Here is a 61,955-nt window from a genome sequence, read left to right on the forward strand (position 1 = left end):
AAGCAGTCTTTGATGTGGATTTTGTAGCAGAATCTAATCCAAAATCCACGTATGGGTATGTGCACACCATGTCTTATTTTTCAGGCAGATTCTACATAAAAAAAGCGCCACCCTCCAAAAAAAATTAACAGCACACAGCAATGTAAAAACGACATTGTTGGGCAGAGTTCGTCTTTTCGAAGAAGTAATCAGGTGACTCTTCGTTTGGAATCCGCCCGCTTTTTACACTTTAAGGCTATGTGCGCACGGAGCGTTTTTGCACGTTTTTCGGGTGCGTTTTGGGCTCAAAACGGCATGACTTTGCTTCCCCAGCAAAGTCTGACTTTTCATTTTTGCTATCCGCACTTTTTTTTTTTTTGTTTTTTAGCTGTGTTTTTGAGCTAAAAAAAAAATGGACATGTCAATTCTTTCCTGCGTTTTACAGTGTTTTTCACCCATGCAATGCATTGGAAAAACGCAACCAAAAACGTTCCGAAACACTGTAAAAACGCATGCGTTTTTGCCGTGGGTGCGTTTTTTGCATTTTTGTGTGTTTTTTGCGGCAAAAAACGCAGCGTCTAAAAACCGCACACATAGCCTTAAGAGGTTGTCCACTACTTTTGCATTGATGGCCTATCCTTAGGAAAGGTCATCAATGTCTGACTCCCGCCGATCAGCTGTTCTCTGTCCTGGCAGCAGGCAGCCGGAAATGTTCAGTTCCGGAGCTGCTCCGTCTTCTGATAGCGGACGGGTATTGCACATCCATCTCCTACTGATCTGAATGGGAGGCGGATGTGTAACACCCGGCCGCGGCCACTATCAGAAGATGGAGCAGCTCCAGAACTGAATATTTCCGGCTGCCGGACCGGGACCAGCTGATCCGGCGGGGGTGCAGGGTGTCGGACCCTGAGGGATCAGACATTTTTGGCCTATCCTTAGGATAGGTCACCAATATAAAAGTAGTGGACAACCCATTTAAAGTATATAGGAAGACGCCAGCGGTACAAAAGACCGAAGACTCTTCAGGAAAATACCAGAGAGGTTTCCTGAAGTGTTTTTTTTGCCTTGGAAAACTAAACAGTTTCTCTGGCATCTTAAAGACACCTTGTGAACATACAGAAGGAGTCCTCTGTCATATGTTCCCTGACCAAACAAGTCTCGGAGAGATCCCATTCACACTGTGTAGGGGTGTCACGTGGCTGTATAAGGCTGGGGACAATCAGAAGGGCTTGATATGGCATAAAAAAAATCAAGTGTCCACGTCTGACCTGACGCCCCTGGTGCCCATCCCCCATATGAGTATGGTTTCTGTCAGAAGCCCCCCCCCCCCCCCCCTTCCCCTCGGGATTTCCTGTTCCTTTGCTTTCTTCTATGGCATTATACTATGCATCTTCCTATCCTCTAATACAGATTACATTTTAGTAATGTCTCTTCCTCAGCACCCCCTTATTTAGCTGGTCTTCCTCTAAGGGTGCGTTCACACTGATAACTCCAATCAAAACTTGTAAAATAAGTCTGGGATTGCTCCAAATCACTACAAATACATTCCTTTCTATGGTGGCCGCCAACAGACCCTTTGCATTCACCGTGTACCTTACGTCGGCAGCTCGGACCATTTTGGGCCGGAGCAGAAGAGGTTCCCTTGTACTTTTTTTTTTTTTATATTTTTTTGCCTCCTGTGTGTATGTGACTTGTTAGGAAATTGCTGTACAGAGAGAGCTCTCGGCTTGTCCGCCCGCTTTGTGCCTCCATTAGTAATGTCTCCTCTGACCTTTGCTTACACTGAACCCATTGTCTGCTCCCACTACATTTTGTTCCACGCGTTGTTTTGGGTGGCACCGATTACACACAGCTTACATGGGTCTTACTGTCCGGCATTAAAAAGTCCTTATATAACAGGCAGTCGGTCAGTTCTGACTCTCGTCACACACTGGGATGCTATAGATTGGAGAAAATGTATTTGGAAAAAGGGGATTGAATTGGGTGCATCTGTACTTAGAATTTCCACCTTATAATTGGGTTAAGTATTTTTCTGCGCGCACTGACTGGGAGGTCTCTAGAGAAGAAGCCATATAAATAATGCCATTTTGCAGTATAGAGATAAGGAGATGTACTGTTTGGACATACTAGGTTGCAGCTCCGAATTTGGCCAGTATATGTCACTGAGGATGTTATAGTGTAGTAATCGGTTTCAGATTCCAAGGTCTTCTCTTTTCAATAGAGCAGTGATTGAGCAAAGCAGGGCACGGTAGTCGTCTATCTCCAACAGTCCAATAGAGTGTGAATGGAGCGGTGGCCAGGCAAAGTCCACGGTCCTATAGAGAATAAATGGAGCGGTGGCTGTGCAACGCGGGGCACAGTACTCGGCTATCTCCAACAGCCCTAAAGAGAAAGAATGGGAACGGTGGCCGGGCAAAGCGGAGCACGGTACTCTGCTATCTCCAACAGCCCTCTAGAGAATAAATGGAGCCGTGGCCGGGCAAAGCAGGACACAATACTCGGCTATCTCCGACAGTCCTATAGAGTATTAATGGAGAGGTGGTGGAGCAAGGTACTCGGCTATCTCCATCAGCCCTCTAGAGAATAAATGGAGCCGTGGCCGGGCAAAGCAGGACACAGTACTCGGCTATCTCCGACAGTCCTATAGAGTATTAATGGAAAGGTGGTGGGGCACGGTACTCGGCTATCTCCGACAGCCCTTTAGAGAAGGAATGGAGCGGTGGCCGAGCAAAGCAGGACACAGTACTCGGCTATCTCCGACAGTCCTATAGAGTATTAATGGAAAGGTGGTGGGGCAAGGTACTCGGCTATCTCAACAGCCCTTTTGAGAAGGAATGGAGCGGTGGCCGGGCAAAGCAGGACACAGTACTCGGCTATCTCCGACAGTCCTTTAGAGAATAAATGGAGCAGTGGCCGGGCAAAGCGGGGCACAATACTCAACAATTTCCGACGGTCTTATAGAAAATGAATGTATAAAGCGGGGGTGGTCACTTCTGGCCACAGCTCCATTAAGAATGGTCTCCACAGAGCTCCATTCCCGGAATCTGTTCCTTCCCACCGATCAGCAAGTTACTACCTATCATATATGGGCAATAACTTCTAAAGATTGGACTAACCCTTTAACTAAAAGAACAGAGTTGATTGGGATATTACCTTTCTCAAAAGGATCGGAGGTAGGTGCCTGAGATCTGGGACCCCTACTGATCCTTGAAATGGTGGGTCTACAGGTCTGGCACAATGTCCTGGCCACCCAGCTCCTTTTTTTTAATTTGAGCATTTTAGTGGGGGAAGTACCATAATTCCACATTGCAGCCATTTTCCCTTCTTTTTCAGGATCCATTGGGGTCTCGTAGGTTGATTCTCATGTGAGATTGGCGCACCCCTTTAATGTTTTATTTCATTTTTTTTTTTTGATCTGCTCTTTCTCCTTTCTCGCTATTCATGTTCCCTGTTTTTCTCTTTTCAGCCCAGCTGTATGGACTCTAAGCCTCCATCATGGGACATATGCTATCCAGGGTGTTTGGGAACAAAGAGATGCGGATATTGATGTTGGGCCTAGACGCCGCCGGGAAGACAACCATCTTGTACAAGCTGAAGTTGGGCCAGTCGGTTACGACCATTCCCACGGTGGGCTTCAACGTGGAGACGGTAACCTACAAGAATGTTAAGTTCAACGTATGGGACGTTGGCGGCCAGGACAAGATCCGCCCTCTCTGGCGGCACTATTACACAGGCACGCAGGGCCTCATATTTGTGGTAGACTGTGCTGACCGAGATCGCATCGACGAGGCCAGGCAAGAACTCCACCGCATCATTAACGACCGTGAAATGAGGGATGCCATCATTCTGATTTTCGCCAATAAACAGGACCTGGTGGATGCAATGAAGCCTCACGAAATCCAGGAAAAGCTGGGACTAACCCGCATCAGGGACAGGAACTGGTACGTCCAGCCGTCTTGTGCCAACACTGGAGAGGGACTGTACGAGGGTCTCATGTGGCTAACGTCAAACTACAAATCTTAAATTCCTCTTTTTACGGTGATTATTTTTTTAATATATGATTTTTTTTTTTTTTTTTCCTCTTGATTTTTATGGGTTCAGTAGAGGAGCTTTTGAAGGAGTAAATCCTCAACAACCAAATCTGGGGGATCCATTTTGTTATGTAATGGAAGTTAAAGGACATTTTTTTTTTTTTCTTCTTTATTTTTTTTGGAGTTGCAGGGCTGCGAGGGACTTTGACGGCCCCCTGCGATATCTGCCTTAATAAATAGTGTGAAGTGATTAACACGAGCGGAGCGTTTCGCTCTTCTTCAGACCTCAGCAACCAACGCTCTTGTCTGTCTCTCCCTAATATTAACACACAGAGTAAAAAAAAATAAAGGGCTGGTTACCTCTTGCTTGGCAGCAAAAATCACCGCAGCCCCGGTATTAAAAAAAAAATAATAAAAAAATAAAATAATAAAAAAATATATGATTTCCGATAAAGGCAGCAAAGTCTGTGCAGGGTGAATGTCTCGCGGGTGCAGTGGCCTCCTAACATGTCTCTCATTCCAGACTGGTGCCTGTACATTGAATCACTTGATTGTGTTGATCATCTCTTAAAGGGGCTGTCCACCCTCAGCCCGTACGCCTTTATCTGGGCACACGGACGCCATAGAAGGCGTTACCCATCCCGTCTATGCATTACATGGGTGACCATTCCTTCATTAGCGGCATTCCTTATTTCCATACGTTCTCCATCGTACAATTGGTCATTCCGTTTTTTTTTTTCTTTAGGCCAACGCTAAAGTTTTGCTCTTATATTTTTATGAGCTCTTCAGAACGTTTTTTTTCATTTTACGTTTTACACGTCACGTATCATGGTTACTAAATAATGGTTTCCATTTATAACTTACCCCCCCCCCCACCCTCCTCAGAGTAGGACGAAACTTTACACTGACACACAACCCCTCCCCCCCCCCCCAACTTTGTACACTAAGCCTCCGAGCTTCTCGTCACTTTCGGCACTCGCCCTCCCCGCCTATATCATGGAGTCTGACATGGTTGCACTTAACTGTACGGACAAGGTCCATTGTCCTGTAATGGTGTTAATAGAGTTTTGGCCATGTCCTCCGTGTATTGTTATAATGCAGTGTTCATCGTTGAGGCCAACACACACATGTTATCTATATTTTGTCTGGCTCAGTCTTCCAGCCCCTCCATGGGCAATAGCGTCCGACATTAGCCCTCCTGCCTGCTGACACATTTTGGGGGGGGTGACTCCCTCCAGACTGACGTACAATGCTGAGCTATGCAGCCTCCCTCTTTTTTTCTGCTCTCCTGTCCGGTGCACTAATGCTATTTCTGTTCCAAAATGTTTTATTTCAGTAGGACTTGTTCCATGTTGTACTGCTTAATTCTTCTTTAACTGATCAATAAAAGCTCAATAATGCATCCAAACGCTGGCTGTGTGTGTGTCGGGACTGTGCGTTCGTTATATGGGAGAAAGGGAAGGTATCTGTCCTCCGCTATAGAGCTGTGTGCACACTCGCCTGTTGCCACCGGTGCAGTTTTTCTGTTGCTGATTTGTATAGGATGACCAGGTACCAAAAGTCTCGTACAGGTAGGTTCAGCAGTCGCCCATTCCCAATTTTCACAAATTTTCATTATTATTATTTTATTTTTCTACCTGTTAAAATAGGTATATGATGGTTAGATTTAATAATCCTGCCTAGCCGGTCAGAAGAGTCATATTTATTGCAGTGGCTCTAGCTCGATGATAAATTAGTCGCTCCTGTAGTCACTTTTTACACCATGTATTGGTTGACTTTGTCAACACTAAAATTATGCGGTTTAGCCACACTTTAAAGGGAACCTGTCATGTCCCACATGCCCCCACAACCCAGCCGCACTGCACATAACCGGAAGTGCAGAAGACGGCTCACGTGCACAAAGGGGCCAAAGAGCAGCTGTTTTTTACACTTCCAGATGTGCCCAGTGCGCTGTTCTGAAGCTGGGACACATGCACAAAGGAGCCAAAGAGCAGCCATCTTTTTCACTTCCGGTCATGCTGAGTGCGCCTCTCTGAAGCCGGGACGCGTACACAAAGAAGCCGAAGAGCAGCCATCGTCTTCACTTCCGTTAAGGGCTCTTCTCCACTTGCGATTTCTGTGTGCGAGTGCGATCAGATAGAAAATCGGATCGCACTCGCACCAGTGTTAATCAATGAGGCCGTGTCCTCTTGCTAAATGTTTTACGGCACGTCTCGTGCTCTCAGTGAAATCGCAGCATGCTGCGATTTCACCGAGTCTCAGCTCTCGCACCCCCATGCAATTCTATGGGAGCAATAAAAAAAATCAGAATCCGGGAGGCATGCGCATGTCATACAGATGGCATACACATGTCACACGGATCCTTGACACTTGCATACCGCGTCAGACTGGCTACCGGAGGAATCTCCAGTAATACCAGTCCTGGCCGCGGTTACATGCACTGATCTCCGGAGCTGTCACTTGAGCTCCAGAGTGCAGCCTGAACAGCGAGCGCCAAGTGATTGATTCCCCAGTGATTGCTATTCAGTTCAGCACAGCTGCAGACAGACCGGGCTGATTTCTGGAGCTCAGGTGACAAATCAGGGGTTCAGTGCAGGTAAACGCGGCCAGGCCTGGTATTACTGGAGATTCCTCCGGTAGCCAGTCTGACGCGGTATGCATAAACACTCACATAGCACTCGCATGTCATACGGATGCTATGTGAGGAAAAAAACACACACCGTACACAGACCACACGCAGGACACTCGATTTGTAGCCGAGTGTTCCTGTGAATTTGTAAATGCAAGTGGAGAAGAGCCCTATTGCTCAGTGCGCCTCTCTGAAGCTGGGTCGCATACACATTGGAGCCGTAGAGCAGCCATCTTCTGCACTCATGTGTCATGCTCAGTGCGCCTCTCTGAAGCCGGGACGGGTATACAAAGGAGCCGTAGAGCAGCCATCTTCTACATTTCTGGTCATGCCCAGTGCTCCTCTATGAAGACTGCTTACGTACACAAAGGAGCCGTAGAGCAGCCATCTTCTACGCTCATGTGTCATGTGCAGTGCGCCTCTCTGAAGCCCGGACAGGTACACAAAGGAGCCGTAGAGCAGCCATCTTCTACGCTCATGTGTCATGTGCAGTGCGCCTCTCTGAAGCCGGGACGGGTATACAAAGGAGCCGTAGAGCAGCCATCTTCTACGCTCATGTGTCATGTGCAGTGCGCCTCTCTGAAGCCCGGACAGGTACACAAAGGAGCCGTAGAGCAGCCATCTTCTACGCTCATGTGTCATGTGCAGTGCGCCTCTCTGAAGCCGGGACGGGTATACAAAGGAGCCGTAGAGCAGCCATCTTCTACGCTCATGTGTCATGTGCAGTGCGCCTCTCTGAAGCCGGGACGGGTATACAAAGGAGCCGTAGAGCAGCCATCTTCTACGCTCATGTGTCATGTGCAGTGCGCCTCTCTGAAGCCCGGACACACCCCCCCGGCTTCAGAGATGCAATAAAGTGCGCGGCTCTATTCGGAAGCATGCGCACGATTTGCAGGGAGTTGGCCGACACCGGCTTTATACAAATAATGTCACCTCCACAGGGGTGTTATTACTATTTATTACATGCAGAGGGGGCCGACTAGTCTGCGAAAACAATGCACCATCGACTAAACAACTCTGTCTGGCATAAGAAAAGCTGAGCTTCTGAATATATTTTTATTTTTTTAAAGATTGATTTAATTTGCTAACCTTATACAGGGCTGGTTAGGTAGGAAATATAGCAATACACATATGAATGCTGATGGGTTGGAGGGCATGGGGGCCTGACAAGTTCACTGTAATACCATTTCCACTTGGTTACTTAAAAGGAACCTGTCGTTTTTTTTTTTTTATTATTAAACCGCCCCCAGTGTGTTTTAAATGATTATATGTGCATCACTAAGGCTATGTGCGCACTTTGCGTTTTTACCTGCGTTTCAGCTGCGTTTTGAACTGCAGCGTTTTCATGCCAAAATGCTTGCGTTTTGTCAATGGGAATTGATTTCTTGTCCGCACAATGCTTTTCTAAACGCATTTCATTTGCATAAATTTGGGCAAAAACTCAGCGCTCAAAAAAGCAGCATGTCAATTGTTTTTGCCATTTGGGCTGCGTTTTGATAACATTGAAGTCAATGAAAAAAGTCAAAACGCAAAATCAACATCAAAAGTCTAGCGGTTTACATGCTTTTTTGATGCAGAAAACACGCTTTTTGGACCAAATAATTACATGTGTTTTTGGCTAAATATTAAAGGCATATGTCCCTTTACACACACACACACAGTCTGACAATTAAATGTATGAAAATCAATAAATAAATGTAATTTTATGCATAATTATTATCACAACGCTATTTTAATAATTTGCCATGTTTTGATTGATATTAATCTTGATATTTTGTTTTCTTTATTTCTTTGTCGCTCTATTGGGAGACCCAGACAATCGGGTGTATAGGCTATGCCTCCGGAGGCTGCACAAAGTATTACACTCAAAAGTGTTAAGCCCCTCCCCTTCTGCCTATACACCCCCCGTGCTCCCACGGGCTCCCCAGTTTTTTGCTTTGTGCGAAGGAGGTCAGACACGCACGCACAGCTCCACAGATTGGTCAGCAGCAGCTGCTGACTATGTCGGATGGAAGAAAAGTGGGCCCATATAGGGCCCCCAGCATGCTCCCTTCTCACCCCACTCTTGTCGGCGGTGTTGTAAGGTTGAGGTATCCATTGCGGGTACGGAGGCTGGAGCCCACATGCTGTTTTCCTTCCCCATCCCCCTCAGGGCTCTGGTGGAAGTGGGATCCTATCGGTCTCCAGGCACTGAGACCGTGCTTCATCCACAACTCCTGTGGAGCCTGCTGGATAGGAGCCGGGTATCGTTCAGGGACATGGCCCTGCTACTTGGAGGTACTCTGTGTCCCCGTGGGGACCGCGCACAGCAACACTCCAGCTTTGCTGGGTGTGCTAGTGCACCGGGGACCGCGGCGCTGACCGGGTTAATATGTGCCATTACACACTCAGCGTTGCTGAGTGTGTTTATGTATAGGGACTGCCGCACTGTCCGCCGCTGCCATGGAAACACTGTGGCGCGGCTGGGACTTGTAGTGCGCCGGGGACTTCCACGCCGGCCGCGCTTTTACGGCGGCCGCGTTTATTACTAGAGTCCCCGGCTTTTTGCGGCCTAGTTTCCTTTCCTCCCGCCCACAGCCCTGACAGGCAGGGGAAGGGCGGGACGCTGCACAGAACGAGCAGCACTGAGGGCTGGAGCATGCTTTGCATACTCCACTCCCCTCACTGTGCACAGTGCAGGCACCAGTTCCCGCTCTTTCTGGGTCACGCCCACGGCTCCCTCCTCTCCTCAGGACGCATTCCTGTCAGCTCCTCGGACGCTGCAGAGGGGGACAAAATCTGGGAGACCCAGGCAGGGACTCTGGTGGCCTCACAACCGCTTTAAGCGGGTGGTAAGCAGCACCTGTGGTGCTAGCCCCATTGTGCAGTAGTGTAACATTTTATGTTTATTTTACACTGTATAGTGCACAGTTGATTTCTGGCTATATACCCTATTGTGTTGCTCAGGGAAGATAATAGCATGGCGCCCACGAAAGGCAGGGGTGCCAAAACACAGGCTTATTATGTTGCCTGCGCCGCATGTACGACCCCGCTACCGACAGGATCCACTGACCCTCATTGTGTGCACTGTTCGGCCCCTGTGGCACTTACTCAGCCAGAGCCTCTGCTAGGGGGGGCCCAGGGGGAGCCACCTGCTAACACTGTTCAGGTGACAGGGACGGAGTTTGCAAAACTCTCTGAGACTATGGCTAAGATACTAGAAGCCTTGCAGTCCAGGCCGGTATCTCAGCACAGGGACTCTTTTGAATCCTTGTTCCCTGGCCCACCTCAGCTGGACCAACAATGTCCTCCCGGGGTATCTCATGGATCCCAAGCTGAGGGTTCTGACACAGACCCCAGCCCCAGACCGACTAAGCGAGCTCGCTTAGATTTTCCCTCGACATCATCATATTGTTCAGGGTCTCAGCGAGGGGAATCTCTGGTTGATGACGCGGAGGTAGCTGATCAGGATTCTGATCCTGAGGCCGCTCTCAATCTTGATACTCCGGACGGGGACGCCATAGTGAACGACCTTATTGCGTCCATCAATCGTATGTTGGATATTTCTCCCTCAGTCCCTCTAGCAGAGGAGTCGGCTTCCCAGCAGGAGAAATTCCGTTTCAGGTTTCCCAAGCGTACACAGAGTATGTTTCTGGACCACTCTGATTTCAGAGAGGCAGTCCAGAATCACCATGCTTGTCCAGATAAGCGTTTTCTAAGCGCCTTAAGGATACACGTTATCCCTTTCCCCCTGACGTGGTCAAGGGTTGGACTCAGTGTCCCAAAGTGGATCCTCCAATCTCCAGACTGGCAGCTAGATCCATACTTGCAGTGGAAGATGGGGCTTCACTCAAAGATGCCACTGACAGGCAGATGGAGCTCTGGTTGAAATCCATCTATGAAGCTATCGGCGCTTCTTTTGCCCCAGCATTCGCAGCCGTATGGGCGCTACAAGCTATCTCAGCAGGTCAAGCGCAAATTGACGCAGTCACACGTCCGCGCCACAGGTGGCGTCCATAACCACTCAGACGTCGGCATTTGCGTCTTACGCTATTAATGCTGTCCTGGACTCTGCGAGCCGTACGGCGGTTGCAGCCGCCAATTCGGTGGTACTCCGCAGGGCCTTGTGGCTACGGGAATGGAAGGCAGATTCTGTTTCCAAAAAGCGCTTAACCGGTTTGCCAATTTCTGGCGAACGATTGTTTGGCGAGCGTTTGGATGAAATCATCAAACAATCCAAGGGAAAGGATACATCCTTACCCCAGCCCAAACCGAACATACCCCAACAGAGGAAGGGGCAGTCGAGGTTTCGGTCCTTTCGGGGCGCGGGCAGGTCCCAATTCTCCTCGTCCAAAAGGCCTCAGAAAGATCAAAGGAACTCTGATGCATGGCGGTCTAAGTCACGTCCTAAACAGACCACCGGAGGTGCCGCTACCAAAGCGGCTTCCTCATGACTTTCGGCATCCTCACTCCGCATCCTCGGTCGGTGGCAGGCTCTCCCGCTTTTGCGACACCTGGCTGCCACGGGTAAAAGACCGTTGGGTGAGAGACATTCTGTCTCACGGTTACAAGATAGAGTTCACCTCTCGTCCCCCGACTCGATTCTTCAGGTCATCCCCGCCTCCCGAGCGAGCCGAGGCTCTTCTGCAGGCGCTGGGCATTCTGAAGGCAGAAGGAGTGGTGGTCCCTGTTCCTCTTCAGCAACAGGGCCACGGTTTTTACTCCAACTTGTTTGTGGTCCCAAAGAAGGACGGGTCTTTCCGACCTGTCCTGGACCTGAAACTTCTCAACAAACACGTAAAGACCAGGCGGTTCCGGATGGAATCCCTCCGCTCCGTCATCGCCTCAATGTCCCAGGGAGATTTCCTTGCTTCGATCGATATCAAAGATGCTTATCTCCACGTACCGATTGCTCCAGAGCACCAGCGCTTCTTGCGCTTCGCCATAGGAAACGAACACCTGCAGTTCGTGGCACTGCCGTTCGGCCTGGCAACAGCCCCACGGGTTTTCACCAAGGTTATGGCTACTGTAGTAGCGGTCCTCCACTCTCAGGGTCACTCGGTGATCCCGTACTTGGACGATCTGTTGATCAAGGCACCCTCTCTAGAGGCATGCCAACACAGCCTCGACGCTACTCTGGAGACTCTCCAGAGTTTCGGGTGGATCATCAATTTTCCAAAGTCAAATCTGACACCGGCCCAATCGCTGACATACCTTGGCATGGAGTTTCATACCCTCTCAGCGATAGTGAAGCTTCCGCTGATCAAGCAGCGGTCACTACAGACAGGGGTACAATCTCTCCTTCAAGGTCGGTCACACACCTTGAGGCGCCTCATGCACTTCCTGGGGAAGATGGTGGCAGCAATGGAGGCAGTTCCTTTCGCGCAGTTTCACCTGCGTCCTCTTCAATGGGACATCCTACGCAAATGGGACAGGAAGCCGACGTCCCTCGACAGGAACGTCTCCCTCTCGCAGGCGACCAAAGCTTCCCTTCGGTGGTGGCTTCTTCCCACTTCATTATCGAAAGGGAAATCCTTCCTACCCCCATCCTGGGAGGTGGTCACGACGGACGCGAGTCTGTCAGGGTGGGGAGCGGTTTTTCTCCACCACAGGGCTCAGGGTACGTGGACCCAGCAAGAGTCCTCGCTTCAGATCAATGTTCTGGAAATACGGGCAGTGTATCTTGCCCTGAAAGCGTTCCAGCAGTGGCTGGAAGGCAAGCAGATCAGAATTCAGTCAGACAATTCCACAGCGGTGGCATACATCAACCACCAAGGCGGCACACGCAGTCGGCAAGCCTTCCAGGAAGTCCGGCGGATTCTGCTGTGGGTGGAAGCCACGGCCTCCACCATCTCTGCAGTTCACATTCCAGGCGTGGAAAACTGGGAAGCAGATTATCTCAGTCGCCAGGGCATGGACGCAGGGGAATGGTCCCTTCACCCGGACGTGTTTCAGGAGATCTGTTGCCGCTGGGGGGTGCCGGACGTCGACCTCATGGCGTCCCGGCACAACAACAAGGTACCGGCGTTCATGGCACGGTCTCAAGATCCCAGAGCTCTGGCGGCAGACGCCTTAGTTCAGGATTGGTCGCAGTTTCAGCTCCCTTATGTGTTTCCTCCGCTGGCACTGTTGCCCAGAGTGTTACGCAAGATCAGGGCCGAATGCCGCCGCGTCATCCTCGTCGCTCCAGACTGGCCGAGGCGGTCGTGGTACCCGGATCTGTGGCATCTCACGGTCGGCCAACCGTGGGCACTACCAGACCGACCAGACTTGCTATCTCAAGGGCCGTTTTTCCATCTGAATTCTGCGGCCCTCAACCTGACTGTGTGGCCATTGAGTCCTGGATCCTAGCGTCTTCAGGGTTATCTCAAGACGTCATTGCCACTATGAGACAGGCTAGAAAACAAACGTCCGCCAAGATCTACCACAGGACGTGGAAAATTTTCCTGTCGTGGTGCTCTGCTCAGGGTATTTCTCCCTGGCCTTTTGCCTTGCCCACTTTTCTGTCCTTCCTTCAATCTGGACTGGAAAAGGGTTTGTCGCTCGGCTCCCTTAAGGGACAAGTCTCAGCGCTCTCTGTGTTTTTCCAGAAGCGCCTAGCCAGACTTCCACAGGTACGCACGTTCCTGCAGGGGGTTTGTCACATCGTCCCTCCTTACAAGCGGCCGTTAGAACCCTGGGATCTGAACAGGGTGCTGATGGTTCTTCAGAAACCACCATTCGAGCCAATGAGGGATATTTCTCTCTCACGCCTTTCGCAGAAAGTGGCTTTTCTAGTAGCAGTCACTTCACTTCGGAGAGTGTCTGAGCTAGCAGCGCTGTCATGCAAAACCCCTTTCCTGGTGTTTCACCAGGACAAGGTGGTTCTACGTCCGGTTCCGGAATTTCTCCCTAAGGTGGTATCCCCCTTTCATCTCAATCAGGATATCTCCTTACCTTCTTTTTGTCCTCATCCAGTTCACCAATGTGAAAAGGATTTGCACTTGTTAGATCTGGTGAGAGCACTCAGACTCTACATTTCTCGTACGGCGCCCCTGCGCCGCTCGGATGCACTCTTTGTCCTTGTCGCTGGCCAGCGTAAAGGGTCACAGGCTTCCAAATCAACCCTGGCTCGGTGGATCAAGGAGCCAATTATCGAAGCTTACCGTTCGGCTGGGCTTCCGGTTCCCTCAGGGCTGAAGACCCATTCTACCAGAGCCGTGGGCGCGTCCTGGGCTTTGAGGCACCAGGCTACGGCTCAGCAGGTGTGTCAGGCGGCTACCTGGTCGAGCCTGCACACTTTCACGAAGCACTATCAGGTGCATACCTATGCTTCGGCGGATGCCAGCCTAGGTAGACGAGTCCTTCAGGCGGCGGTTGCCCACCTGTAGGAAAAGGCCGTTTTACGGCTCTCTTACGAGGTATTCTTTTACCCACCCAGGGACTGCTTTTGGACGTCCCAATTGTCTGGGTCTCCCAATGGAGCGACAAAGAAGAAGGGAATTTTGTTTACTTACCGTAAATTCCTTTTCTTCTAGCTCCTATTGGGAGACCCAGCACCCGCCCCTGTTTTTTTGTGTACACATGTTGTTCATGTTGAATGGTTTCAGTTCTCCGATATTCCTTCGGATTGAAGTTACTTTAAACCAGTTTATAATTCTTTTTCCTCCTTCTTGCTTTTGCACCAAAACTGAGGAGCCCGTGGGAGCACGGGGGGTGTATAGGCAGAAGGGGAGGGGCTTAACACTTTTGAGTGTAATACTTTGTGCGGCCTCCGGAGGCATAGCCTATACACCCGATTGTCTGGGTCTCCCAATTAGAGCTAGAAGAAAAGGAATTTACGGTAAGTAAACAAAATTCCCTTCTTTTCCTTTTTTTTTTCAGTGTTTGTATGTTTAAACTTTATTTAGCATTGTATTTATAGTACAAAAGTGCTGCCTCTATGACTGAAACTGCCCATAGCAACCAATCTCTGCCACCACTGCTGGGTTGGAAAAACAAGCTGTGACTGGTTGCTACGGGCAACAATTTGAGATTTATCCAATGGGGCCGAATTTATGAAAACCATTTTTTTTTCCTTTTACCATTCTATATTAAAAATTAAAATCTTGGAAAAATTGCAGCTTTCGCTTTGTTCTCTCAAAACACTGACATTTCCTATTCCACACAGATCACTTCTCAGCAATCATCTCCTCTCAGAAAACATTTCAATGACTGATAACACCTCTATATACAGGATCCACCATTCACAATAGGTGATGTCACAGCTCACCTCCTCCTCGTGTACAATGACTAACACCATATTTATATACAGTGGATAACACAGGCTCCACTATTCACAATAAGGAATGTCACAGCTCACCTCCTCCTCCTGTACAATGACTAACACCACCTTTATATACAGTAGATAGCACAGGATCCACTATTCACAATAAGGAGTGTCACAGCTCACCTCCTCCTGTACAATGATTAACACCACCTTTATATACAGTGGATAGCACAGGATCCACTATTCACAATAAGGAGTGTCACCGCTTACCTCCTCCTGTACAATGACTAATAACATCTTTATATACAGTGGATAACACAGAATGCACTATTCACAAGGAAAGTCACAGCTTACCTCCTGTACAATGACTAATAACATCTTTATATACAGTGGATAACACAGGATCCACTATTCACAATAAGGAATGTGACAGCTCACCTCCTCCTCCTGTACAATGACTAATAACACCTTTTATATGCAGTGGATAACACAAGATCCACTATTCACAATAAGGAATGTCACAGCTCACATCCTCCTCCTGTACAATGACTAATAATACCTTTACAGTGGATAACACAGGATACACTTGTCACAATAAGGAATGTCACAGCTCACCTCCTCCTTCTGTACAATGACTAATAACACCCCTATATACAATAGATAACACAGAATCCACCATTCACAATAGGTGATATCCCATCTCACCTCCTCCTGTATAATGGCTGATGACACCTTTATGTACAGTAGATAACACAGGATCCACCCTTCACAATAGGGGATGTCACAGCTCACCGACACCTGTACAATTACTGATCAGAACATCCACCATTCACAATAGGTGATGTCACAGCTCACCTCCTCCATCTATACAATGACTGATAACACCTTTATATACAGAAGATAACACAGGATCCATTATTCACAATGGGTGATATCACAGCTCACTTCCTCCCCTTCCTTCACAATGACCTATATCCAGACTAAGCATGCTTATTAAATACTTCAAAACACTAGAATTGGCACATGGACTGACTCCGGCCCTAACAAGAAGGAAGAGACCTAGGGGCCTATGTGAAAATTACAGGGTTTTTTTTTTGTTTTTTTTGAACAATGATATGGGGAGAAAAAAAAATCATGATAAAAATTCTGTTCATCTGTGGTGGGATGGCACTTTGCGTGTTTTTGGACATTGCAAGGAATGTTCTCGTGTGTTGGCTACAGAGAGCAGAGTTCATAACCTGTTCCTAAAAAAAATACTAGAGTATTTGATTCTGCAACTTCTTACTGAGGTGCTTTTATTGAAGATTTTATCTGGATTATATGAATATTTATTTTTTTTACCATTTTGTTTTGTTTTTCTTTTCCTCAAAAAATCCCAGAATATTCTGCAAAAAAAAAAAAAATGTTGCGGATGTGCCACATGCTTCAGATTTCTGATAGGACGCTGATTTTCACAATGAAAGTCTCAGTTTGTGGATGACATTTGTGATAAATTTAGAAGTAGATAAGGGGGGGGGGAGATGGTGCATCTGTGGACGCCAATATGCCGCAATACACATCCGGACTAAGCTACATGCGGCTTCAAAACATTGACCACTTTTAATTGCTTTTTTTTTTGTTTCGCAACTGAAAAATGGCAATTCTGTTTTCTGTTGCTTTGATTTTTTATTTCTTTACAATCGGGGCGGCATGGTGGCTCAGTGGTTAGCACTGTAGTCTTGTGGTGGCTCAGTGGTTAGCACTGCAGTCTTGTGGTGGCTCAGTGGTTAGCACTCCAGTCTTGTGGTGGCTCAGTGGTTAGCACTGCAGTCTTGCAGCGCTGGGGTCCAGGGTTCGAATCCCACCAAGGACAACATCTGCAAGGAGTTTGTATGTTCTCCCCGTGTTTGCGTGGGTTTCCTCCGGGTTTTCCGGTTTCCCCCCACACTCCAAAGACATACAAATAGGGATTTAGATTGTGAGCCCCAATGGGGACAGTGTTCCTGATGTATGTGAAGCGCTGCGGAATATGTTAGCGCTATATATAAAAAAAATATGGGTTCAGGAATATTTTATATTTTGATAGCTCAGATTTTTTTTTTTTCGGATCTAGCCGTCCCAAATATGCTTTGAATTGTACAGTAACAAAAAGGAGACAGTCGCACTCTAAGATTTGGAACAATGAATATGGGAATATAGACATGCATTACTGCTATGGAAAACATGTCGAAATTGAGATACTTGGCACATAAAATTGGCCAGTTTTATGTGAGCCCAACAGCCAACGGCAAGGCGACCTCTTTTTGTTGGGTCTCCATAAACTGATGCTTCTCTTTGGGTTACAACACACCTGCAAATGGAGAATTAAAATCGCCTAAGGCCTCTGTTCCACTTGTGTTTTGCACTGGCGAGGGCAATCCGATAAAACAACAGATTGCTCTCACTCTAGTGCAAAACTATGGGGCAGTGTGCTCCTTCCTTTTATTTCTAGACACGATTAATGCTCTCTGCAATGGCAGCATGCTGCGTTTGGCAGCGAGTCTCGGCTCACGCACCCCCATACAAGTCTATGGGAGCATGTGAAACATCGCACTGCACTCATATGTAATCTGACTGCAGTGCAATGTATGCAGAGACAGGCAGCGGAGGAGATGGGGAGAAAGTGCTCCTTCCTCTTCTCCGCAGCTGTGATAAGATCACAAGATCACATCACAATCTCATGACCCTCGGGCTGACACTTGCAGCAGAGGATCATTAGCGTATCGCTTCCTATCCTCTCACATCACAAGCTATACACAAGTGGAACCATATCCTTAGCAGCAGCGTCTGACGAAGTTTTTGTAATTTTTTTTTTTGTTTGGTTTGTTTTTCCTGCATTGGACAAGTTTTGGAGGCATTGTACGGTCTACTTAAAATCAAGGTACATTAACTGATAATTTATTAAAGGGAACCTGTCAGGTGCATTATGCACCCAGTACCACGAGCAGTTCTGGGTGCATATTGCTAATCCCTGCCTAACCGTCCCTGTACTAGCAGAGATAAAGAGATCTTTAGAAAAAGTGTTTCTATAGATCCTTTATGGTATGCTAATGAGCACAGGGACTAGTCCCAATGGTGTTAGTGTCGCGGGCGGGGGCCAGACCTCCGTGAGTAGTGACCAGACCGAGGCTCGAGCAGCGCTCCGCCGCCCATGAGTGAAAAGGGGGGTTTTATTTACAAGGGAGGTTGTCTGTGACGCCACCCATGGTGTGTGGTGAGATGTAGCACCACCGCTGCTGTTGGGGAGCACCCGGGGGCGATGTAATGGCAGCTTGTTGTTAACCCCTCCGTGGGTAGGGATGGATGCCTTGGGGCCCAGGGCCTTTGTACTGAGGAGTGATGGTGCAGGGGCCGGAGCACCCGGCCAGGCCGGGGATGTTACGATGAGAAGTAGTACACAGTCCTTCGGTAAACCAAATTGGTGGTGGCCGGCCTCCACTGACGGTTGTATCGGTGTCCTCACTCGGGTGTGGTAACCAAGTCTCTCTCCTCTGCACTGTTTGTAGAAAATGGGACTACCTGGTGTGTAACGTAGGTTCCCGCTCCCGGTTATTTGTTTGGGAACCGTGCCCGTCTGACGCTGACCCGTGGGATCTACAGGCCCTGGCGGTGGCCACTATCTCTTCTCTGTGGGTGGTTGTCTACTTTTCGGGACTTAAGGTGGGACAGGACCTATAATCCTGCCCTCAATCGGTGAATTAGCTGGGCCGTTTGTTTCGGTCCCGGCTTCAGGGTCCGAGTACCCCTTTTCCGTGCGTACGGTTTCCGGTCGGTTCTCCGGTAGCTGCACCGGTGGGCCACTACCCTGTCCCGGTCCACTCTGGATTCCCCGGCCGTCTTCCCGTCTCCTGCAGACTATGGCTACCGTCTGCCACCTAGCCAGAGGCACCAGGGCTCCTATTTGGTACCGTTCAACTTGAACTCCTCTGCTGGAGCCGCACACAGCCCCAGCCCACCTCCTTTCAACTTGAACTACAGATTCATCTCATTAGAACTCGCTGCTTTCCCGCCCTGGGCTGTCTAGACCCCTAGGTGGGCGTGTCCCAACCGCCTGGTCAGGCCCACTGGTGTGCCTGTCTTGCCCTAAGGGGGGGGTGACTAGGGTTCCAGGTCGGCTGATGAAACCCTTGGGAACTGGTGGAATGTGGGGGCCTGAGTGTGTGTGTACCTGGTTCTCCAGGGCGCTACATTAGTTTCTGTGCTGATTCAGCCCTTTTATCATGTTAGCACGCCCATAGGGACGTGCTTCCATGCTAATGGAGCCGATTAGCAAGGGAAGTAACGCCCTTGTGACTAGTCCCTGTGCTCATTAGCATATAATAAACGATCTTTAGAAATACGTTTTCTAAAGATCCCTGGTGTATACAGGGATGGTCAGGCAGGGATTAGCAATATGCACCCAGAACTGCTCGTGGTTATGGGTGCATATTGCACCTGACAGGTTCCCTTTAATCTACCATAAGGCTATGTGCCCACGCTAGAATGTCCCTGCGGATTTTTTTGCCTGAAAATCCGCGACTTTCGCGGCAAATCCGCACCCGCGGATTTGCCGCGAATTTACCGCGGATTTACCGCGGATTTGCCGCGGATTTTGATGCGGATTTCATTTTTTTTTTTTTCCCCATTCAAAACCAAAAATCCGCACCAAATCTGCACCAAACAATTGACATGCTGCAGATTTTTCCGGATCAAAATCCGCGGCAAATCCGCAGCGGAAAAATCCGCAGCATGGGCACAGCATTTCCAAAATGCCATTGAAATGGCTTGGAAGTGCTGCTGCTGCAGATTTTCGGCAAATCCGCGGTAAATCCGCGGCAAAATCCGTGGCAAATCCGCGGTAAATCCTGTAGCGTGGGCACATAGCCTAACTCTCTAAATTTGCAGCCCCACTACTATTGCTTCAAAAAAATATTCTCTAGAATGTTTTCTAAGGGCTTGTTCACAAGTGGCGTTCTTACAGTGGAGAAAAAACGCACATTGTACAATAACAGAAAGGTGAATGAGATTTCTGAAATATCCTGCACATGCTGCTTTTTTTTTTTCCTTGTGGATTTAAACAGTGTGGTTTTTGTTGGGTTTTTTTATTTTTTTTTCAGCATGTCCACTCCTCTTGTGTTCTTCACCCATTCCAGTTACTCAAGTAACAAAGTATGAAAAAATGTGGATATTTTACACAGTATTTTTCCTGATAACAATCTGGTCTTTGCAGCAGAAAAATATGCAAATACCCAACATGTGAGCTTTTGATGTTGCAGAGTTTAATAATAATCTTTATTTTTTATATAGTTCCAATGTATTCCACAACGCTTATATAAATGAATAAATATTATATTAACGCTTTACATATATCAGCAACACTGTCCCCATTGGGGCTCATAATCTAATTCCTTATCTGTGTATGTTTGGAGTGTGGGAAGAAACCGAAGTAATTTTTGCACCTATTATTTAAATTAGGTTATTTTATTGTGTGCATTGTTTTTTTTTCACTTGCATTGTTGCCGCTGCTTTTTTTTTTTTTTTCTTTTTTCTTTAGCATGTCATGCTTTAAAAAAAGCTGCTTTGTTTTTGATATTTCCTCATATTTGGCTTTGACAAAACTTTGATATACTTAGGTGCGGATTACATGTGTTTGGTGTATTTCTGCTCCGGAAACGCTCTATAAACGCCTCTACGTCTTTTATCTGCGTTTTTTCCCCCCCATATCTAATGCAAGTCTATTGGGAAAGTCGGCACAAAAAACTCATTGTACTCGCTCCTGTTAACTAGTTACATCCCGCTGTCAATTTCTGACCGCGAGATTTAATACACTCCGGCAAGGAGCACTCAATTCCCTGCCGCCATCACCGGCCCCGTGATGCGATCATGGGGCACCGATGGGTTGTCTTAACATCCGGGGATCATCTGATGACACCTGTCACTGTCATGACGGAGTCTCCTGAGCGCCGGCATTCACCGGAGATCAGCATTTTTCCAAGGCATCGCGATCGGACATTGTGAGCTTCAAGTCAACTAAGGAGACTAGTAATAGACTAATCAATAAATAAATAAATAAATAATAATTACAAATAATAAATAAATAAATAGAATAATCAATAAAAATTGTAAAAAAAAACCCCACAATTTTTTAAAAATATGAAACAAAAACCCATAAGTGCAAATCACCCCCTTTTTCCCTATTGAAAATAAAACAAAAAAATAAACATATTTGGTATGACCGATCAATCAAAATTAGAAAATAAATTATTCTGATCAGTCAAGGGCGTAACCAGAAAAAAAAATCTGTTTTTTTTGGTTGTCGCAACACTGCAATCAAATTCAATAAAAGGCGATTATAACATCGATTCTACCCAAAAATGGTATAGTTAAAAATGTCAGATCAAGCCGCAAAAATTAAGCGTTCACTGCGCCTCAGATCCTGGTAAATAAGAAAGTTACGGGTCCTGGAAAATGGCGACAAAAGCGTAATTTTTTTTTATATATATTATTTTTGACAAACTTCAGAATTTTTTTTTCCACCACTTAGATTAAAGTAAAACTATACATGTTTGGTGTCTACGAACTTGTACCGACCTGAGGAATCATATTTACTTTTTATTTTTACCAAATAGTGATCTTGGTGAATAAAAAAAAACAACTAAAAATACAATTGTGTAATTGCATGTTTTTTTGCAATTTCACTGCACTTAGAATTTTTTTTCCTGTTTTCCAGTATATTATGTGGCAGAATGAAGTGTTGCTCAAAAGGACGTCCCGCAAAAAAAAAAAAAAAAAGCCCTCATATAGTTATACTGATAGAAAAATAAAAAAGTTATGGCTCTTGGAAGAAGAGGAGGGAAAAAACGAAAAACGGAAAATCGCCGGGTGCTGAAGGGGTTAATGATGCACTTTCGGTGTAAATCCGCCGCTGATCTCAGGAAGAACGAGCAAAACGCTCATTCATCGGGAAAAATGATCTTTTGTGCAGCGCAAAAGATAATCGTTGTCGGCGGCCCATCGTCTCATGTAAGCAGGACTCTTCTCATCCATAAATACAGCCAGACCAATACACGCTGCAAAAACTACAACGCCCAAAGACATGCAGCACTACAATCTGTATTGGGTGGATCACATGCACCAGATCTAAGAATTCAGATTATGTATGAAACCTGTTATGTACCTTTTTTCTTTTTCCGCACCTTTCATAGATTGTATCTGGAAATCAATAAAACTGTGAATATTTGTAAATACCGGGTGAAGCTGGACGCCATTCTGTTCTGTATTCTTGGGTGGATCTGCACGCCAGGGTAAGAAATGTCCTATCAACTTGACCCTAGGCTGCTTTCACACTTCCGTCTTTTTCCATCAGTCACAATCCGTCGCCTTGAGAAAATATGATATCCTGCAAAATAAGTTGCAGGAGTCAGTTTTTTCCCCATAGACTTGTAATATCGACGGATTGCGACTGATGGGCTTGCGTTGTATCCGTCCCGCGACGGATCAGTCGTGGAATGCCTGACCATCGGGCGGAAGCAACGCAGAATGCAACGTTTTTACTGTGCGTCGAAAAAAGTTGTCTAGTTCTAATGGAATCCTATGGGCGCAGGAATCCATCGACATCCGTGAAATGATGGAATCAGGCGACGGATCCGTTTTTTTACTCTAGGCATGACCAGATTGACTGTAAATTTAATTCTGGTCAGAAAAATCTCCTCTCTTCCCTCCCTCCCTCCTCTCTCCCTTCCTCACTCCCTTCTCTCTCTCCTCCCTCTCTGCTCCCTCCCTCCCTTCTCTCTCCCTTCCTCACTCCCTTCTCTCCTCTCTTCTCTCTCTCCTCCCTCTCTGCTCTCTCTCTCCCTTCTCTCTCTCCTCCCCCTCTCGCTCCTCTCTTCCCTTTCTCCTCTCTCCTCCCTCTCTCTCTCCTCCCTCTCTGCTCTCTCTCCTCCCTCTCTGCTCTCTCTCTCCTCCCTCTCTCCTCTCTCTTCCCTTTCTCCTCTCTCCCTTCTCTCTCTCTCTCTTCCCTCTCTCCTCTCTCTCCGCTTTCTCCTCTCTCCCTTCTCTCTCTCCTCCCTCTCTCCCTTCTCTCTCCTCCCTTCTCTCTCTACTCCCTCTCTCCCTTCTCTCTCTCTCCTCCCTCTCTCCCTTCTCTCTCTTCCCTCCCTCTCTCCTCTCTTCCCTTTCTCCTCCCTCCCCTCTCCCTTCTCTCCTCCCTCTCTCCCTTCTCTCTCACTTCCCTCTCTCCTCTCTCCCCTCTATCCCCTTTCTCCCTTCTCTCTCTCCTCCCTCTCTCTCTTCCCTCTCTCTCCTTCCTCCCTCTCTCTCCTCCCTCTCTCTCCTCTCACCTCTCTCTCTCCTCTCTCTCCTTCCTCTCTCTCCTCCCTTCTCACCCCTCCCTTCTCACCCCTCCCTTCTCTCTCCTCCCTTCTCTCTCCTCCCTTCTCTCTCTCCTCCCTCTCTCCCTGCTCTCTCTCTCTCCTCTCTCTCTCCTCTCTTCCCTTTCTCCTCCCTCCCCTCTCCCTTCTCTCCTCCCTCTCTCCCTTCTCTCCTCCCTTCTCACCCCCCTCTCTCTCCTCCCTCTCTCTCCTCCCTTCTCACCCCTCCCTTCTCACCCCTCCCTCTCTCTCTTCCCTTCTCACCCCTCCCTCTCCTCTCCGCTCACCCCTCCCTCTCCTCTCCTCTCACCCCTCCCTCTCCTCTCCTCTCACCCCTCCCTCTCCTCTCACCCCTCCCTCTCCTCTCACCCCTCCCTCTCCTCTCACCCCTCCCTCTCCTCTCTTCCCTTTCTCCTCCCTCCCCTCTCCCTTCTCTCCTCCCTCTCTCCCTTCTCTCCTCCCTTCTCTCCTCCCTTCTCACCCCCCTCTCTCTCCTCCCTCTCTCTCCTCCCTTCTCACCCCTCCCTTCTCACCCCTCCCTCTCTCTCTTCCCTTCTCACCCCTCCCTCTCCTCTCCTCTCACCCCTCCCTCTCCTCTCACCCCTCCCTCTCCTCTCACCCCTCCCTCTCCTCTCACCCCTCCCTCTCCTCTCACCCCTCCCTCTCCTCTCTCTCCTCCCTGCGACGGATCAGTCGCATCAGTCACAAAACAGTGACGACATACAAAAAATATGTATGTCTTTTTTAACAATTTGTTTGAATAAAGATAAAGATTTTTAATCATATGGCTTACACACGCATATGTTCTGTAGGTTTTTTACATTTATGAGTGGAGCCACTCATTTAAAATTTGGTCTTATATAGGATTTCCACCATTCACAATAGTTGATGTCACAGCTCACCTCCTCCTCCTCTTCCTCCTGTACAATAACTGGTAACACCTCTATATACAGTAGAAAAAAAGGATCCACCATTCAAAATAAGTGATCTCTGCTCACCTCATCCCTCTCCTGTATAATGACTGATAATACCTCTATATTTAGTAGATAACACAGGATCCACCAATCACAATAGGTCACGTCACAGCTCACATCCTCCTCCTGTATGATGACTGATAACACCTCCATATAGAGTAGATAACAAATCCACCATTCACAATAGTTGATGTCACAGCTCTCCTCCTACTGTATAATAACTGATAACCTCTAAATACACTAGAAAATAAAGAATCCACCGTTCAAAATGAGTAATCGCAGCTCACCTCCTTACCCTCATGTATAATGACTGATAATAACTCTAAATACAGTAGATAACACAGGATCCACCAATCACAATAGGTGAAATCACAGCTCACCTCTTCCTCCTCTATGAAGGGGTGACCTGAAAGATCTGGAGACGATCTGTATGGAGGAGTGATCTGAAAGATTTGGAGATCTGTATGGAGGAGTGACCTGAACGATCTGGAGGAGATCTGTATGTAGGGGTGACCTGAAAGATCTATATGAAGGAGTGACGTGAGAGATCTGGACAAGATCTGTATGAAAGAGTGACCTGAAAGCTCTGCAGAAGATCTGCATGAAGGAGTGATCTGGAGATCTATATGATAGGGTGACTTGAAAGATCTGTATGATGGAGTCACCTGAAAGATCTGCATGAAGGAGTGACCTGAAAGATCTGGAGAAGATCTGCATGAAGGAGTGACCTGGAAGATCTGGAGATCTGTATGAGGGGTGACCTGAAAGATCTGGAGATCTGTATGGAGGAGTGAGCTGAAAGATCTGGAGAAGATCTGTATGGAGGAGTGACTTGGAAGATCTGGAGAAGATCTGAATGATGGGGTGACCTGAAAGATCTGGAGAAGATCTGTATGGAGGAGTGACCTGAAAGATCTGGAGATCTGTATGGAGGAGTGACTTGGATGATCTGAATGATGGGGTGACCTCAAAGATCTGGAGAAGATCTGTATCATGGGGTGACCTCAAAGATCTAGAGAAGATCTGTACGGAGTGACCTGAGAGATCTGGAGAAATTCTGTACGGAGGAGTGACCTGAGAGATCTGGAGAAATTCTGTTTTTCTGTTGTATCAAATACTTATTTCAGTGGAATTCTCAGATTTGAACAAAATTCCTGAACATTTTTTGAGGATTTTATATCAGATCCGCTCTAAAATAAAAACGTAGCTTTTGAATACTCTTTGATGCACATTTTGAAGCAGATCCGCTTCAAACTCCACGTCAATAGTATCACTCTTTCTCAACCATTATATCTTTGTGTATTTGGGTATGTGGAGAATGCTTTGTAATGAAAACCATTGCTAATATTCATAGCTTTCACTTTATTTTGCAATTTTCCAGTCACAAACATGACCACAGAGCTATTCAACCAAATTTAGCGCCTTTCTAATGAATGAGACGCCATTACAGAGTTAGATGAGGACGCACAAGATGGCGGCTCATCTCCTCAGATAATTCATCTCGCTTCACCGACAACAGCCAATGACAACGCAGAAAAACCGGGACAAAGGACCTGATTGACAAGTTTTATGACCAATGAAAGAAGGAGACGTTAAATTCCCGCCTTTCTTATTGTAGCCAATAAGCCGCTGTGTTTCCTGATTGGCGTTAGTTTCCCACCAATGAATGGATTAGTTATCGGAATGACATTCCTTTTGACCAATCAGACGGCAGTAAGTAGGCGGGACGGTTGCGGTTTAGCCCCGGCGCCATGTTACGGAGCCCTCAGTCCCGGCGGAGCGCTGAAGATGGCGGCAACTGCAGCTGTGGGAGGAAGGTCAGCTTATTACGGGAACGAGGGTGGCCGTGCCCCTAAGAGGCAGAAGACGGACGGAACAGACGACAACGTGGCGACCGCGGCGGTAAGAGGAAGGAGTTTCCGTCATGTTTTGTCGCGGCGCTTTGTACAATGCGGCGGGGCGCTGTCATGGGGATGCTCTGGATCGTGCTAGTGTGCGACCTCCATGATTTAAAGGGGAAGCTCACATTTTAGTATGTCTGATGAATGTAACTGAGGCGTCTACCCTCAGCCTGGGGGAGGCTGTGCACGAAGGGTTAAGCACAGGGGACTGGAGGGGCCTAACGAGGACCCCGGGGCTGACCAGCTCCACTGCCTGCCGGCTGTACTCCACTGCCGGCCATGCTTGTGCTGCGCATACAGGCCTATAGAGTAGAGGCTGCTCTTAAAGGGATCATCCCTTCAAGGCAATGAATCTGAGCTGCAGCCCCCGTTGGCCATACATTTATGCTGATGCTGTGCAGATCTCGCTCTGGACCGGATACCACAATCCCACAATGTCTGCTGCTATTTCATTTTTTTTTTTTTTTTTTCTTTCTGCTCCATTTTTAAAACTGAACATGGACATACAATTCCCCATCTCATTCATAGCCCACGTGACCTATGCATCAAAGCTAATGGCTGCTCATTCTCCCCCCAGTCCCGCAGGCTCCCGCCCTGGGGGTAACCCTGGTCTCTGTTCTCGCCTTCACGCATCACATCCAAGCTCTTTCTCCTGCCGGCTCCAGTATATCCAGGATTCCTACATTCCTTAAAGGGAACCTGTGAGTAGATTTGGGGCCTATAAGCTGCGGCCACCACCAGTGGGCTCTTATATACAGCATGCTAACATGCTGTATATAAGAGCCCAGGCCGCTGTGTAGAACGTTAAAAACACTTTATTACTCACCTAAATGGTCGCTGCGGTGCAGACTGGTCAGATGGGCGTCTCTGTTCTGTTTCCGGCGCCTCCTCTTTCGGCCATCTTTGTACTCCTGGTCAGCATTGAGGTCCTGCGCAGATGCACTTTGATCTACCCTGAGTAGGGCAGATCAAAGTATTGTAGTGCGCCTGCGCAGGACCTCAATACCGGCCTGTGTGTATGACGTAGACTCATCATGCACCCATGCTTCAGAAGGACAAAGATGGCTGAAAGAGGCGGCACCCGGAGACACCCATCTGACCAGTCTGCACTGCACCAACAGTTTAGGTGTTTTTTACTTTGTACACAGCAGCCTGGGCTCTTATATGCAGCATGTTAGAATGCTGTACATAACAGCCCACTGGTGGTGGCCGCAGCTTAGTCACCAAATCTGGTTAAAGGGAACCTGTCTCCAAGAATCTGCAAAAACTGGTGCATGCCCTCATCATCTCCCACCTCAACTACTGCAACCGGCTGCTCTGCGGACTCCCTTTTAACACTCTTGCACCCCTACAATCTATCCTATCCTCTGCTGCCCGACTAATCCTCCTGTCCCCCCCCCCCCACTACTCCCCGGCCTCTCCTCTCTGCCAATCCCTTCACTGGCTTCTCATTGCCCAAACGCCTCCAGTTCAAAACACTAACCATGTCCTACAAAGCCATCCACAACCTGTCTCCTCCCTACATCTGTGACCTAGTCTCCCGGTACCAACCTGCACGCAACCTCCGATCCTCACAAGATCTTCTCTACTCTCCTCGCATCTCCTCTTCCCACAATCGCATACAAGATTTCTCCCGTGCCTCCCCCATACTCTGGAGCACTCTACCCCAACATATCAGACGCTCACCTGCCGTGGGAACCTTGGAAAGGAACCTGAAGACTGACATCTTCCGACAAGCCTACAACCTGCAGTAACCCTCAGTCCCCTATACCGCTGCATGACCAGCTCTACCCCATCTACTGTATCCTCACCCATCCCTGTAGACAGAGCCCTCATGGGCAGGGTCCTCTCTCCTCCTGTACCTGTCTGTGCCTTGTATTTTACTTTGTTTATTATGTATAACACTTTACCGTGGAATAAATGGTGCTATAATTATGAATATTGGGGACACCCTCCCCTTCTAGTTTACTACTGGTAATTCTTCATACATTTTGACCTGGCAGACTCCTCTGTAGTCAGCTCTGCGCACCCCTGCTGCAATCAATGTCTGGCGAGTGATTGTCTGCAACACTAATGGATGCTTTTAATAACACACTTGTAGCAATGGTGGAGACTCGCTGCTGGACCTGGTGAGGAGGGATAAAGCGCTGCTTGTGTTACTAAAACCGCAGCAGAGGGACAGGGGTATTCCTAATTTAGTGATTTCTGGTGGCCCACTGATGCGGACAATGGAGTCACTGCGCTGGTCCAGCTCCACATCCTCTCCGCTTTTCTCTAGTGGAGGAGACTTGACCCTCCATCACATTTCTCCCCAGAGGCCGGTCCTCGCTGGGCATATTCTTGTCCTTACTGGGACAGTCCAGGGATGCAACCCCCTGGAGGCAGAGGCCTAATATGAGGGAGGATTTGCAGGTGGGTCCCCAGGGCTTGGCTTTGTGCAGGTGATGGCTCTGTACAGAGCTGGATGATGGGTCCGCATCCCTCCAGCTGTTGGGTAGTAGTTGGGGTATGCTGGGAGTTGTAGTTGTGACTAAGCAGGTGGCCCACGTAAAAGTGAGGATGCCGCCATGATACAGGGGATCCCGCTCCCTCTTATCTTCGCTGCGCTCACTGGTGGCTACTGGAGGACATGGCACGTGCCACTTGCAAAGCTGTGTGGCACCAAGTCTATTTAATATTTCAATATTGATGGGGTTTTGTTGTGTTTTTTTTTTTTTGCGTAATTCTTCAAGATGGTGAAGATGCTTTTAATGTTAGTCTTTAACAACCTTTTTTGTACTTTTTTTTTTTTCCTTTTGTTGCAAAAGTCACGTCTATAATTTTTGAGAATCTTTATCGCTGTAAAAAGCAAATCAAAGGATGAACTAGAGAATATTTGTGCTAAAAAAGTCACTATTGAATTTGCTGCAAACATCTGAAAAACACAAGATTTGGCCACGATTACCAAAAAGAGGGAATACAGGTGAATGTAGCGAAAATTAACTTAATGATGGGGGGGGGGGGGGGCGGCACAAATTAACCAGTTGAGGATCACCGTATTTCCCCTGTTCCTGATCATTCCGGTTTTATTGTACTCATGCTTTTATAGACTTTTATTTTTTTTTTTCAACACATGCCACCTAATGTCTATAGTCTTACATCATATTGATTTGTTTGTTTTTTTTTTTGTTTAATGATGCGGTGTCGGTGCTTGCTGACATACATGGCTCTTCAGTGCTGTACATGGTGACACAGAAGGCAGACACTGATGATTATAAATCCTGTCTGTCTTCTCTTTGGGGGTCTGACAGCTGCACAGTGAAGTGTGGACCCCCTGACAGATATATATGATCAAAATTTTCTGGGTAACAGATGGAATACAAAGTAATAATAATCTTTGGCCACTCCAAAATTGCATAAATATAAAAAAGAAAAGGAGTACTAAAGGGCACACCTCGCCCCCCCCGAAGAAGCAATGCAGCGAAACGTGTTGGGCTTCTATTGTCATTTGGACCTCTGCCCTGGCACTGACCTAGCACCTAGCACTTAATTCAAATGGGTAAGCAGCTCTGTTTTATTTATGTACCTGTAGTATGAGGAAATTTTCCTCTATTGATAATCTCAGGGTGCTGCTTACCCATATTGCTATATTGCTATTTTGGGCAGATATCCTCCTACTTGGGAATGTTTATCTGGGACTGAGTTTCTGCTTATCATGTCTCGCTCTACTTTATGTGATTTTTTTTTTTTTTTTTTTTTTTTTTTTTTTTTTTTTTTTTTTTACCATTGTCTGATTTAATGTGCAGTAAACTTGTTCATATTTTTGATACCACAAGGCATTGGTTTTGATATTTATTGATATTATGGTTGGCCCTTTAGTACTCCTTTTCTTCCTTTTTATACCCCTGACAGATATAGTCTAAACATCCAGAAGTTAAGATTGCCACAAATAAAAAAAAAAAAAACAAAACAAAAAAAACGCAAGGAGTGCAAATCTAATAATGACCCTCCTTGTTGTTTTTTTTTTTTTTTTTCTATGTCTGTCACCGGAGGGGTTTCATTGTATGGTAATGGCAGCAATAATTCCAAGCTCGCTTTCTGCCAGGAGGTTCTGCATGTTTCTATAGCGCTGCCTCCAGCTCTGCTGGATACATACTACTTTGGTTTACCACACTTATAACTTTTTTTTTTGTTTTTTTTTGGCCTCTCTAGGAGGGATACGAAGACCCTCACAAGACCCCGGCTTCTCCGGTGGTCCACGTGAGGGGGTTAATTGATGGCGTGGTGGAGGCTGATCTTGCAGAAGCACTCCAGGAGTTTGGTACGATCAGGTAAGATTGTATGCAACTTTTTTTTTTTCTTTTCTCTCCCCCTGGACTGATCCCCAGGTCTTCATTACAGCCAGGTATGTTTTTCTCTGAAACACTTCGGTGTTTGAGGGAAAAACCTACATTTTCAAGCCGCTCGTGTGGCCAGTCACTGGTGGCTTCTCTGCCTGTTTACAGCCACCTCACTGTGTACACACAGTCACTCCGGGACTGGGACACAGAAGCAGAAGGGGATCGGCCTCTAGTCATGGACCTGGTCGGCTTGTTAAATGTTAGGTACAGAGCATTTCAGAGTAAATCATACCTGGCTGAAATGACAAACCACGGGCAGTTTGTGTGGGAAGGACAATGCTTAAAGGGAATCGGTCACTGGGTTTTTGCCACCTAATCTGAGAGCAACGTAATGTAGGGACAGAGATCCGGATTCCAGCGATGTGTCACTCACTGGGCTGCTTAGTGTAGTTTTGATAAAATCATTGTGTAATCAGCAGCAGATTATCATTACAGGACTACTTGGTGTGCTGCAAGTAGTCCAGCATATTCCTGAGCTCTGTATAACTGCTAGATCTGCAGCAGAGAAGAGTGATTTTATCAAAATGACAGCAAAGAGCTGGAATCGGGGTCACTTCTTATATTATGCTCCTCTAAGGTGGGGTAGCAAAAACCTGCTGACAGATTCTCTTTAATGAAATTGAGACTTGTCACTGTCTTTACTTCTGTTCTTCATTTGCACCCGAATGATGGTCTCAGCTAGAGAATTTGGAGTTGCTTATATTTTTTCCTTTTAGTAATTTACAGCCTTTCTGCCGTCTTCAGAGCCGCAATTTCATAAATTGTTAGTTTACATCTTTCCTGCGGCTCTGGACTGCACGACCGCATACGCTCAGCTATGTCCTCACTATTAGAGGCAGTGCATTCCTCCCCTCCGGTGACTTGTGCACGTACCGTTGACCTATATTCATAGTTTATCACTTCCGTTGCAGTTTGGCGAATCTGACGTGTTTGGTCTCTTCTCTCTCCGCAGTTACGTAGTTGTAATGCCCAAGAAGCGACAAGCCCTGGTGGAGTTCGAGGATATTCTGGGCGCCTGTAATGCCGTTAACTACGCTGCCGACAACCAGATATATGTTGCGGGTCACCCGGCTTTTGTCAACTACTCCACCAGCCAGAAGATCTCCCGCCCTGTTGACACCGGAGATGACTCGAGGGGCGTCAACAATGTCTTACTCTTCACCATCCTCAACCCCATCTATTCAATCACTACGGTAAGAGTAGCTGTACATTGTCTCACGCCACCTCTTACCTGTAGCTGCGGCTTCATGCCGTGCTGGCTGGGTTGTATTATTTGATCTAGTGCAAGGGTGGTAACAGGAGGGAAGATCTTATGAGTAAATCTGAACTTGTATATTGATGATCTGCACTTCACGCACATAAATAGAAGGGCTTAGTGACCTGTGCTACTGCTCAGACTTTGTAAGCGCAGTCCTCTGCCTCGATCTGACCGGACTTGTTAATTGACCATTCATTAGACAAGTGCAGTTGGTGAGAGCTAACTTGTTTCTACTGATGTATAAGGGGTAAAGGCTGACACCCGTATTTTATTCTTTATTTAAAGGGGTCAGTTTGCACGTACTTGTTACCATTAATGTGACTTTTTTATATTGTAATTAGAAGTATAAACTAAACCTTTAACTCCTTCACAACCTTAAACATCTATATGTCCAAGGTCGCCTATGCCCCACACGTCTGCTGAACCGAGCCACATGACCATTTAAATGACTGCGGCCGGGATCACGCTGTTCCTCTCATCGACGGCCCTGATGCAGGGCAACTTGGTTTTGCCATGGTAACGTGGGGTCAGCTGATGACACCTGAGGCTACCATGACTTGCTTCCTGTGAGAGCCAACAGAGCGCTGGTGCTCACAGGAAAACTGCATTTCTGCTTATCAGAGCAATGCATGCTGCAGCATCGCTCTGATCCGAATGAATCGGACACTGCAGTCATAAAGTCCCATAGGGGGATTAGTAGAATCAATAAAGGTTTAAAAAAAAAATATGAAAACCTCAAAGTTCAAATCGCCCACTTTTTGACCCATTGAAAATAACAATAAATTAATATTTGGTATTGCTGTTTTCAAAAATGCCCGATCTATCAATATAAAATCAATTAATCTGCTCAGTACTCGGCGTAGCAAGAGAGCAAAAAATTAAAGGGTTTTTTTTTTTGGTCATCACCAGATTGTAGTAAAATGCAATAACAGGCAATCAAAACTTTGCATCTATGCAAAAATGGTATAGTTAAACAAGCCAGCTCAATACGCAAATAATCAGTCGCTGAGCCCCAGATTGCAAAAAAATGAGAACTCCGTGGGTCTTGGAAAATGGCGAGAAAAGCGCAATTCTTTAGAAAAAAAAATCAGAATTTTTTTTTTTCTTTCACCCCTTGGATAAAAATAAACCTACACATGTTTGGTGTCTATGAACTCGTACAGACCTGAGGCATCATAGTGACACATCAGTTTTTCCATATAATGAACGTGGTAAATAAGAGACCCCTAACACACTTGTGCAATTGCATTTTTTTTTTTTTTTTTTGCTATTTCCCTGCGCTTGGATTTTTAATTTTCCAGTACACTATATGGTAAAACTCAACAGTTTCATTCAAATGTACAACTCGTCGCTCAGAAAACAAGCCCTTATGTGGCAATATTGACAGAAAAATTAGTTATGGCTTTTGGAAGACAAGGAGGAATAAAACAAAAAATAACCGTGGGGCGATGAGGTTAAACATGTGTGCACTTGGTATGTGTTCTCATTGTTTTATTTTTTGGATCTAGGATGTCTTGTATACGATCTGTAATCCATGTGGACCCGTCCAGCGGATTGTCATCTTCAGGAAGAATGGCGTCCAGGCCATGGTTGAATATCCTTTAAGAGCTGTAATGGTTATAATTCATTGCTGATCACCAGCCTAACTCACTGACGTTATTCCAGCCTTACAATGTTGTGCTGTTTTCTGGAATCCCCCAGCATTTGTGATCGGGCGGTGACCGACCACCAGTCCTGACTGACTGACCGCTGCTCCAGCAGTCGTGTAGGAGGTGCAGCAGAGTCCTTCTCAGGATAAAGTGAGACACAACCTCCCCAATATGTCATGCCTTTAAGATAAAAGGTGCCCACTGAATATCAGCAGTGCCGTCTGTTCTTGCTGATGGAGGCATGAGGTGTTAAATGTTCTACTGACTTTATAGGTAGACTTACTGTGACTGAATAGGGATTGTATGTTGTCCCATTTCAGAAAATGTTGACATAAGCTCTTCCTGGGGTCCAGCGCGGAGTCTCTGCCTCATTTTGTTTTTCTGCGGCACTGACGTCATATTGCCATCGCCACAGCCAATCTGAGCCCAGCTGCTCGTTTCAGTAATTATTTGCAGAGCTGATGACTTAAGTGTTGCAGAGAGCCTGGTTTATGTTTTTGTCCCCTAAATGCTGCCAACTTCTGAACAGTTCACTATAGCCGGCAGACTTGGGCCTTGAATTTCCATGAGAACCGTCAAAACCACACAATCATGATCTCGGGGAGCTGATGGAGCCCCCACACTCTGTTAACCATCCAGATGCCGTAGTCCCTATTGGCAGCCGCATCCAAGGGGTCATATGGCCACGGTCGGGTGGCAAGCTTTCGGCTATATTGCATGGCTGCTGCATTTTCACCCTGCAAAGGGGGTGCTATGCACATCTCGGGTCAGTGAGAAGACGTATGGGTGGTCATTAAGGAGTACCTAGTTTGTGTGGTCTTTAATTGCTTTTTAGAGCAGAGTGTTTTCTGGAAGTGGATAACACCTTTTTAATGGTACAGAATACATAGCAGTACTTATGGTGTAGATCTTCTCCTATTTTAATTCCCAGTTTCAAATTTACCATCTAGTTTAGTTTCAACTGGATGTTTGATTTTTCTTTAACCATTCGTACATTTGACTCGGTACAAAGTGCCCAACGTGCCAAGGCGTCTCTGAACGGAGCCGACATTTACTCTGGATGTTGTACGCTAAAGATCGAATATGCAAAGGTAGGTCCCAAGGCGGTGAACGTGGCTGGTGAGGTCACATCTGATACTCGTGTTGTGGGCTGAGTGTATGTATGTATGCATTATTTTTTATTATATATATATTTGATTATTATATATTTCTTTGTCGCTCCTTATTGGGAGACCCAGACAATTGGGTGTATAGCTATGCCTCCGGAGGCCACACAAAGTATTACACTAAAAGTGTAAAGCCCCTCCCCTTCAGCCTATACACCCCCCGTGCTGCCACGGGCTCATCAGTTTTTATGCTTTGTGCGAAGGAGGTCAGACATGCACGCATAGCTCCACAGCTTAGTCAGCAGCAGCTGCTGACTATGTCGGATGGAAGAAAAGAGGGCCCATAACAGGGCCCCCAGCATGCTCCCTTCTCACCCCACTCTTGTCGGCGGTGTTGTTAAGGTTGAGGTATCCATTGCGGGTACGGAGGCTGGAGCCCACATGCTGCTTTCCTTCCCCATCCCTCAATTAGGGCTCTGGGTGAAGTGGGATCCTTTCGGTCTCCAGGCACAGGAGACCGTGCTCCAGCCACAGCTCCTGAGGACCATGCTGGATAGGAGCCGAGTATCGTTCAGGGACATGGCCCTGCTACTTTGAGGTACTCTGTGTCCCCGTGGGGACCGCGCACAGCAACACTCCAGCATTGCTGGGTGTGCTAGTGCACCGGGGACAGCAGCGCTGACTGCGTTTGTGCCATTACACACTTCAGCGTCGCTGAGTGTGTTCGTGTAGGGGGACTGCCGCGCTGACCGCCGCTGCCATGGTTATCACTGCGGCGCGGCTGGGACTGTTAGTGCGCCGGGGACTTCCGCGCCGACCGTGCTTATACGGCGGCCGCGCTTATAACTCGAGTCCCCGGCTTTTGCGGCCTAGTCTCGTTTTCTTCCCGCCCCCAGCCCTGCCAGTCAGGGGAAGGGCGGGACGCTGTACAGGACGGCAGCACTGAGGGCTGGAGCATGCTTTGCATACTCCACCCCCCTCACTCTGCACAGTGGGGCACCAGTTCCCGCACTTTTCTGGGTCACGCCCACGGCTCCCTCCTCTCCTCAGGACGCCGGCAGCCATTCCTCTCAGCTCTGCTAACGCTGGAGAGGAGAGACAAGCTCAGGGAGACCCAGGCAGGATTTCTGGTGCCCACACAACCGCTTTGCGAAGGCGGTAAGCAGCACCTGTGGTGCTGGCCCCACTAGTGCAGAAGTGTACTTATAGATTATATGATTATAGACTATACTTTACACTGTATGGTGCACTGTTGATTTTTGTCTATATAACCTCCTGTATTGCTCAGAGGAGACAACAGCATGTCGTCCACAAATAGCAAGGGTGCCAAAGCACAGACTTACTATGCTGCCTGTGCAGCATGTACGGCTATACTGCCGGCAGGTTCCACTGACCCTCATTGTGTGCAATGCTCGGCCCCTGTGGCACTTACTCAGCCGGAGCCTCTGCTAAGGGTGGCCCAGGGGGAACCACCAGCTAACACTGTCCAGGTGACAGGGACGGAGTTTGCAGTTTTTACTGAAAGACTTTCTGAGACTATGGCTAAGATATTAGAAGCCTTGCAGTCCAGGCCGGCATCTCAAGCCAGGGGCACTGTGGAATCATTGCCCCCTGGTCCCCCTCAGTTGGACCAGCAATGTCCTCCCGGGATGTCTCATGGATCCCAGGGTGAGGTCTCTGACACGGACCGCAGCCCCAGACCGATTAAGCGAGCTCGCTATGATATCCCCTCGACATCATCACAATGTTCAGGGTCTCAGCGAGAGGACTCTCTGTATGATGAAGCGGAGGTAGCTGATCAGGATTCTGATCCTGAAGCCGCTCTCAACCTTGATACTCCTGATGGGGACGCCATAGTGAATGATCTTATTGCGTCCATCAATGAAATGTTGGATATTTCTCCCTCAGCTCCTCCAGTGGAGGAGTCAGCTTCTCAGCAGGAGAAATTCCGTTTCAGGTTTCCCAAGCGTACAAAGAGTATGTTTCTGGACCACTCTGACTTCAGAGAGGCAGTCCAGAAACACCGAGCTTGTCCAGATAAGCGTTTTTCCAAGCGCCTTAAGGATACACGTTACCCTTTCCCCCCTGACGTGGTCAAGGGCTGGACTCTGTGTCCCAAGGTGGATCCTCCAATCTCCAGACTGGCGGCTAGATCCATAGTTGCAGTGGAAGATGGAGCTTCACTCAAGGATGCCACTGACAGACAGATGGAGCTCTGGTTGAAATCCATCTATGAAGCTATCGGCGCGTCTTTTGCTCCAGCATTCGCAGCCGTATGGGCACTCCAAGCTATCTCAGCTGGTCAGGCGCAAATTGACGCACTCACACGTACGTCTGCGCCGCAGGTGGCGTCCATAACCTCTCAAACGTCGGCATTTGCGTCCTAAGCTATTAATGCTGTCCTGGACTCTGCGAGCCGTACGGCGGTTGCAGCCGACAATTCGGTGGCAGTACGCAGGGCCTTGTGGCTGCGGGAATGGAAGGCAGATTTGGCTTCCAAAAAGTGCTTAACTGGATTGCCATTTTCTGGCGACCGTTTGTTTGGTGAGAGATTGGATGAAATCATCAAACAATCCAAGGGAAATGAAACATCCTTACCCCAGGCCAAACCAAAAACACCCCAACAGAGGAGGGGACAGTCGAGGTTTCGGTCCTTTCGGGGTGCGGGCAGGTCCCAATTCTCCACGTCCAAAAGGCCTCAGAAGGATCAGAGGAACTCCGACGCATGGCGGTCTAAATCACGCCCTAAAAAGACCGCCGGAGGTGCCGCTACTAAGGCGGCTTCCTCATGACTTACGGCCTCCTCACACCGCATCCTCGGTCGGTGGCAGGCTCTCCCGCTTTTGCGACACCTGGCTGCCACAAGTAAAAGACCGTTGGGTGAGACACATTATGTCTCACGGTTACAGGATAGAGTTCAGCTCTCGTCCTCCGACTCGATTCTTCAGAACATCTCCGCCTCCCGAGCGAGCCGAGGCTCTTCTGCAGGCGGTGGGCATTCTGAAGGCAGAAGGAGTGGTGGTCCCGGTTCCTCTTCAGCAACAGGGTCACGGTTTCTACTCCAACCTGTTTGTGGTTCCAAAGAAGGACGGGTCCTTCCGTCCTGTTTTGGACCTAAAACTGCTCAACAAACACGTAAGGACCAGGCGGTTCCGGATGGAATCCCTCCGCTCTGTCATCGCCTCAATGTCCCAAGGAGATTTCCTAGCATCGATCGATATCAAGGATGCTTATCTCCACGTACCAATTGCTCCAGAGCATCAGCGCTTCTTGCGCTTCGCCATAGGAGACGAACACCTTCAGTTCGCGGCACTGCCGTTCGGCCTGGCGACAGCCCCAAGGGTTTTCACCAAGGTCATGGCTACAGTAGTTGCGGTCCTCCACTCTCAGGGTCACTCAGTGATACCTTACTTAGACGATCTGCTGGTCAAGGCACCCTCTCAAGAGGCATGCCAACACAGCCTCAACGTTACTCTGGAGATTCTCCAGAGTTTCGGGTGGATCATCAATTTTCAAAAGTCAAATCTGACACCGGTCCAATCGCTGACATATCTTGGCATGGAGTTTCATACTCTTCCAGCGATAGTGAAGCTTCCGCTGGACAAACAGCGTTCACTACAGACAGGGGTGCAATCTCTCCTTCAAGGTCGGTCACACCCCTTGAGGCGCCTCATGCACTTCCTGGGGAAGATGGTGGCAGCAATGGAAGCAGTCCCTTTCGCGCAGTTTCACCTGCGTCCACTTCAATGGGACATCCTACGCAAGTGGGACAGGATGCCGACGTCCCTAGACAGGAACGTCTCCCTCTCTCAGGCAACCAAAGCTTCCCTTCGGTGGTGGCTTCTTCCCACCTCATTATCGAAGGGGAAATCCTTCCTACCCCCATCCTGGGCGGTGGTCACGACGGACGCGAGTCTGTCAGGGTGGGGAGCAGTTTTTCGCCACCACAGGGCTCAGGGTACGTGGACTCGGCAAGAGTCCTCACTTCAGATCAATGTTCTGGAGATCAGGGCAGTGTATCTTGCCCTAAAAGCGTTCCAGCAGTGGCTGGAAGGCAAGCAGATCCGAATTCAGTCGGACAACTCCACAGCGGTGGCTTACATCAACCACCAAGATGGGACACGCAGTCGGCAAGCCTTCCAGGAAGTCTGGCGGATTCTGCTGTGGGTGGAAGCCACAGCATCCACCATATCCGCAGTTCACATCCCGGGCGTAGAAAACTGGGAAGCAGACTTTCTCAGTCGCCAGGGCATGGACGCAGGGGAATGGTCCCTTCACCCGGACGTGTTTCAGGAGATCTGTTGCCGCTGGGGGATGCCGGACGTCGACCTAATGGCGTCACGGCACAACAACAAGGTCCCAACATTCATGGCTCGATCTCAAGATCACAGAGCTCTGGCGGCAGACGCCTTAGTTCAGGATTGGTCGCAGTTTCGGCTTCCTTATGTGTTTCCTCCTCTGGCACTGTTGCCCAGAGTGTTACGCAAGATCAGGGCCGACTGCCGCCGCGTCATCCTCGTCGCTCCAGACTGGCCGATGAGGTCGTGGTACCCGGATCTGTGGCATCTCACGGTCGGCCAACCGTGGGCACTGCCAGACCGACCAGATTTGCTGTCTCAAGGGCCGTTTTTCCATCTGAATTCTGCGGCCCTCAACCTGACTGTGTGGCCATTGAGCCCTGGATCCTAGCGTCTTCAGGATTATCTCAAGACGTCATTGCCACTATGAGACAGGCTAGGAAACCAACGTCCGCCAAGATCTACCACAGGACGTGGAAAATATTCCTGTCGTGGTGCTCTGCTCAGGGGTTTTCTCCCTGGCCATTTGCCTTGCCCACTTTTCATCTCAATCAGGACAACTCCTTACCCTCGTTTTGTCCTCATCCAGTTCACCAATGTGAAAAGGATTTGCACTTGTTAGATCTGGTGAGAGCACTCAGGATCTACATTTCTCGTACGGCGCCCCTGCGCCGCTCGGATGCACTCTTTGTCCTTGTCGCTGGCCAGCGTAAAGGGACACAAGCTTCCAAGTCAACCCTGGCTCGGTGGATCAAGGAACCAATTCTCGAAGCTTACCGTTCCTCGGGGCTTCCGGTTCCCTCAGGACTAAAGACCCATTCTACCAGGGCCGTGGGAGCGTCCTGGGCCTTGCGACACCAGGCTACGGCTCAGCAGGTGTGTCAGGCAACTACCTGGTCGAGCCTGCACACTTTCACGAAACACTATCAGGTGCATACCTATGCTTCGGCAGATGCCAGCCTAGGTAGGCGAGTCCTTCAGGCGGCAGTTGCCCACCTGTAGGACGGAGCCGTTACGGCTCTATTATGAGGTATTATTTACCCACCCAGGGACTGCTTTTGGACGTCCCAATTGTCTGGGTCTCCCAATAAGGAGCGACAAAGAAGAAGGGAATTTTGTTTACTTACCGTAAATTCCTTTTCTTCTAGCTCCAATTGGGAGACCCAGCACCCGCCCCTGTTTTTGTATACACATGTTGTTCATGTTAAATGGTTTCAGTTCTCCGATATTCCTTCGGATTGAATTTACTTTAAACCAGTTTATAATTTTTTCCTCCTTCGGGCTTTTGCACCAAAACTGATGAGCCCGTGGCAGCACGGGGGGTGTATAGGCTGAAGGGGAGGGGCTTTACACTTTTAGTGTAATACTTTGTGTGGCCTCCGGAGGCATAGCTATACACTCAATTGTCTGGGTCTCCCAATTGGAGCTAGAAGAAAAGGAATTTACGGTAAGTAAACAAAATTCCCTTCTTTATTATATATTGATTATTATATATTTATATATTTATTAATTATTATATATATATTATATATTATTTATTATTATATATTTTTTATTTTATGTAAATTAAAATGCACATTTCTTTATCGGACCTTTGGGAGACCCAGACCATGGGTGTTTAGCTTCTGCCTCCGGAGGACACACAAAGTACTACACTTAAAAGTGTAGCTCCTCCCTCTGAGCTTATACACCCCCTGGTGAGCCAGTCCCAGCCAGTTTATCGCTTTGTGTTCAGGAGGCATACATCCACACATGCATTCTCATCTGATTTGTTTGATTTTTGGAAAGAGTTTGAAGAAAAGTGGGTCCACGTCTGGACTCCCGGCATGTCCCTTCTCACCCCACTGTGTCGGCGATGTTGTAAGGTTGATTCCCAAGGCTGGAGCCTTACATGCCGCGCTCCTTCACCATCCCTCCTGGGCTCTGGCTTGAAGTGGGAGCCAGCACGGTCTCCATCCACAGCCCCTTGAGGATTCTGTTGGACCGGAGCACTCATCCCCAGGGACCTGGCCCTGTGTCTCAGCAGCTAAGTACCTGAGACGTTTGTGTTGGGGGTCCCGGTTCTTTATTGTATGGGGAGAGTATGCTGAATGTGTTTTTCTTTGTCGCTCTATTGGGAGACCCAGACAATTGGGTGTATAGGCTATGCCTCCGGAGGCAGCACAAAGTATTACACTCAAAAGTGTTAAGCCCCTCCCCTTCTGCCTATACACTTCCCGTGCTCCCACGGGCTGCTCAGTTTTTTGCTTTGTGCGAAGGAGGCAGACATGCACAGCACAGCTCCACAGATTGGTCAGCAGCAGCTGCTGACCAGGTCGGATGGAAGAAAAGTGGGCCCATATAGGGCCCCCAGCATGCTCCCTTCTCACCCCACTCTTGGCGGTGTTGTTAAGGTTGAGGTATCCATTGCGGGTACGGAGGCTGGAGCCCACATGCTGCTTTCCTTCCCCATCCCCCTCTGGACTCTGGGTGAAGTGGGATCCTATCGGTCTCCAGGCACAGGAGACCGTGCTCCATCCACAGCTCCTGAGGACCATACTGGATAGGAGCCGGGTACCGTTCAGGGACATGGCCCTGCATCTTGAAGGTACTCTGTATCCCTGTAGGGACCGTGCACGGCAACACCTCAGCTTTGCTGGGTGTGCTAGTGCACCGGGGACCGCGGCGCTGACCGGGTCTATATGTGCCATTACACACTCAGCGTCGCTGAGTGTGTTTATATGTAGGGGCTACCGCGCTAACCGCCGCTGCCATGTGAAACTGCGGCGCGCCTGGGACTTGTAGTTCGCCGGGGACTTCGGCGTCGGCCGCGCTTTTACGGCGGCGACGCTTATACTTGAGTCCCCGGCTTTCTTGCGGCCTAGCTTCCTTTTTCCCGCCCTCAGCCCTGACAGGCAGGGGGAAGGGCGGGACGCTGCACGGAAGAGAGGGACAAACGAGCAGCATGAGGGCTGGAGCATGCTTTGCATACTCCACTCCCCTCACTGTGCACTGTGTGAGATGCCCACGGCTCCCTTCTCTCGGCAGGACGCCGCAGCCATTTCCTGTCAGCTCCTCCGACGCTGCAGAGAGGGATTAACCCTGGGAGACCCAGACACGGTCTCTGGTGGCCTCACAACCGCCTTAGGCGGCTGGTAAGCAGCACCTGTGGTGTTAGCCCCATGGTGCTGTAGTGTATTGATACATTCTGTGTTATTACTATATACTTTACACTGTATGAGCACAGTTCATTATGGCTATTTACCCTTTTGTGTTAATCAGGGAAAACAATAGCATGGCGCCCACAAAGACAGGGGTGCCAAAACACAGGCTTATTATGCTGCCTGCGCCGCTTGTACGACCCAGCTGCCGGCAGGTCCCATTGACCCTCATTGTGTGCAATGTGTGGCCCCTGTGACTCTCTTCTTCAGCCAGAGCATCTGCTAAGAGGGGCCCAGGGGGAGACACCTGTTGACACGGTCCTTAATGACGGGGATGGAGTTTGCAAAACTCTCTGAGACTATGGCTGAGATACTAGAAGCCTTGCAGTCCAGGCCGGTATCTCAGCAAAGGGACTCTGTTGAATCATTGTTCCCTGGCCCCCCTCAATTGGACCAACAATGTCCTCCCGGGACACAATTTCCAGGCTGAGGGTTCTGACTTAGACCCCAGCCCCAGACCGACTAAGCGGGCTCGCTTAGAATTTCCCTCGACATCATGTTGTTCAGGGTCTCAGCGAGGGGAATCTCTGGTTGATGATGCGGAGACAGCTGATCAGGATTCTGATCCTGAGGCCGCTCTCAATCGTAATACTCCAGACGGGGACGCCATAGTGAACGATCTCATTGCGTCCATCAATCAAATGCTGGATATTTCTCCCTCAGCTCCTCCGGCGGAGGAGTCAGATTATCAGCAGGAGTAATTCCGCTTCAGGTTCCCCAAGCGTACACCGAGTATGTTTCTAGACCATTCTGATTCCAGGGAGGCAGTCCAGAATCACCATGCTTGTCCAGATAAGCGTTTTTTCTTAGCGCCTTAAGGATACACGTTGTCCTTTTCCACCTGACGTGGTTAAAGGTTGGACTCAGTGTCTCAGAGTGGACCCTCCAATCTCACAGACTGGGGGCTAGATCAGATGGAGCTCTGGTTGAAATCCATCTATGAAGCTATCGGAGCTTCTTTTGTCCCAGCATTCGCAGCCGTATGGGCGCTACAAGCTATCTCAGCAGGTCAAGCGCAAATTGAAGCAGCCATATACACGGCCGCGCCACAAGTGGCATCCATTACCTCCCAAACCTCGGCAACGCTATTAGTGCTGTCCTGGACTCTGCGAGCTGTACGGCGGTTGCGGCCGCCAATTCGGGGGTACTCCGCAGGGCCTTATGGCTACGGGAATGGAAGGCAGATTCTGCTTCCAAAAAAGCGCTTAACCAGTTTGCCAATTTGTGGCGACAGGTTGTTTGGCGAGCGTCTGGATGAAGTCATCAAACAATCCAAGGGAAAGGATACATACTTACCCCAGTCCCAACCAAACATATCCCAACAGAGGAGAGGGCAGTCGAGGTTTCGCTCCTCTCGGGGCGCGGGCAGGTCCCAATTCTCCTCGTCCACAAGGTCTCAGAAAGACAAAGGAGCTCTGATGCATGGCGGTCTAAGTCACGTCCTAAACAGACCACCGGGGGCGCCGCTAACAAAGCGGCTTCCTCATGACTTTCGGCCTCCGCTAGTAGCATCCTCGGTCGGTGGCAGGCTCTCCCGCTTTTGCGACACCGGGCTGCCACAAATAAAAGACCGCTGGGTGAGAGTTATTCTGTCTCACGGTTACGAGATAGAGTTTACCTCTCGTCCCCCGACTCGATTCTTCAGGTCATCCCCGCCTCCCGAGCGAGCCGAGGCTCCTCTGCAGACGCGGCGCACTCTGACGGCTGAAGGAGTGGTGATCCCTGTTCCTCTTCAGCATCAGAGCCACGGTTTTTACTCCAACTTGTTGGTGGTCTCAAAGAAGGACGGTTCTTTCCGCCCGGTCCTGGACCTGAAACTGCTCAACAGACGGGTAAAAACCAGGCGGTTCCGGATGGAATCCCTCCGCTCCGTCATCGCCTCAATGTCCCAAGGAGATTTCCTTGCATCAATCGATATCAAAAATGCTTATCCCCATGTACCGATTGCTCCAGAGCACCAGCGCTTCTTGCGCTTCGCCATAGGACACGAATACCTGCAATTCGTGGCACTGCCGTTCGGCCTGGCAACAGCCCCACGGGTTTTTACCAAGGTTATGGCTACTGTAGTAGCGCTTCTACACTCCCTGGGTCACTCGGTGATCCAGTATTTGGACGATCTGCTGATCAAGGCACCCTCTATAGAGGCATGCCAACGCAGCCTTGACGCTACCCTGGAGACTCCAGGGTTTCGGGTGGATCATCAATTCTCCAAAGTCAAATCTGACACCGGCCCAATCGCTGACATATCTTGGCACGAAGTTTCATACTCTCAGCGATAGTGAAGCTTCCGCTGATCAAACAGCAGTCACTACGGAAAGGGGTACAATCTCTCCTTCAAGGCCAGTCACATCCCGGGAGGCGCCTCACGCACTTCCTGGGGAAGATGGTGACAGCAATGGAGGCAGTCCCTTTCGCGCAATTTCACCTGCGTCCCCTTCAATGGGACATCCTATGCAAATGGGACAGGAAGCCGACGTCCCTCGTCAGGACCGTCTCCCTCTCTCAGACGACCAAAGCTTCCCTTCGGTGGTGGCTTATTCCCACTTCATTAGCGAAGGGGAAATCTTTCCTACCCTCATCCTGGGAAGTAGTCACGACGGACGCGAGTCTGTCAGGGTGGGGAGCGGTTTTTCTCCACCACAGGGCTCAGGGTACGTGGACCCAGCAAGAGTTCTCGCTTCAGATCAATGTTCTGGAGATCAGAGCAGTGTATCTTGCCCTGAAAGCTTTCCAGCAGTGGCTGGAAGGCAAGCAGATCAGAATTCAGTCGGACAATTCCACAGTGGTGGCATACATCAACCACCAAGGCGGCACACGCAGTCGGCAAGCCTCCCAGGAAGTCCGGCGGATTTTGATGTGGGTGGAAGCCACGGCCTCCACCATCTCTGCAGTTCACATTCCAGGCGTGGAAAACTGGGAAGCGGATTATCTGTCGCCAGGGCATGGACGCAGGGGAATGGTCCCTTCACCCGGGCGTGTTTCAGGAGATCTGTTGCCGCTGGGGGGTGCCGGACGTCGACTTCATGGCGTCCCGGCACAATCACAAGGTACCGACGTTCATGGCACGGTCTCAAGATCCCAGAGCTCTGGCGGCAGACGCCTTAGTTCAGGATTGGTCGCAGTTTCAGCTCCCTTATGTGTTCCTCCGCTGGCACTGTTGCCCAGTGTGTTAAGCAAGATCAGGACCGACTGCCGCCGCGTCATCCTCGTCGCTCCAGACTGGCCGAGGAGGTCGTGGTACCCGGATCTGTGGCTTCTCACGGTCGGCCAACCGTGGGCACTACCAGACCGACCAGACTTGTTATCTCAAGGGCCGTTTTTTCCATCTCAATTCTGTGGCCCTCAACCTGACTGTGTGGCCATTGAGTCCTGGATCCTAGCGTCTTCAGGATTATCTCAAGACGTCATTGCCACTATGAGACAGGCTAGGAAACCAACGTCCGCCAAGATCTACCACAGGACGTGGAAAATTTTCCTGTCGTGGTGCTCTGATCAGGGTTCTTCTCCCTAGCACTTTGCCTTGCCCATTTTTTTCTGTCCTTCCTTCAATCTGGACTGGAAAAGGGTTTGTCGCTCAGCTCCCTTAAGGGACAAGTCTCAGCGCTCTGTGTTTTTTCCAGAAGCGCCTAGCCAGACTTCCACAGGTACGCACGTTCCTGCAGGGGGTTTGTCACATCGTTCCTTCTTACAAGCTGACGTTAGAACCCTGGATTCTGAACAGGGTGCTGCTGGTTCTTTAGAAATCACCATTCGAGACAATGAGAGATATTTCTCTCTCTCACGCCTTTCGCAGAAAGGGTTTTTTTCTAGTAGCAGTCACTTCACTTCGGAGAGTGTCCGAGCTAGCAGCGCTGTCATGCAGAGCCCCTTTCCTGGTTGTTCACCAGGACAAGGTGGTTCTGCGTCCGGTTCCGGACTTTCTCTCTAAGGTGGTATCCCCCTTTCATCTCAATCAGGATATCTCCTTACCTTCTTTTTGTCCTCATCCAGTTCACCAATGTGAACAGGATTTGCACTTGTTAGATCTGGTGAGAGCACTCAGACTCTACATTTCTCGTACGGCGCCCCTGCGCCGCTCGGATGCACTCTTTGTCCTTGTCGCTGGCCAGCGTAAAGGGTCACCGGCTTCCAAATCAACCTTGGCTCGGTGGATCAAGGAGCCAATTCTCGAAGTCCACCGTTCGGCTGGGCTTCCGGTTCCCTCAGGGCTGAAGGTCCATTCTACCAGAGCCGTGGGTGCGTCCTGGGCTTTGAGACACCAGGATACGGCTCAGCAGGTGTGTCAGGCGGCTACCTGGTCGAGCCTGCACACTTTCACGAAACACTATCAGTTGCATACCTATGCTTCGGCGGATGCCAGCCTAGGTAGACGAGTCCTTCAGGCGGCGATTGCGCACCTGTAGGAAAAGGCCGTTTTACGGCTCTCTTACGAGGTATTATTTTACCCACCCAGGGATTGCTTTTGGACATCCCAATTGTCTGGGTCTCCCAATAGAGCGACAAAGAAGGGAATTTTGTTTACTTACCGTAAATTCCTTTTCTTCTAGCTCTAATTGGGAGACCCAGCACCCGCCCCTGTTTTTTTTGTGTACACATGTCATTCATGTTGAATGGTTTCAGTTCTCCGATATTCCTTCGGATCGATGTTACTTTAAACCAGTTTATAATTCTTTTTCCTCCTTCTTGCTTTTGCACCAAAACTGAGCAGCCCGTGGGAGCACGGGGAGTGTATAGGCAGAAGGGGAGGGGCTTAACACTTTTGAGTGTAATACTTTGTGCTGCCTCCGGAGGCATAGCCTATACACCCAATTGTCTGGGTCTCCCAATTAGAGCTAGAAGAAAAGGATTTTACGGTAAGTAAACAAAATTCCCTTCATTTTGACATTTCCGGCGGGTTCTCTAGCTTTTGCCCGAGAACCGCGCCAATGGTGCCTGCGCGTCGGCCTCGCCGCTTAAATTTAGGCCCCGGCTTCGCCGGAGGCCTAGTTTTGTTTTCCTGCCCTCGCATGTCACTCATGCAGAGGGACAGGCACGGCTCCTACCGGCGGCCGTTCTGCACAGGGGAGGGACACTCCCCACTGCTGGGGCGTCCCTCCTCCCCTGCAGGTCTCTATAGCCCTCCAGTTCCCGCTCTCCTATAGGAACGCCCCCTAGTCCCGCCCCCTCTCTTCGCTCCGGCGGCCATTGCTCATGCAGAGTTTACTCTGCTCTGGGACATTCTGCATCTCTGCTGAGGTGCTGTGCATTGGGGGACCGGGCTTCGGGAACTGGAGGGCACACAACACCACGCCCAGCGGTCTGGTAAGCCACAGCCGGTCTCCGGTTGTGGACCTCTGTATATTCTTCCTGGGGTTCATTCTCTGCAAAGCCCCCACTCCAGCAGCATGTCTCACACAAGGAGCAAGGCTCCAAAGCTTTATTCTGCATGCACTGCATGTAAGCTCCTGCTGCCTGAGCCGAGCATTTATCCACACTGTGATGTCTGCTCTAACTTGGAGGTGCCACAGCCTGGAGTCTCACCCCCATTGGTCTCTCAGGCTGCTGCTGCACCTGTGGCTGAACCCCCGGCTTGGGTAGAGTCCTTTTCTAGGTCCATATCCCAGTCATTTGCTGAGTCCATGGGACTTTTGTCCAGGACTTTGATGAATATGCATCAGCCCTCCTCACAGGGTGCCTCTAATACTCTTGACATAGGATCCCTATCCTCTGACCTCCGTCCATCGGAGCTCACAGAGGATTCATCATCTGGTCCCAGACCCCGTCCTTCTAAGAGAAGGCGCAGGGTTTCCTCCCCCTCCTCATCCCGCGGCTCTGTCTCAAGAGCTGACTCGCAAGATGAGGAGGATGCCCTCACTGGGGGCTCGGAGGCTATGTACCCCATCGATTTCTCTGAGGGTGACTCAGATCTTAGTGATTTGATTGCTTCTATTAATTCTGTGCTGGATCTCAATCCGCCAGTGTCAGAGGAGCTACCCTCTTTGGCAGAAAAGCATCAGTTTACCTCGCCTAAGAAAGTAAAGAGTGTGTTCTTTAACCACTCCAGTTTTCAGGCCGCTGTGACCAAACCCAGGGCCTGTCCTGACAAACGCTTTCCAAAGCGTGGTTCTGATGACCGGTTTCCATTTCCACCTGAGGTGGTCAAGGAGTGGTCTCACTCCCCAAAGGTAGACCCTCCGGTGTCTAGGCTCTCAGCCCGGACCGTTGTGTCGGTGGCTGACGGCACCTCACTTAAGGATTCCACTGACCATCAGATTGACCTTCTGGACAAATTTGTGTATGAAGCTGCGGGGGCCGCGTTTTCCCCGACTTTTGCAGCAGTGTGGGCTCTCAAAGCCATCTCTGCTTCTCTAGAGGAGATGCATTCCCTCGCCAGGGAAACTATGCCTGAGATGGTTACCTTAACCTCTCAGGCTTCAGCTTTTTCATCTTATGCCATGTCTGCCATGCTGGAGGCTTCTCACCGCACTGCGGTGGCTTCAGCTAATTCTCTTGTTATCCGCAGGATCTTGTGGCTTCGAGAGTGGAAGGCAGATGCTTCTTCCAAGAAGTTTCTTGCTGGGCTCCCTTTTGCTGGGTCCTGGCTGTTTGGTGAACAGCTGGATGAAATTAAGGAAGCTACTGGCGGGAAGAGTACTTCCATGCCACAAACCAAGACCAGGAAACCCGCCCAGGGTAGGAATCAATCGAGGTTTCGTTCCTTTCGTTCCTTTCGTTCCTCCAACTGGTCATCCTCTAAGCCTTCCGCCTCGTCCGCTAACTCTGCTAAGGATCAGAAATCCAACTGGCGCCCAAAAGCGCGTCCGCAGAAGACCGCAGGAGGTTCTGCCACTAAGGCAGCCTCCTCATGACTCTCGGCCCGCTCCAGCCACGTCCTTAGTCGGTGGCAGGCTCTCCCACTTTGGCGACGCTTGGTTAAAGCAAGTCTCCGATCAGTGGGTGAGAGATATCATATCTCACGGCTACAGGATAGAATTCTCTTCTAGCCCGCCAAACAATTTTTTCTCTCAACTCCCCCCTGCTCCAAGGCCGCCTTCTCACAGGCCGTGGCATCCCTGCAGGCAAACGGAGTAATTGTACCGGTTCCCACTCGGGAATGGTTCAGAGGTTTTTACTCAAACCTCTTCCTAGTTCCCAAAAAGGACTGTACCTTCCGGCCCATCCTGGATCTCAAGCTTCTCAACAAGCATGTTCAGGTGCGGCACTTTCGCATGGAGTCTCTGCGATCAGTCATTGCCTCAATGACCCAAGGGGATTTCCTGGCATCCATCGACATCAGAGATGCCTATCTGCATGTGCCAATTGCAGTTTCACACCAGCGTTGGTTACGTTTTGCAATAGGAGAGGATCATTTCCAATTCGTGGCTCTCCCCTTCGGGTTAGCCACGGCCCCTCGGGTATTCAAGGTCATGGCGGCAGTGATTGCGGTCCTGCACCTCCAGGGGTTGGCAGTGCTTCCTTACCTGGACGACCTTCTGGTCAAGGCTCCATCCAGCGCAGACTGTCAGCGGAGTGTCTCGCTCACTCTCGCCACTCTAACCCAATTCGGGTGGCTTGTCAATCTTCCCAAGTCCACTCTGACTCCGACCCAGAGTCTCACGTACCTAGGGATGCAGTTCGAGACTTTGCCGGCACTTGTGAAGTTGCCCTTAATCAAACAGCAGTCTCTCCAGCTAGCGGTGCGCTCTCCTGAGGCCCCGCCGTTATACCCTCAGGCGCCTGATGCAGGTGCTGGGTCAAATGGTGGCGTCCATGGAGGCTGTTCCCTTTGCCCAGTTCCATCTGCGCCCTCTGCAGCTGGACATTCTCCGCTGTTGGGACAAGCGGCCTTCCTCCTTACACAGGTTAGTGGCTCTGTCGCCACGGACCAGGAGCTCTCTTCAGTGGTGGCTTCGGCCCCTCTCCCTGTCCCAAGGGCGCTCCTTCCTGACCCCGTCCTGGGTGATCCTCCCCACGGATGCCAGTCTATCCGGCTGGGGAGCGGTATATCTCCACCACAGAGCACAGGGCACTTGGACTCCATCTGAGTCAGCCCTTCCAATCAATGTGCTGGAAACCAGAGCTGTGCTTCTAGCTCTCCTAGCTTTTCACCACCTGTTGGCGGGCAGGCACATTCGAGTCCAGTCAGACAACGTGACAGCGGTTGCCTACATCAATCACCAAGGCGGGACACACAGCCGCCTGGCAATGGAGGTACAACGCATCCTTCAATGGGCGGATGACTCCACCATATCCGCAGTCCACATCCCAGGCGTGGAAAACTGGGAGGCAGATTATCTCAGCCGTCAATCCGTGGACGGTGGCGAGTGGTCCCTGCACCCGGCAGTGTTTCAGTTAATCTGCCGCAAATGGGGCACTCCGGACGTGGATCTAATGGCATCCCGTCACATGTTTCCCCCTCTAGCTCTCTTGCCCAGAGTCCTGCGCAAGATCAGAATGGAGGGCCGTCGAGTCATCCTCATTGCACCGGACTGGCCCAGGCGAGCTTGGTATCCGGACCTGCTCCAACTGTCCGTAGAGGTGCCGTGGCATCTTCCGGACCGTCCAGACCTACTCTCGCGAGGTCAGTTTTTCCGCCCGAATTCTGCGGCCCTCAAATTGACGGCGTGGCTCTTGAGTCCTGGATTTTGACGGCTTCTGGTATTCCTCCTGAAGTCATCTCCACTATGACTCGGGCCCGTAAGTCTTCCTCCGCCAAGATCTATCACAGGACTTGGAAAATTTTCCTGTCCTGGTGTCGCTCTTCCGGCCATCCTCCTTGGCCATTCTCGTTGACGACCCTTCTGTCCTTTCTACAGTCCGGTCTGCAGCTGGGACTGTCCCTCAACTCTCTCAAGGGACAAGTCTCAGCTCTATCAGTGCTGTTCCAGCGGCGTATCGCCCGGCTGGCTCAGGTCCGCACCTTCATGCAAGGCGCGTCTCACATCATTCCGCCTTATCGGCGGCCCTTGGATCCCTGGGACCTTAACTTGGTCCTCACGGTATTCCAGAAACCCCCTTTTGAGCCCCTTAGGGAGGTTTCTTTGTATCGTATTTCTCAAAGTGGCCTTTCTAGTTGCCATAACTTCCCTCAGGAGAGTCTCTGATTTGGCTGCGCTCTCCTCGGAGTCACCTTTTTTGGTTTTTCACCAGGACAAGGTGGTTCTTCGTCCGACTCCGGACTTTCTTCCTAAGGTGGTTTCTCCTTTCCACCTTAACCAGGATATTTCCTTGCCTTCCTTCTGTCCGGCCCCTGTTCATCGCTTTGAAAAAGCGTTGCATTCTCTGGATCTGGTGCGTGCTCTCCGGATTTGTGTCTCGCACCGCTGCTCTTAGGCGGTGCACCTCTCTTTTTGTGCTAACCACAGGGCGGCGCAAGGGTCTCCCTGCTTCTAAGCCGACCTTGGCCCGTTGGATTAGATCGACCATTTCGGACGCCTACCAGTGTTCTCAGGTGCCTCCCCCGCCGGGGATCAAGGCACACTCGACCAGAGCTGTCGGTGCCTCGTGGGCTTTCAGGCACCAGGCTACGGCTCAACAAGTCTGTCAGGCTGCCACTTGGACTAGCCTGCATACCTTTTCGAAGCACTACCAAGTGCATGCTCATGCTTCGGCAGATGCGAGCTTGGGCAGACGCATCCTTCAGGCGGCGGTCGCCCACTTGTGAAGTTAGGCTCCGCCTACTTCTTAGTTTTTCTGTTTATTCCCACCCAGGGACTGCTTTGAGACGTCCCATGGTCTGGGTCTCCCAAAGGAACGATAAAGAAAAAGAGAATTTTGTTTACCGTAAATTCTTTTTCTTATAGTTCCGTATTGGGAGACCCAGCACCCTCCCTGTTGCCTGTTGGCAGTTTCTTGTTCCGCGTATTATCACCGGCTGTTGTTGTAGACAGAGGTTCCGGTTGTTCAGGTTCTTGCTCTGTTTTACTTGTGGGTGGCTATTCTCCTTCAGCTTTTGCACTAAACTGGCTGTGACTGGCTCACCAGGGGGTGTATAAGCTCAGAGGGAGGAGCTACACTTTTTAGTGTAGTACTTTGTGTGTCCTCCGGAGGCAGAAGCTATACACCCAATGTCTGGGTCTCCCAATACGGATCTATAAGAAAAAGAATTTACAGTAAGTAACAAAATTCTCTTTTTTTAGCCATGTGATTAAGTTATATTTTAATATTTGTTCCCACACATCCATTTATACAATTGCTCGGCTTAGTTGCTTTTGTCCTGTGAGCATGCACACGTTGCTTTCGTATTATATTTTTTTTTGGGGGGTAACATTTGATTCTTGTTTAATTCTTTCCGAAGCCCACGAGACTGAATGTCTTTAAAAACGACCAGGACACTTGGGACTACACGAACCCGACTCTGAGCGGACAAGGTAAAGATTTCCTTCTGCGTGTTTTATGTATACATTCTCTATTCATTAGATTGCTCAAATGCACCAGACTGGCACGTCACACTCAATGCCATTGCTTTAGCTCTTGGCTACCAAGAAACGAGGTCCCATTTACTTACCTTTTTTTTATTTTCCCATCTCTCCTTGTCCATCTAACCTATTTCCTCCAGTGTTAGGTCTGAACTAGAAGTGCTAGTTAGGGTCTCTCAAACTCATTCCACTTTGCAAATTTTACATGCACCCCCACCCTCCCCCGGGCATGTTCCCCAAAAGCAATTTCCGAGTCATTTGGCTCCAGACCGTTTCTCCCTAGAGCAAGCAATGGCATTACATGTCCAAACCTAACACATTTCTTTTCCAAGGTACATACTAGAATCCATGTGCAGGGGCCAGCTCAGTGCTGCCTGAGATGAAGGCTTTGACCCTCGAGGCGACAGTATTTGGTTTTCAGGGGTGTCCCACTAATGGGAAGTTTCCCGGCTCCCTCTTGCGGTCCAGGACTGACAGGCCCTCTCTCTGCACATTGTCTGTTAAAAAATAAAGATTAAACACACAGTGTAGTGATAAAGCATGGAGACACGCAACGCAGAGATACCAGGCCCTTCTACACACGGAGAACATCACACGGTGAACCAAGAGAAAGACGCTGAAACGGGGGCTCCGACAGGCAATGTAACAAGTGCAGTGCCGCTTCCAACACGCTGACCACTACAGAGACCACCGAGCTCCACACTACAGCAGACATTTTACAAGTACAGTGAAACTGAAGGTTACATGCCATAGCAGAGCATTCACAATGGGCACAGAAGTGGGTCGGCACATGCAGAGACGGGACATGCAACAACATTAGCTCCAATGCGAACCTCCATTTCCCACAGACAAGTCCAGAAGAGCCCGAAACACAACTTGCTTGTTTTCTGTTTTTTTTAAACACCTCTTCAAGATACAGGACGTGCGCCCAGACACCCGCTCATAGCAGCATCACAAGCGAAACATGCACATGGAGCACACAGAAACACGGAGAAACAAAAATTTTTTTTTTTCTTTTAGCAACTTTTTACAGCATTTGTTGAGTTGTGTTGTGACCGTCGTTTGTAACTCATGACTGAAACCATGTGATGCAGGGTCGCAACGTGTGTATGGCGGGGCGGCACCTATCAGAGCTCTGCTTACGCACACATGAGGTATCCAATGGTAAGAGAAATACAGATAAGTTGTTGTCACTGGGACACGGCTGTAAGTAAGTCTTTTCTCAATCTTCCCAAATGAAATGTCTTGTGCTCAGTCAGAAAAAAAAAATAAAATTAAAAAAATTTTTTGGCTATAAGGGCTGGTGGCCGATGGGAGGAAGGGGTGGATCTGTGTATCAAGGTGACTCTGGCCGAGCAGTCCCCGGTTTGGGTTTGGGAGGTGATAAGGGGGTGTCCGACTTCTTCTTTGCCATTATAGTGGGTGCTTTGTGGTATGTATGTTATTTGCTTCCAAGCCTTGATACACAGTTCTTTTTAATCGGGGGCAGACAGCAAGGACATGGACCCCAATTTTTGATTAAATGGTGGGGGTTTACCATGCCTGGGTCACACAAAAAATACTGATTGATCCCTACGCTTCAATCCTAGGCGATGCCGCAGGGAATCCTAACAAACGGCAGCGAAATCCACCCTTGCTGGGAGACCACCCTGCAGAGTATGGTAAGATGCACGTGACGGACAGCCCAAAGGATGCACCAAATTTATTAAAGGGTTTGTCCACTGCTTTGACATTGATGAACTATCCTAAGGTTAGACCATCAATGTCTGATCATCCGGGGTCCAACACGCAGCACTCCCGCCAATCAGCTTCTTTTTTTTTTTGTCCAGGCGGCTAGAAATGCTCAGCTCTGGAGCTGCCCAACCGCTATGAGAAGACGAAGCAGCGCCAGAACGGAGCATTTCCGTCCACTTGCTGCTGCCGCCAGGACAGATCAGCTGATCTGCGGGGGGTGCTGCTTGTCAGACCCCGGCCGATCACACTGGTGACCTATTCTAAGGATAAGGCCATCAATGTCAAAGTAGTGGACAACCCCTTTAAGGCTACTTTCACACATCAGTTTTTTGCAATCAGGCACGATCTGGCTAAAAAACTGATGCGACGGATCCATTGTGATACTAAACCTGCTCACTTTAAAAAAAAAAAAAAACCGGATCCGTCGTTGGTTTCTGTCATATGCCGGATGACTATGGATCCGGCACCCATATTCTTCCATTATACAACATGCCGGATCCGGCTTTTTGCCATTGGCAAAAAAACGTTCAATGCTGCGTCCTTTCCATCAGCGGGACGAAGAAATTTTGCCGGATCCGGTGGACGCCGCATGCAACGCAAGGCCATGCGGCACAATCTGGCACTAATACAAGTCTATGGGGAATAAAACTGATCTGACGCCATATTTGTTTTATCCGCAATTCGCCGGATTGTGCCTGACTGCGAAAAAGTGATATGAAGGCAGCCTTAGGTTGCTGTGACACCATTTCCTCAAGACTAGAGTATAAGCGCCAACTTAGGTTAAATCCACTGCTCCATATTTTTTTTGTTTTTTTTTTTCTATACAGGTGGAGGCCCTCATGGCGGATACCATGGTCCCTATCATGATGATGCTTACGGCCCCCCACCGCCACACTATGAAAGCCGTAGACTGGGGCCGCCTCCCGTTGGAGCCCCACGCAGGGGACCAAATCGTTACGGCCCTCAGTATGGTCACCCACCACCCCCGCCCCCAGAATACGGCCCCCATGCTGACAGCCCGGTGCTCATGGTGTACGGACTCGACGCAACCAAGATGAACTGCGATCGGGTGTTCAATGTCTTCTGTCTTTACGGCAATGTGGAGAAGGTAAGGCCATCTGAACACACAGCCTTTCATGATTCTAGTGCTTGATATATTGGCCGGTGCTAATCTCCCTACTATTTATTAGGTGAAATTCATGAAGAGCAAGCCTGGGGCGGCCATGGTAGAAATGGCTGACGGCTACGCTGTGGACAGAGCCCTGACCCATCTGAACAATAACTTCATGTTTGGGCAGAAGCTGAGCGTCTGGTGAGATTACCGCTCTGTAGAGCTCAGAAAGACTCCTTTTATCCGTGGTAGTTCTCTAACCTTTTTTTTACATTTCCAGTGTCTCTAAGCAGCAGTCCATCGTCCCCGGTCAGTCGTACGGCCTGGAAGACGGCTCCTGCAGCTTCAAGGTGTTCAGCGGATCCCGAAACAATCGCTTCACCTCCCCCGAGCAGGCGGCAAAGAACCGGATCCAGCAGCCAAGCAACGTGCTCCATTTCTTCAATGCCCCACCAGAAGTAACGGAGCAGAACTTCCTAGAGGCGAGTAGCGAAAATATTCTCTGCAGTACGACTGTTAGGCTATGTGCCCACGGGACTCTGTAACTGTGGAATTTGCAGTGGAAAACCTGCGGATTTATCTGGATTTTCTAGATAAATCCGCAGGTTTTAGCAAGTACAGACACTCCAGTGCATGTTATCCTATGGGACATGGGGAGTGTCTGTGTCCATGCTGCGGTATGTGCGGCTACGGAACATGCTGCGGATTTCCCCCAGCCATGCTTAACTGCATGTCAATTATTCCTGTGGAAATACCTGCGGCTGTCCCGGCTCTCCACTATGGAGATAAAGGCCAGGACTTCCGCAGGTAAGTTGCACGAATGTCCGCAGGTTTACCGCAGATATTTCGCTGGAATACCGCAGCAATGGATAGCTGCAGGAAACCTGCGGCCGTACCTGCGGATATATCCACCGGTACATTGTCCCGTGGGCACGTAGCCTTACAGCAGCAGCGTATATCCCATGTGCATGTGGCTTATTCCTCCTCTGTTCTGTAGATCTCCGATGAGCTGGGAGTGAAGAAACCATCGTCCGTCAAAGTGTTTTCTGGCAAAAGTAAGTTACTTACGAAATTCCTTTTTTAAAGGGGTCTCCTCCTGAGACTGCAGTATGATTGGCAACTGGTGGTTGGCACTGCAGTCTTGCGGTGGCTCAGTGGTTGGCACTGCAGTCTTGCGGTGGCTCAGTGGTTGGCACTGCAGTCTTGCGGTGGCTCAGTGGTTGGCACTGCAGTCTTGCGGTGGCTCAGTGGTTGGCACTGCAGTCTTGCAGCGCTGGGGTCCTGGGTTCAAATCCCACCAAGGACACCATCTGTAAGGAGTTTGTATGTTCTCCCCGTGTTTGCGTGGGTTTCCTCCGGGGTCTCCAGTTTCCTCCCACACTCCAAAGACATGCTGATGGGGAACCTAGATTGTGAGCCAGAATGGGGACCGTGATGCCATTGTATGTAAAGTGCTGTGGAATTAACAGCGCTATATAAATGAATAAATATTTTATTTATTATTGAACTGTGTTCCTCAGCGTTTCATGGTGTAATCTTCTCTAGGTGATCGGAGCTCGTCGGGGCTTCTGGAGTGGGATTCGAAGAGCGATGCCCTTGAAACCCTCGGTCTTCTGAATCATTACCAGATGAAGAATCCTAGTGAGTGTTCACACATATGGGAAAATATTATATGAAAATTGATGTGAAACATAGAATTCAGATGTGAGGTTCAATCACTGCGCTGCAGCGTTTCCCATATAAACAAGTCTCCTAGTCCGCAGCACGCCGGCAATCCACAGTGTATGCGGAGTGACTGGGGATTCCCTAGCATCGTGCTGTAAATCAACCTGAAATGTCACGATATGTGAAAGGGAATCTGTCTTAAAGGTTTTTTTGTTTTACACCACTTCATATAAAAGCAGCGATGGTGCCATGTACTTGGTGGTTGTAGGTTTTGATCTGCTAATATAACTGGTGGACCAGTAAACATGCTTCCATCTAATTATCAATATTCATGAGCACTATATAACTCCACCACTGGAAACTTTCAGCCTATGCACAGTGTACAAAGAAAGCTGCCAATCAGTGGTGTGGGCGGGGATATACAGAGCTTGGCATTCAGAGACCTGTTAGATCTGCAGCAGAGAATACAGGGATTTTTATCTGCAGTAAGACAGTCCAGTAAGTGACACATCACTGTAATCAGGGTCTCCATGCGTAGTTTATGCACTAATACACCATCGGACAGCAGCAAACACCTAGCGACATTCGCTTTTTAAAAGGGTTTAAAAAAAAAACAACCCAAAATATCCCTGTAGATTGATCGGACCTTTGGTAATCAACAGATAAGGCTGCTTTCACACATCCGATTTTTGCCATCAGGCACGATTCGGTAAAAAAACTGATGCGACGGATCTGGCGAAAAAAACCCAGATCCATCACCTCAGTTTTTTTCCGTTTTTGACGGATCCGTTGTGATACTGAGCATGCTCCAGTTTAAAAAAAAAACAAAAAAAAAACTGATCCGTTGTTGGATTCCGTCATATACCGGATGACGACAGATCCGGCGCCTATAGGCTTCCATTATACAACACGCCGGACGGCGCTGGATCCGTTTTTTTGCCTGAGACAAACCTTGCATGTTGCGTCCTTTCCGGCAGCCGGACGAAGAAAGTTTTGCCAGATCTGGCGGACGCCACATGCAACACAAGACCATCCGGCGCTAATACAAGTGTATGGGGAATAAAACTGATCCGTTTTTTATCGGCATTTCGCCAGATCGTGCCTGACGGCAAAAACCGGATGTGTGAAAGCAGCCTATGGGGGCTGCAGGTCAACCTTGAACATAGTGGAGGTTGAGTATGTTCCCCTCTGCTCTATCCAAGAAAATGAAGAACCCCCCCCAACCCTAACCTCAGGACTTCTGGGGTCGGAGCCTAGTGGTGGGACACCTCAGCAATCGGCAGGCAATCCTCTGTTCTATAGATATAAATCCTGCCTCCCTATAGGACAGTCTAAAACTCCAATGAAAAGTACATAAGATGGTTGCACTAAGAATAATCCAAAAATAAAACCCACCCGGCCGCCGCTCCATTCATTCCCTGTGGGGCTTTATGTGGGGGGGGAGCTCTTTTCCAATGGTGATGAGTGCCCCTAGTTCTGCTTATTGGTGTGACCCCCTGACTGTTGCACCCCATTCCCCCCCTACTGATTAGTAAGCTATTACTGATGAGCGAGCACTACCATTCTAAGTAGTATATTTTGAGTTTCCCATCGACTTCCATTACACTCCAGCCCCGCCCGTCCAAGTCTCCGAGCTGCAGGCATGGCAGTGCTCGCTCATCACTTGTTTATTACCTAAGCTTTAGACAGAAAACTTGTTTGACCACCGCATAAATAGTGTTTTCCACTTTCAGGAAAGTGGACCACAGCGGATAAAATGCCTAAAACAAACAACAAATCAGGTACTTGCCCTCAGCATAATAATAATAAGAAAAAGATAACCGCCTGAAACCATTTGGCTAAAATGTAGAATTGTTCATAAAAGTTAACCTGTATTATGTATAGTATGTGTGATCAGTGTTCACCTGCGCTTTCTTTCTTGCAGACGGCCCGTACCCGTACACCTTGAAGCTGTGCTTCTCCACCGCCCAGCATGCATCATAACATCTAGGACGCCCCCGGTCGCTCCTTTCCTCCCCGCCGCTGATGTTTAGTACCATTTTGGGCTCCTTGAGCTAGTTTTTATTTCCAGTTTATGATATAATTTTTTTTTAATGTATGGTTTGTGTGCCCGTATTTAGCACATGTTAATAAACTGTTTTGGGGGATACTTGTGTTGCGTCAGTAAATTGAGCGTCTGCTAGTCTTTGCCATGTTAATAAAGTCTCCAGCTTTCATTGGTAAGTGCTCGAAGTCTGACTACTTCTGTGGTTTGGAAATCTGAACACTTAGGCTGTGCCCATGGCTCTCTGTACCTGCAGAATTTGCCGTGGAAAATCTGCGGATTTATCTAGAAAACCTAGATTAATCCGCAAGTACAGACACTCCATGTTATCCTATGGGGTTGTGTCTGTCCATTCTGCGGTATGTGCGGCTGCGGATGTCAATTATTCCTGCAGAATTCCCGCCTCTCCACTATGGAGATAAAGGCTGGGACTTCCGCAGGTAAGCCGCACGAATGTCTGCAGGTTTACTGCAGCTATTTTGCTGGAATCCCGCAGCAATGGATAGCTGCGGATTCCGGGGATCAGCTGCAGGAAACCTGCGGATATATCTGCAGGTACATAGTCCCGTGGGCACACAGCCTTAGTGGGACACATCTTTTGGTGGAGGTGCACTAAAACATTCCCAGTTTATATCCTAGGACCCCACGGGTTTCAGGACTGGTGGTCAAGCATGCTCACTACTGCTCCATCTGCATAGCCCTGCATTCGACCTGCTCATGTAAACCAAAAACCTGCAAATATATGGTTTTAACCTACAGGTTACCTTCTCGATGCTGTGCAGCTGCCACAATGAGAGCTGTGTGGCTGTGAAGAAATTAATTTTCTTTGTCGCTCCATTGGGAGACCCAGACAATAGGGTGTATAGGCTATGCCTCCGGAGGCCGCACAAAGTATTACACTAAAAGTGTAAAGCCCCTCCCCTTCTGCCTATACACCCCCCGTGCTCCCACGGGCTCCTCAGTTTTTATGCTTTGTGCGAAGGAGGCAGACATGCGCGCATAGCTCCACAGCTTAGTCAGCAGCAGCTGCTGACTATGTCGGATGGAAGAAAAGAGGGCCCATAACAGGGCCCCCAGCATGCTCCCTTCTCACCCCACTCTTGTCGGCGGTGTTGTTAAGGTTGAGGTATCCATTGCGGGTACGGAGGCTGGAGCCCACATGCTGTTTTCCTTCACCATCCCCCTTAGGGCTCTGGGTGAAGTGGGATCCTATCAGTCTCCAGGCACTGAGACTGTGCTCCATCCACAGGCCCTGGGGATTCTGCTGGATAAGGAGCCGAGTATCGTCAGGGACATGGCCCTGCTACTTTGAGGTACTCTGTGTCCCCGTGGGGACCGCGCACAGAAACACTCCAGCATTGCTGGGTGTGTTAGTGCGCCGGGGACCGCGGCGCTGACCGCACTTGTGCCATCACACGCTGCAGCGTGGCTGGGTGTGTAGTGTATTGGGGACTACCGCGCTGACCGCCGCTGCCATTGTTATACATGCGGCGCGGCTGGGTCTGTTAGTGCGCCGGGGACATCCGCGCCGACCGCGCTTATACGGCGGCCGCGCTTATAACTATAGTCCCCGGCTTCTGCGGCCTAGTCTCATTCTCTTCCCGCCCCCAGACCTGCCAGTCAGGGGAAGGGCGGGACGCTGCACAGGACGGCAGCACTGAGGGCTGGAGCAGGCTTTGCATACTCCTCCCCCCTCACGGTGCACAGTGGGGCACCAGTTTCCCACACTTTTTAGGGCACGCCCACGGCCCCCTCCTCTCCTCAGGACGCCGGCAGCCATTCCTGTCGGCTCTTCTGACGCTGGAGAGGGGAGACAAGCTCTGGGAGACCCAGGCAGGGATTCTGGTGGCCACACAACCGCTTTGAGCGGCCGGTAAGCAGCACCTCAGGTGCTGGCCCCACTTGTGCAGCAGTGTACTTATAGATTATATGATTATATGCTATACTTTACACTGTGTACTGCAAAGTTGCTCTTTGGCTATATACCCTCCTAGGTTGCTAAGGGGAGAAAACAGCATGGCGCCCACAAGAAGCAGGGGTGCCAAAACACAGGCTTACTATGCTGCCTGCGCCGCATGTACGGCTTCCCTACCGGCAGGTTCCACTGACCCTCATTGTGTGCACTGCTCGGCCCCTGTGGCACTTACTCAGCCGGAGCCTCTGCTAAGGGTGGCCCAGGGAGAACCACCTGCTAACACTGTCCAGGTGACAGGGACGGAGTTTACAGATTTTACTGAAAGGCTTTCTGAGACTATGGCTAAGATACTAGAAGCTTTGCAGTCCAGACCGGTATCTCAGACCATGGGCACTGTAGAATCATTGCCCCCTGGTTCCCCTCAGTTGGTACAACCATGTCCTCCCGGGGTGTCTCATAGATCCCAGGGTGAGGTCTCTGACACGGACCGCAGTCCCAGACCACCTAAGCGAGCTCGCTGGGAAAATCCCTCGACATCATCACAATGTTCAGGGTCTCAGCGGGAGGACTCTCTGTATGGTGAAGCGGAGGTAGCTGATCAGGATTCTGATCCTGAAGCCGCTCTCAACCTTGATACTCCTGATGGTGACGCCATAGTGAATGATCTTATCGCGTCCATAAATCAAATGTTGGATATTTCTCCCTCAGCTCCTCCAGTGGAGGAGTCAGCTTCTCAGCAGGAGAAATTCCGTTTCAGGTTTCCCAAGCGTACGAGTATGTTTCTGGACCACTCTGACTTCAGAGACGCAGTCCAGAAACACCGAGCTTGTCCAGATAAGCGTTTTTCCAAGCGCCTTAAGGATACACGTTATCCCTTCCCCCCCTGACGTGGTCAAGGGCTGGACTCAGTGTCCCAAGGTGGATCCTCCAATCTCCAGACTGGCGGCTAGATCCATAGTCGCAGTTGAAGATGGGGCTTCACTCAAGGATGCCACTGATAGACAGATGGAGCTCTGGTTGAAATCCATCTATGAAGCTATCGGCGCGTCTTTTGCTCCAGCATTCGCAGCCGTATGGGCACTCCAAGCTATT

General features: G+C 49.3%; 2 protein-coding genes across 3 annotated transcripts in view; both read left to right on the plus strand.

Moving 5' to 3' along the window:
• Window positions 1-5,411, plus strand: part of LOC142251023 (ADP-ribosylation factor 6-like) — an 8,627-nt gene extending 3,216 nt beyond the window's left edge. The window contains exon 2 of the mRNA XM_075323514.1: window positions 3,446-5,411. Within this exon, the coding sequence (XP_075179629.1) occupies window positions 3,475-4,002 (528 nt within the window). The 5' untranslated portion in view covers window positions 3,446-3,474 and the 3' untranslated portion in view covers window positions 4,003-5,411. The remainder of the gene's footprint in view (window positions 1-3,445) is intronic.
• A 20,549-nt stretch (window positions 5,412-25,960) lies between these two features.
• On the plus strand, window positions 25,961-59,051 carry HNRNPL (heterogeneous nuclear ribonucleoprotein L). Of its 2 annotated transcripts, XM_075323508.1 has the most exons (14): window positions 25,961-26,108; window positions 30,299-30,417; window positions 31,439-31,679; window positions 33,253-33,338; window positions 34,388-34,484; window positions 52,274-52,346; window positions 53,984-54,055; window positions 54,956-55,236; window positions 55,319-55,440; window positions 55,520-55,721; window positions 56,237-56,294; window positions 56,785-56,880; window positions 58,638-58,685; window positions 58,829-59,051. In XM_075323508.1, the coding sequence occupies exons 1-14, from the start codon at window positions 25,995-25,997 to the stop codon at window positions 58,885-58,887; spliced, it is 1,668 nt and encodes a 555-aa protein (XP_075179623.1). In that variant the 5' UTR covers window positions 25,961-25,994; the 3' UTR covers window positions 58,888-59,051. The 2 variants fall into 2 exon arrangements, with proteins under 2 accessions (XP_075179623.1, XP_075179624.1); XM_075323509.1 differs by lacking the exon at window positions 58,638-58,685.
• Window positions 59,052-61,955: the final 2,904 nt, after the last annotated feature.

The sequence above is a fragment of the Anomaloglossus baeobatrachus genome, chromosome 9, assembly GCF_048569485.1.
Source record: "Anomaloglossus baeobatrachus isolate aAnoBae1 chromosome 9, aAnoBae1.hap1, whole genome shotgun sequence".
Taxonomy (NCBI): Eukaryota; Metazoa; Chordata; class Amphibia; order Anura; family Aromobatidae; genus Anomaloglossus; species Anomaloglossus baeobatrachus.

Excerpts from the sequence above, each read along its gene's own strand:
- HNRNPL (XM_075323508.1), top strand. The coding sequence starts at position 25,995 with ATGGCGGCAACTGCAGCTGTGGGAGGAAGGTCAGCTTATTACGGGAAC. Across the intron at positions 55,722-56,236 it reads CGGAGCAGAACTTCCTAGAG|ATCTCCGATGAGCTGGGAGT; the intron begins GCGAGTAGCGAA and ends TCTGTTCTGTAG. Across the intron at positions 56,295-56,784 it reads CAAAGTGTTTTCTGGCAAAA|GTGATCGGAGCTCGTCGGGG; the intron begins GTAAGTTACTTA and ends AATCTTCTCTAG.